The following is a 72,089-nucleotide window of genomic DNA, read 5'->3' as shown; positions in this document are numbered from 1 at the left end:
GACGAGAATGAACCAGCAAAGGAAATTAAGGAATGGCCACTATATGGGATGAAAACTAGAAGAATGTGATGTCTGGGAAGATAAGTGAAGACATGTTTCTAAAAGGAAGGAATTGACTATGGCAAATGTTGCTGATAGGTCAGTTAATTTGAGGATTGAGTGTTTCAGTGGATAAAAATAGTAGGAGGAAAGAAATGGGAATTTTTCTGTAAAGGATGGAAAAAAATGGGGCAGTAGCTAGAGAGAGAGAAGTGGGCTCAAGAGAATTTTGTTTATTAGATGAGAGAAATAAAAGCATATTTGTAATTTGATGGGAAAGATCCAGTAAAGAGGAAATTTTGTTAAAGCGGGGAAAGGGTAGAATTGCTGGAGTGATGTCCTTAAGTAGGTGAGAAGAGATGCGTTCTAGTAGAGGAATTGTCCTTTACTAGAAGCACAGTTAATTCATCCATAGTAACAGAAGAGAAGACAGGGTAGGGTATAGATGTAGGCAGGTGGTAAATGTTATGGTGGAAGTGCATAGACATGTTCTTCAGATGGCTTCTATTTTATCAGTAAGGAAACTGGGAGCGAGGATGGGGGTAGAAGTATTGGAAGGTTCATGCTCTCATTACCTCTCTGCTAGTTGTCTTGGGGAGTGAGAGAATGAACTAAGGAAATAAAGTATAATTATCTGTCAGCATTGAGATTATGGATCATAACTTTCAGTAAGACTAGTCAACATGGTTGTATGCTTTTCTCTAACTACCTTTAGTTGTGCAAATTCAGACATGATTGAGCCAAACAGTTGGATTTAAGTAGTAGTAATTATTATTATTATTATTATTTGGCCTGGCAGTTACAACATAAAGTTGAGGGACAACGGAGTCAACTGCTTTGTATGAAAGAAAGTGGTGAGAATGACTTTTATTTAAGCTGAATAAGGAGGAAAGTGATGGCACAAGGGGTGTGAGGGATAGTGAATAGTGGTTGGATCAATGGATTGTAGGCCAGAGGATGGAAGTTAAAGGATTGTTGGAGTTGGGGCACAAGAGGAAATGAAAAAAAAGATATAATGTAGTGAGTAGAGACAGTGGGGTGCTTGAAATTAAGATTATAGAAGGGCTATAGCTTTTGGTACTAGGGTATGACTATGGAAGTGAAAGGCTGAAAGGCTTAAAGACTAAAAAAGGTAGAGGACAGCATCATTGGAGGAGAGGAGGTCAAGGATCAGAAAAGCTGGGCTAATGGAAAGATCATCTACATGGAAAGAATTATGGAGTGGTGTTGAAGAATGTAAGAGTCAACCAGAAGCTAAACTCTTCAAGGAATAGGAGGTGGCGCCCTGAGGATAACAGATGACTGCAACAGGAAGAGTAGTGGTGGTACAATCTTGTAACATGAAATTCAAGGTTAAAATTGCTCATCTTATGGTCATGCATGACCTTCTAGTTACCAAAAATGGATCTGAAGTTTTATACAGAATTTGTCATCACTTCCACTTTCATGAAATTTTTTTTTTTTTTGAGATGTTATGACCCTGGGATCTGTTGGTTTTCCTACCTCTCTATCAGTTCCTGCCCCCAACTCACCCCCTCTTTTTTGTTGTCTCTTGGATTCTGCTTCTCACTGGAAATTGCCTGGAGCTCCCTACATATCCTCTCTTTTCACAGTTCACACACTTCCTGGGTGATCTCACCAATCTCACGGCTTCAGCTTCCACCCAAATGCATGTGGCTTCCAAATCTGTCTCCAACCCCAACTATGCTCCATTGCTTCAGTCTTGTGTTTCTGACTGCCTACAAAGTTGTCCTTGGATGACTTTCAGGCAGCTTAAATTCATTCAAGACTGAGTTAGTTATCTTCCTCTCCAAACTTCCTTCTTCATTTTTGAATTTCAGTCTACCACTAAGACACTTTTAACTCATCATAGTCCCTCTTCCTCATCTCCTATATGCAGTCAAGTCACCAATGCTTGTGGATTATATTTCTGAAAGATGAATTCTATTTCTGAAATACTAACACTGATTAAATCCAACTCTGCCTCCTTCAAAGCTATGTCTGCACAACAAAAAGCTGAGGAAGAAAAACAGAGGCATTGTCCTAGCCTTATAAGTCTAGGAAATATAGTTTAATAGATGTTCTGTTTCTATAACACAAGAAGGTCATCTAAGGAAGATAGAATGGATGTTGAGTATCAATCCACTTTATTGATGTCTCCTGACTCTCAGTTACATGAGTCCCTAAAAGAGCATGTTATAGGTTGAGAATCACTCTATTCTTGTGTACGCACACCCGGTAAGAAGTTATTGTTGCAGTTTATTATTATTTGTAAATTTAAAAAGATGAAAGCAAAACAAAAAGTCACTACCTAAGAGTAGCCTTCCTGGTCACCCTATTTAGAAAGGCTTCTCCTTGCCATTCTCTAATTGTTTCTTCATTCATTTGTCAAATATTTAGAGTATTTTGTATTAGGCATTATTCTGAGTGATAGGAATACAGTAGTGATGAAAAGGGACACAATCTGTGCTTTCATTGAACTTAGACTCTAGTGGGGGAGCTGTACAAAAAAAAAAAAACCTGTATAGAAATAATGTCTTTTCCAATTGTGATCAGTGCTTTGAGAAAATAAAGGGCAACAGAACAGAATGAATGCTGGTGGGGAGACAGGGAACAATTTTAAGCAGGAAAATTAGGGAAAGCCTCTTTGAAGAGATAAGATTATAGTGTAGATATGAATGGTGAGAGGAAGCTAGCTAGACTAAGACTTGGAAGAAGAGAACTCCAAGGAGAGAACAGCAAGCATTAAGACCCTGAGGTGGTACAAGCTTGGCATCTTCAAAGACATGACCAAGATCTCCAAAGCCCTCCTTCATAGCACTTATCACAAGATGTAATCATATATTTATTTGTGTGTACCTACTTGGATCTATTATATATTTGCTTACTGTCTGTTATCCCCATGATCTGTTATCCCTTTCAGGATGGAGGCCATTTTTTTTATTATACTTTAAGTTCTGGGGTGCATGTGCAGAATGTGAAGGTTTGTTACATAGGTATACACATGCCATGGTGGTTTGCTGCACCCATCAACCAGTAATCTACATTAGGTATTTCTCCTAATGCTATCCCTCCCCTAAACCCCCACCCCCTCACAGGCCCCGGTGTGTGATGTTCCCCTCTAGGTGTCCATGTGCTCTCATTGTTCTACTCCCCCTTATGAGTGAGAACATGTGGTGTTTGGTTTTCTTTTCTTGTGTTAGTTTGTTGAGAATGATGGTTTCCAGCTTCCTCCATGTCCCTGCAAAGGACATGAACTCATCCTTTTTTATGGCTGCATAGTGTTCCATGGTATATATATGACACATTTTCTTTATCCAATGTATCATTGATGGGCATTTGGGTTGGTTCCAAGTCTTTGCTACTGTGAATAGTGCCACAATAAACATACATGTGCATGTGTCTTTATAGAAGAATGACTTTAATCCTTTGGGTATATACCCAGTAATGGGATTGCTGGGTCAAATGGTATTTCTAGTTGTAGATCCTTGAGGAATTGCCACACTGTCTTCCACAATGGTTGAACTAGTTTACACTCCCACCAACAGTCTAAAAGTGTTCCTATTTTGCCACATTTTCTCCAGCATCTGTTGTTTCCTGACTTTTTAATGATAGCCTTTCTAACTGGTGTGAGATGGTATCTCATTGCAGTTTTGATTTGCATTTCTCATTTATTGATTTGCGTATGTTGAACTAGCCTTGCATACCAGGGATGAAGGCAACTTGATTGTGATGGATAAGCTTTTTGATGTGCTGCTGGATTTGGTTTGCCAGTATTTTATTGAGGATTTTTGCTTTGATGTTCATCCGGGATATTGGCCTAAAATTTTCTTTTCTTGTGTGTGTCTCTGCCAGATTTTTGTAACAGGATGATGCTGGTCTCATAAAATGAGTTAGGGAGGATTCCCTCTTTTTCTATTGTTTGGAATAGTTTCAGAAGGAATGGCACCAGCTCCTGTTTGTACCTCTGGTGGAATTCGGGTGTGAATCCATCTGGTCTTGGACTTTTTTTTTGTTGGAAGGCTATTAATTACTGCCTCAATTTCAGAACTTGTTATTGGCCTATTCAGAGATTCAACTTCTTCCTGGTTTAGTCTTGGGAGGGTGTGTGTGTCCAGAAATTTGTCCATTTCTTCTAGATTTTCAGTTTATTTGCACAGAGGTATTTATAGTATTCTTTGATGGTAGTTTGTATTTCTGTGGGATCAGTGGTGGTATCCCCTTTATCATTTTTTATTGCATCTATTTGATTCTTCTCTCTTTTCTTCTTTATTAGTCTGGCTAGCGGTCTATATTTTGTTGACCTTTTCAGAAAAACAGCTCCTGGATTCATTGACTTTTTGAAGGGTTTTGTTGTGTCTCTATCTCCTTCAGTTCTGCTCTGATCTTAGTTATTTCTTGTCTTCTGCTGGCTTTTGAATTTGTTTGCTCTCTTGCTTCTCTAGTTCTTTTAATTGTGATGTTAGGGTGTCGATTTTAGATCTTTCCTGCTTTCTCTTGTGGGCATTTAGTGCTATAAACTTCCCTCTACACATTGCTTTACATGTGTCCCAGAGATTCTGGTACGTTGTGTCTTTGTTCTCATTGGTTTCAAAGAACATCTTTATTTCTGTCTTCATTTTGGTATTTACCCAGTAGTTTTTCAGGAGCAGGTTGTTCAATTTCCATGTTGTTGTGTAGTTTTGAGTGAGTTTCTTAATCCTGAGTTCTAATTTGATTGCACTATGGTCTGAGAGACAGGTTGTTGTGATTTCTGTTCTTTTACATTTGCTGAGGAGTGTTTTACTTCCAATTATGTGGTCAATTTTAGAATAAGTGTGATGTGGTGCTGAGAATATTCTTTTGATTTGGGGTGGAGAGTTCTTTTTTTTTTAATTTACATTTGGGGTGGAGAGTTCTGTAGCTGTCTATTAGGTCCACCCTGTCCAGAGTTGAGTTCAAGTCCTGGACATCCTTGTTAATTTTCTGTCTCATTGATCTGTCTAACATTAACAGCGGGATGTTAAAGTCTGCCACTATTATTGTGTGGGAGTCTAAGTCTCTTTGTAGGTCTCTAAGAACTTGCTTTATGAATCTGGGTGCTCCTGTATTGGGTGCATATATATTTAGGATAGTTAGCTCTTCTTGTTGAATTGATCCCTTTACCATTATGTGATGCCCTTCTTTGTCTCTTTTGACCTTTGTTGGTTTAAAGTCTGTTTTATCAGAGACTAGGATTGCAACCCCTGCTTTTTTTTTTTTTTTTTTTTTTTTTTTTTGCTTTCCATTTGCTTGATGGAAATTATTTTGAGCCTATGTGTGTCTTTGCCTGTGAGATGGGTCTCCTGAATACAGCACGCCAACTGGTCTTTACTCTTTATCCAGTTTGCCAGTCTGTGTCTTTTAATTGGGGCATTTAGCCCATTTACATTTAAAGTTAACATTGTTATGTGTGAATTTGATCCTGTCATTATAATGTTAGCTGGTTATTTTGCCCATTAGTTGATGCAGTTCCTTCATAGCATCGATGGTCTTTACAATTTGGCATGTTTTTGCAGTGGGTGGTACCGGTTGTTCCTTTCCATGTTTAGTACTTCCTTCAGGAGCTCTTGTAAGGCAGGTCTGGTGGTGACAAAATCTCTCAGCATTTGCTTGTCTGTAAAGGATTTTATTTCTCCTTCATTTATGAAGCTTGGTTTGGCTGGATATGAAATTCTGGGTTGAAAATTCTTTTCTTTAAGAATGTTGAATATTGGCCCCCACTCTCTTCTGGCTTGTAGAGTTTCTGCTGAGAGATCAGCTGTTATTCTAATGGGCTTCCCTTTGTGGGTAACCTGACCTTTCTCTCTGGCTGCCCTTACCATTTTTTCCTTCATTTCGACCTTGGTGAATCTGACTATTATGTGTCTTGGGGTTGCTCTTTTTTGAGGAATATCTTTGTGGTGTTCTCTGTATTTCCTGAATTTGAATGTTGGCCTGCCTTGTTAGGTTGGGGAAGTTCTCCTGGATAATATCCTGAAGAGTGTTTTCCAACTTGGTTCCATTCTCCCCATCACTTTCAGGTATACCAATCAAACAGATTTGGTCTTTTCATGTAGTCCCATATTTCTTGGAGGATTTGTTCATTTATTTTCACTATTTTTCCTCTAATCTTGTCTTCTCACTTTATTTCATTAAGTTGATGTTCAGTCACTGATATCCTTTCTTCCACTTGATCGATTTGGCTATTGAAACTTATGTATGCTTCATGAAGTTCTCATGCCATGGTTTTCAGCTCCATCAAGTCTTTTATGTTCTTCTCTGCACTGGTTATTCTTCTTTTTTTTTTTTTTGAGACGGAATCTCACTCTGTCACCCAGGCTGGAGTGCAGTGGCATGAACTCGGCTCACTGCAAGCTCCACCTCCTGGGTTCACACCATTCTCCTGCCTCAGTCTCTCAAGTAACTGGGACTACAGGCACCTGCCACCACGCCTGGCTAATTTTTTCTATTTTTAGTAGAGACGGGGTTTCACTGTGTTAGCCAGGACGTTCTCAATCTCCTGACCTTGTCTGCATGGGTTATTCTAGTTAGCCATTCGCCTAACCTTTTTTCAAGGTTCTTAGCTTCCTTGCTTTGGGTTAGAACATGCTCCTTTAGGTCGGAGGAGTTTGTTATTACCCACCTACTGAAGCCTACTTTTGTCAACTCGTCAAACTCTCTCTGTCTAGTTTTGTTCCCTTGCTGGCAAAGAGTTGTGATCCTTTGGAGGAGAAGAGGTGTTCTGGTTTTTGGAATTTTCAGCCTTTTTGTGCTGGTTTGTCCCCATGTTTGTGGTATTATCTACCTTTGGTCTTTGATGTTGGTGACTTATGGATGGGGTTTTGGTGTGGATGTCCTTTTCGTTGATGTTGATGCTATTCCTTTCTGTTTGTTACTTTTCCTTCTAACACTCAGGCCCCTCAGCTGCAGGTCTGTTGGAGTTTGCTGGAGGTGCACTCCAGAGCCTATTTGCCTGGGTATCACCAGCAGAGGCTGCAGAACAGCAACTATTGTTGCCTGACCCTTCCTCTTGAAGCTTCGTCCCAGAGGGGCACCCACAAGATGCCAGCCAGAGCTCTCCTGTATGAGGTGTCTGTTGGCCCCTACTTGGAGGTGTCTCCCAGTCAGGCTACACGGGGGTCAGGGACCCACTTGAGGAGGCAGTCTGTCCATTATCAGGGCTTGAACGCTGTGTGGGAGAACCACTGCTCTCTTCAGGCTGTCAGGCAAGGACATTTAAGTCTGCTGAAGCTGTGCCCACAGCTGCCCCTTCCCCCAGGTGCTCTGTCCCAGGGAGATGGGGGTTTTATCTATAAGTCCCTGACTGGGGCTGCTGCCTTTTGTCCAAAGATGCCCTGCCCACAGAGGTGGAATCTAGAGGGGCAGTCGGCTTTGCTGAGCTGTGGTGGGCTCTGCCCAGTTTGAACTTCCCCATGGCTTTGTTTACACTGTGAGCATAAAACTGCCTACTCAAGCCTCAGCAATGGCAGATGCCCCTCCCCCACCAAGCTCCAGTGTCCCAGGTCAATCCCAGACTGCTTCACTAGCAGAAAGAATTTCAAGCCAATGGATCTTAGTTTGCTGGGCTCTGTGGGCATGGGACCACCAAGCCAGGCACTGGTGGAATCTCCTAGTCTGCTGGTTGTTAAGACCATGGGAAAAGAGCAGTATCTGGGCAGGAGTGTACCATTCCTCCTGGTACAGCCTCTCATAGCTTTCCTTAGCTAGGAAAGGGAAATCCCCCAACCCCTTGTGCTTCTTGGGTGAGGTGATGCCCTGCCCTGCTTCGGCTTGCCCTCCATGGGTTGCACCCACTGTCCAGCCAGTCCCAATGAGTCAAACGAGGTACCTCAGTTGGAAATGCAGAAATCACCTGCTTTCTGCATGGATCTCACTGGGAGCTGCAGACTGGAGCTGTTCCTATTCGGCCATCTTGCTGGACCCTTACTGATTTGTATTTCTCTAATGACCAGTGATGATGAGCTTTTTTTCATATGTTTGTTGGCTGCATAAATGTCTTCTTTTGAGAAGTGTCTGTTCATATCCTTCACCCAGTTTTTGATGGGGTTGTTTGTTTTTTTCTTGTAAATTTGTTTAAGTTCTTTGTAGATTCTGGATATTAACCCTTTGTCAGATGGATAGATTGCAAAAATTTTCTCCCATTCTGTAGGTTGCCTGTTCGCTCTGATGATAGTTTCATTTGCTGTACACAAGCTCTTTAGTTTAATTAGATCCCATTTGTCAATTTTGGCTTTTGTTGCCATTGCTTTTTGTGTTTTAGTCATGAAGTCTTTGCCTATGCCTATGTCCTGAATGGCATTGCCTAGGTTTTCTTCTAGGGTTTTTATGGTTTTAGCTCTTACATTTAAGTCTTTAATACATCTTGAGTTAATTTTTGTATAAGGTGTAAGGAAGGGGTCCAGTTTCAGTTTTCTACATATAGCTAGCCAGTTTTCCCAGCACCATTTATTAAATAGGGAATCCTTTCTCCATTGCTTGTTTTTGTCAGATTTTTCAAAGATCAGATTGTTGTAGATGTGTGGTGTTATTTCTGAGGCCTCTGTTCTGTTCCATTGGTCTATATATCTGTTTTGGTACCAGTGCCATGCTGTTTTGGTTACTGTAGCCTTGTAGTATAGTTAGAAGTCAGGTAATGTGATGCCAGATGGAGGCCGTTTTTATCTTGTTCAAGGTCACATACCCAGTGTTTAGTTTAGTACTTGGAACACAGTTGGCAGTTGAGTGGTTACTAAGTGAATAACTAAATAATAACTATTTATTAAACAAAATGATGTGTAGGATTCATTGTTTAATAGGTACTTTTTGTTTTCTAAATATAAGATTATAATATTGACTGTGCCCTTTTTAATGGCACATTCTGTCCTCTATCACAGGCAGGCTCCTTTCCTGCATCCTTTTTCCTTTGAAAATCTCTGTGCTAAGAAGTTAGATATTGGAATTACTTCCCCCTGTTTCTTTTTTTTTTTTTTTTTTACACATGCACACGTATTTTCATTGCAGCACTATTCGCAATAGTAAAGACCTAGAACCAACCCAAATGTCCATCAGTGATAGACTGGATTAAGAAAATGTGGCACATATACAATGATAGACTGGATTAAGAAAATGTGGCACATATACACCATAGTATGCAGCCACAAAAAAGGATGAGTTCATGTCCTTTGCAGGGGCATGGATTAAGCTGGAAACCATCATTCTAAGCAAACAATCACAAGGAGAGAAAACCAAACACCGCATGTTCTCACTCATAGGTGGGAGCTGAACAACGAGAACACATGGACACAGGGCGGTGGGGGGCTGGGGGAGGGATAGCATCAGGAGAAATACCCAGTGTAAATGACGAGTTGATGGGTGCAGCAAACCAACATGGCACATGTATACCTATGCAACAAACCTGCACGTTCTGCACATGTACCCCAGAATTTAAAGTATAATTAAAAAAAAAAAAGAAGAAGGGCTAGGTGAATGTTATGGTAGTTCCAAGGAGAGAAAGTTGGATGTGCCGAGGGATGGAGGAAATGAAAATTGGCCTGGACCTTGAAAGCTGAGTTCATCTTAGGAATGCAGAGAATAGAAAGATAAAATTTTAGGTGGCAGGAACAGTGCTGCTCAAGTACCCCCATGGTGCTGTGCAGTGCCACCCTCACTCATGGAACATTTCCCTGCTAGATCTCACTTGTAACTAGAGCCAGAGTGCTGAACAAGCTGGGTTCGTGGGGTGTGAGCAGAAAGCAACATCACTGTGCTCGCATTATCCCTTTAAAATGTATTCAATGGGGAAAGGTCATCCTCTGGCCTCAAATGAAAACTTGTACAATCCAATGAATTTTCTAATCACTGTTAATTAATAAAAGTCAGCGTTCCTTTATATCATGAAGTATACTGCATTTAGATATTGGAATGCCTCTTCATACAATAATCTGCAATCCAAACTTGATTCCAAGGTCAATCTTCTCCCGTTCCCTGGGTAAGGCCCATGCTAGCTGAGAAGCCTGGAGCTCGGACTTCTCCTTCATCGAGTTACTAAGTGGTTTCTGCCTCTCTGGAGTTGGAGAAGGGTAGAAATTAAGGCAAGGGGCACATGAAAATTTTTGCTTGTCTGGTGTTCTTGTAAGCTGGCTCTATATTCTTTGAGCACAGCAGATATTCAAAGATGCCTCTTTTTCTTAAGAGACATTTTTGTGGGTTCTTTGGGGGTCCCTCCAAAATTGCTCTGACCTACAGCTCGCTTGATGCAGAGGGTGCACAATTCTGTTCCAGCTGATGGTTTATTCCTTCCACATCTCCCAGAAATGTGGCCATAGCTCCAGCTGAGATCTGGGCTCCACTCTAGGCAACACTACTGAACGGACAGACTACAATCCCACACTGACTCTCTTGCATATAGAACATGGAAAGAGTGTTGTATTTGTATCCCTGAAAAGCTGTCAGAGGACAAGCTGCACGGTGTAGCCATCTCTCCTTTGGATCTTCCATCAGCATCTGGCCAGGACATCTCTTATCCCTCAAACGTCTTGGGTGGGAGTCAGGCTTAAGTCCACTGCAACCTGCAACTTCGAGAGATACACACTCTGCTCTCTGAGTGGTCTTGCTGAAACCCTTCTAGATAGACTCCAATGAGGGACATTTTCCCTGCCCCTACCCACTGAGCTCAGTGGAGAAGCAGCCTCTACCAGGAAGTCCTCTTTCTTCTAAATCATCTTGCCTCCTGACATTTTCCTATCCTGGTGTAGGTGAGGCACTTAAGAGGGAGCTAACTACTCTTGACCACTGACTTTTCACAAGTTCTTCTGGGTGGTCAATCTCACAACACATTTTGGTGTGTGATAATCTGTTGTCATAGGATCTCAGCCAAAACATCCATGTTAACTTCCTTTCATATAATTCTTTACTATTCCGCAACTTTCCCAAGAGCGAAATCCCCCCCTTTTTTTTTTCACTTTTATAGCCCAGCCTCAGACACAGTATTCAAGAGTCATTGCTTGAATGAATGAATAAATTAATAGATACTGTAGGATTATATAAAGCAGGGTCCTCAAAAATTAAAGATATCAGCTTGACTGAAGAAGAGAGTTTGTTTAGGGAAGGATCAGGATCTAAAATGGAAGGAAGGGCTTAGATAATTGAGGCAGAAAAAACTTTATGGACCATGAAGCAGAGTGGGAAAAAATATAGGTTTCAGGGACAGATGGATCCAGGTGAACACTCAGCTCTGCCATTAAAGTTGACTCTGGACCAGGAGCAAGTTTCTTAACCTCTCTGGCACTCAGCATTCTCACTGTAAAATAAATATCATCAATTCTATCTCATAAGATTGATATAAAGTTTAATTGAGACAGTGTATGTAAAGCACCTGGAATAGGGTTTATCACACAGTGGGTGGCTGACAGAGGGTAATAATAACTTTAAATCATATTTGAGCATGTCTTGTGGGTCAGGGACTGTGTTAAATGCTTTATTTAATTATTTTTTTTTACTGGTTTTTTAGGTATTTTATTATTCAGTACTAAATTCATATTTCTTTTTTTAAAATTTTATTATTATTATACGTTAAGTTTCAGGGTATATGTGCACAATGTGCAGGTTTGTTAAATATACATACATGTGCCATGTTGGTGTGCTGCACCCATCAACTCGTCATTTAGCATTAGATATTTCTCCTAATGCTATCCTTTCCCCCTCCCCACACCCCACAACAGTCCCCAGTGTGTGATGTTCCCCTTCCTGTGTCCATGTGTTCGCATTGTTCAATTCCCACCTATGAGTGAGAACATGTGGTGTTTGGTTTTTTGTCCTTGTGATAGTTTGCTGAGAATGATGGTCTCCAGCTTCATCCATGTCCCTACAAAGGACATGAACTCATCATTTTTTTATGGCTGCATAGTGTTCCATGGTGTATATGTGCCACATTTTCTTAATCCAGTCTATCATTGTTGGACATTTGGGTTGGTTCCAAGTCTTTGCTATTGTGAACAGTGCCACAATAAACATACGTATGCATGTGTCTTTATAGCAGCATGATTTATAATCCTTTGGGTATATATACAGTAATGGGATGGCTGGGTCAAATGGTATTTCTAGTTCCAGATCCCTGAGGAATCGCCACACTGACTTCTACAATGGTTGAACTAGTTTACAGTCCCACCAATAGTGTAAAAGTATTCTTATTTCTCCACATCCTCTCCAGCACCTGTTGTTTTCTGACTTTTCAATGATCGCCATTCTAACTTGGTGTGAGATGGTATCTCATTGTGGTTTTGATTTGCATTTCTCTGATGGCCAGTGATGATGAGCATTTTTTCATGTTTTTGTCTGCATAAATGTCTTCTTTTGAGAAGTGTCTGTTCATATCCTTCACCTACTTTTTGATGGGGTTATTTGTTTTTTCCTTGTAAATTTGTTTGAGTTCATTGTAGATTCTGGATATTAGCCCTTTGTCAGATGAGTAGGTTGCAAAAAATTTTCTCCCACTCTAGGTTGCCTGTTCACTCTGATGGTAGTTTCTTTTGCTGTGCAGAAGCTCTTTAGCTTAATTAGATCCCATTAGTCAATTTTGTCTTTTGTTGCCATTGCTTTCAGTGTTTTAGACATGAAGTCCTTGCCCATGCCTATGTCCTGAATGGTATTGCCTAGGTTTTCTTCTAGGGTTTTTATGGTTTTAGGTCTAACATGTAAGTCTTTAATCCATCTCGAATTAATTTTTGTATAAGGTGTAAGGAAGGGATCCAGTTTCAGCTTTCTACATATGGCCAGCCAGTTTTCCCAGCACTATTTATTAAATAGGGAATCCTTTCCCCATTGCTTGTTTTTGTCAGGTTTGTCAAGGATCAGATAGTTGTAGACACGCGGCATTATTTCTGAGGGCTCTGTTCTGTTCCATTGGTCTATATCTCTGTTTTGGTACCAGTATCATGCTGTTTGGTTACAGTAGCCTTGTAGTATAGTTTGAACTCATAAAATGAGTTAGGGAGGATTCCCTCTTTTTCTATTGATTGGAATAGTTTCAGAAGGAATGGTATCAGCTCCTCCTTGTACCTCTGGTAGAATTCGGCTGTGAATCCATCTGGTCCTGGACTTTTTTTGGTTGGTAAGCTATTAATTATTGTCTCAATTTCAGAGCCTGTTATTGGCCTATTCAGAGATTCACCTCCTTCCTGGTTTAGTCTTAGGAGGGTGTATGTGTCGAGAAATTTATCCATTTCTTCTAGATTTTCTAGTTTATTTGCATAGAGGTGTTTATAATATTCTCTGATGGTAGTTTGTATTTCTGTGGGATCGGTGGTGATATCCCCTTTATCATTTTTTATTGCATCTATTTGATTCTTCTCTCTTTTCTTCTTTATTAGTCTTGCCAGCAGTCTATCAATTTTGTTGATCTTTTCAAAAAACCAGCTCCTGGATTCATTGATTTTTTTGAAGGGTTTTTTGTGTCTCTATTTCCTTCAGTTCTGCTCTGATCTTAGTTATTTCTTGCCTTCTGCTAGCTTTTAAATGTGTTTGCTCTTGCTTCTCTAGTTCTTTTAATTGTGATGTTAGGGTGTCAATTTTGGATCTTTCCTGATTTCTCTTGTGGGCATTTAGTGCTATAAATTTCCCTCTACCCACTGCTTTGAATGTGTCCCAGAGATTATGTTATGTTGTGTCTTTGTTCTCGTTGGTTTCAAAGAGCATCTTTATTTCTGCCTTCATTTTGTTATGTACCCAGTAGTCATTCAGGAGCAGGTTGCTCAGTTTCCATGTAGTTGTGTGGTTTTGAGTGAGTTTCTTAATCCTGAGTTCTAGTTTGATTGCACTGTGGTCTGAGAGACAGTTTGTTATAATTTCTGTTCTTTTACATTTGCTGAGGAGTGCTTTACTTCCAACTATGTGGTCAATTTTGGAATAGGTGTGATGTGGTGCTGAAAAGAATGTATATTCTGTTGATTTGGGGTGGAGAGTTCTGTAGATGTCTATTAGGTACGCTTGGTGCAGAGCTGAGTTCACTTCCTGGATATCCTTGTTAACTTTCTGTCTCATTGATCTGTCTAATGTTGACAGTGGGGTGTTAAAATCTCCCATTATTATTGTGTGGGAGTCTAAGTCTCTTTGTAAGTCACTAAGGACTTGCTTTATGAATCTGGGTGCTCCTGTGTTGGGTACATATATATTTAGGATAGTTAGCTCTTCTTGTTGAATTGATCCCTTTACCATGATATAATGGCCTTCTTTGTCTCTTTTGATCTTTGTTGGTTTAATGTCTGTTTTATCAGAGACTAGGATTGCAACCCCTGCCTTTTTTTATTTTCCATTTGCTTGGTAGATCTTCCTTCATCCCTTTAGTTTGAGCCTATTTGTGTCTCTGCACGTGAGATGGGTTTCCTGAATACAGCACACTGATGGGTCTTGACTCTTTATACAATTTGCCAGTCTGTGTCTTTTAATTGGAGCATTTAGCCCATTTATATTTAAGGTTAGTATTGTTATGTGTGAATTTGATCCTGTCATTATGATGTTAGCTGGTTATTTTGCTCATTAGTTGATGCAGTTTCTTCATAGCCTTGATGGTTTTTACAATTTGGCAAGTTTTTGCACTGTCTGGTACCGGTTTTTCTTTTCCATGTTTAGTGCTTCCTTCAGGAGCTCTTTTAGGGCAGGCCTGGTGGTGACAAAATCTCTCAGCATTTGCTTGTCTGTAAAGTATTTTATTTCTCCTTCACTTATGAATCTTAGTTTGGCTGGATATGAAATTCTGGGTTGAAAATTCTTTTCTTTAAGAATGTTGAATATTGGCCCCCCCTCTCTTTTGGCTTGTAGAGTTTCTGCCAAGAGATCAGCTGTTATTCTGATGGGCTTCCCTTTGTGGGTAACCTGACCTTTCTCTCTGGCTGCCCTTAACATTTTTTCCTTCATTTCAACTTTGGTGAATCTGAGAATTATGTGTCTTGGAGTTGCTTTTCTCGAGGAGTATCTCTGTGGAATTGTCTGTATTTCCTGAATTTGAATGTTGGCCTGCCTTGCTAGATTGGGGAAGTTCTCCCAGATCATATCCTGTAGTGTTTTCCAACTTGTTTCCATTGTCCCCGTCACTTTCAGGTACACCAATCAGACATAGATTTGGTCTTTTCACATGGTCCCATATTTCTTGGAGGCTTTGTTCATTTCTTTTTATTCTTTTTTCTGTAAACTTCTCTTCTTGCTTCATTTCATTCATTTCATCTTCCATGGCTGATACCCGTTCTTCCAGTTGATCGCATCAGCTACTGAAGCTTGTGCATTCATCATGTAGTTCTCATGCTGTGGTCTTCAGCTCCATCAGGTCCTTTAAGGACTTCTCTGCATTGGTTATTCTAGTTAACCATTTGTCTAATTTTTTTTCAAGGTTTTTAGCTTCTTTGCCATTGGTTTGAACTTCCTCCTTTAGCTCGGAGTAGTTTGATCTTCTGAAGCCTTCTTCTCTTAACTCGTCAAAGTCATTCTCCGTCCAGCTTTGTTCCATTGCTGGTGAGGAGCTGCATTCCTTTGGAGGAGGAGAGGTGCTCTGATTTTTAGAGTTTCCAGTTTTTCTGCTCTGTTTTTTCCCCATCTTTGTGGTTTTATCTACCTTTGGTCTTTGATGATGGTGACGTACATATGGGTTTTTGGTGTGGATGTCCTTTCTGTTTGCTAGTTTTCCTTCTAACAGTCAGGACCCTCAGCTGCAGGTCTATTGGAGTTTGCTGGAGGTCCACTCCAGACCCTGTTTGCCTGGGTATCAGCAGTGGTGGCTGCAGAACAGCGGATATTGGTGAACTGCAATTGCTGCTGCCTGATCTTTCCTCTGGAAGTTTTGTCTCAGAGGTGTACCCAGCCATGTGAGGTGTCAGTCTGCCCCTACTGGGGGGGGGTGCCTCCCAGTTAGGCTACTTGGGGGTCAGGGACCCACTTGAGGCAGTCTGCCCGTTTTCAGATCTCACGCTGTGTGCTGGGAGAACCACTACTCTCTTCAAAGCTGTCAGACAGGGACATTTAAGTCTGCAGAGGTTACTGCTGCCTTTTGTTTGTCTGTGCCCTGCCCCCAGAGGTGGAGCCTACAGAGGCAGGCAGGCCTCCTTGAGCTGTGGTGGGCTCCACCCAGTTCGAGCTTCCCGGCCACTTTGTTTACCTACTCAAGCCTCGGCAATGGTGGGCACCCCTCCCACAGCCTTACTGCTGCCTTACAGTTTGATCCCAGAGTGCTGTGTTAGCAATGAGCGAGGATCCGTGGGTGTAGGACCCTCTGAGCCAGGTGTGGGATATAATCTCCTGGTGTGCCGTTTGTTAAGCCCATTGGAAAAGTGCAGTATTAGGGTGGGAGTGACCCCATTTTCCAGGTGCCGTCTGTCATCCCTTTCTTTGACTAGGAAAGGGAATTCCCTGACCCCTTGTGCTTCCTGGGTGAGGCCATGCCTCACCCTGCTTTGGCTCATGCATGGTGCACTGCACCCACTGTCCTGTACCCACTGTCTGGCACTCCCCAGTGATATGAACCCAGTACCTCAGTTGGAAATGCAGAAATCACCTGTCCCCTGCATTGCTCACGCTGTGAGCTGTAGACTGAAGCTGTTCCTATTTGGCCCTCTTGGCTCCCCCTCTATTTCCCCCTGTGTCTTAAATTGCCATGAATTCACCTTGTGTTTTAAATTGCCATGAATTCACCTTGTGTTTTGGATTGTGTTGGATCCTGAGATGGATGTTCTACTTTCCTTGGGTCATTAGAAGTCAAAGGGAGAATGAAAAACAGAATTTAAGGTGATTATGAGACATCCAGGAAAATATCCAGTCAGCAGCTAGGGAAATAAATCTAATTATGGGACATAAATATTCAGAGAAACCAAGCTAGGTAGAGGTAAGGAGAAGCCAGAAAGACAAAACTGGGATGATGTGACTTAATGGGCATTAAAAAGAGGGAAACCTCAAGGATGATGGGGGGATTGTGTAATGTCAAATGTCAAATGCTGCAGAGAGCACCAGAATGCAGAGAAAAGATCCCTGCCTCTAGAGGTTGGTATCCTCCAAGAATGCAGCTTCAGAAGAGTGGGCTAGGGGTGAGGAAGCAAAAGCTTTGGATATGGCCATTCATTCTAGAGGTCTGGTAGTAAAAGGTCAGTGATGATGTCCCCTTCCTTTCTTCCCACAGGGAGTGCTTTTAGATAGCCTCTGGGAAGGGGAAAGTCAGGGGGTCAGACTTGCTCCCTCCCCATTTGAGAAGTCACTTCTTAGCCCATTCTTTTCATCACCTTGAAACTCAGGGTGAAATGTCTATCCAGTGACCTTGGGCAGGGTAGCCTTCTCTCTGTTCTGCATCTAGCTGTGGCCCTGCTTCCTCATATCAACGTGTACACTGAACCCTGAGGGAGGCTAAACGATAAAAGCTTCAGACAAGTGTCCTAAAGCTACACGGGGTTCAGGTGTTGGCTTGAGGGGATGGGGTGTGGACAAGTGAGATCAGACATTGTTATTTTGGGGCTAATGTGCTCTTTTGACCAACGTGATGTGGGGCAAAGCTTCATGGTGTAGGTAAGAGGTTGGAAACTTAACTATTTTCAGTACTAGGTAGGTATCTTAGGTGAGTGAAGTAGGCAGGGCAGGCCAGGAGTGAAATGTGAAGTGCAAGCCCCATTTAGAATAGAACAGAGGCTACTCAGCACCAGCTAATTGTTGCCTCATGGGGATGTGGTCCCAGTATGCATAAGGCACAGAAGTAGGAAGGAGAGTCTGGATTATTCTAGGAGCTGAATAAAGAACAGTGTGGCTGGAATGCTGTGAAAGAAGGAGTAGAGATGTGAGTAGGGGGTCTTGTAGGCTTTGTCAATGCTTTGTGACCACCTAGCGGGAATGACTGGGGGCTGGCAGAGTGGGAAGAGTATTTTTATTCCCTTTTATTACCTTTCCAGGACAGCCAATCACAGCCATCTTACCTTATTCAAAGTAGTTTAATGGGGCTACCATTTCCTCAATTCTACAATAAAAATATTAAAGAACAAGCTTACCTCCTGGGCAAAGAAAGTTTGTTTTTTGGTAGGAATTTTATAAGCATTGCATGTTTTCTTCCCTGCTTGCAAAATGCATGATTTATCTTTTGGGAATGGGGCATCTGGGTCTTAATGTATTTAACTTTAGAACAATAGATTAGGTTATTATTGATTAAATCCATTTGTTTCCCACAAGAAAACAAAAATGATTAGTTATATGGTGAGTATTGGGTAGTTTTCAGTTTTGTAAAGGAGATCTGTTCAAGAGTGTCCCATAACAATGATACCATTTACTGATATGAAAAAGCATAGTAGAAGAAAAGGCTTGATAAGAGAAATCAAGAGTTTTGATTTTTTTTTTTTTTTTTACAGAGTCTCACTCTGTTGCCCAGGCTGGAGTGCAGTGGCATGATCTTGGCTCACTGCAAACTCTGCCTCCTTGTTTCAAGCGATTCTTCTGCCTCAGCCTGCTGAGTACCTGGGATTACAGGCACCCACCGTCACACCTGGCTAATTTTTGTATTTTTAGTAGAGACAGGGTTTCACCATGTTGGCCAGGCTGGTCTCGAACTCCTGACCTCAAGTGATCCACCCGCCTCGGCCTCCCAAAGTGCTGAGATTACAGGCGTGAGCCACCGCATCTGCCCAAGAGTTTTGATTTTTTAAAAAACTTTGATATATCTACCAGATATGCAAATGGTGATGCCAAGTAGGCAGTTAATGAGGTAAGCCAGGAGGTCAGGACTAAAGATGTGTTTGGGAACCATTCGCTTATAAAGGCTATTAAGGCAATAGGAATGGCTGACATCAGATAAGAAGAGTACTTAGATGGAGAAGTGAAAGGGACCCACATGTGAGCCTTAGCTTCAGTCTTTACTGGTCCTGTGGAGGAGGCAGTGGATCTGCAAAGAGCCTGAGAAGCAGCTAGGAAGGAAGGAGTAAAACTTGGGGAATGTGGTGTCACAGAAGCCAAGAGAAGAGAATGTGGTATTTATGATAAAATGGGAGAAGATTGAAGAGATTGAAAGAAATATAACAATCAGGAATTCTATGTTTTAGTAGCTGGTCTATAATGACATGTGAGCTTAGCTTTCTTATGAGTTCTTTTCTTACTCACCTCTTAGCTATCCATAGATACGCCCTTAGTTTTTGTTTTGTTTGTGATCCTCCCCAGTGCAGTCCAGATTCAGGGTAGATTCTGGTAGATTTCCTGCTGTAGATGGATTAGTAGTGCCTACCATGACATATCCTCTAATTTTCATGCTGGTTTTGGGCACCCTAGATGTTGCAAATATTTTTCTATCTGCGCTGACTTTACAGATTATTCCTTTTCCCTCTGTCAAGAACCTTGGAATTCTTCAAAGTTTCCACACACAAAAAAAAGCTTTATATATATATATATTTTTTTTTTGGGGGGGGTCCCCTTGAAAGGAAAGCACTCTCTTACCTGCCCAGTGAGATTTCCTGAGCTTCAGGTCATGTTGCACGGACATGGCAGTAACCCTCTTTTTACTCTTTTCTTTGAAGTCTCCATGAACCTAGAACCTATTCCTTGGAAACTCTTCCTTCTTCTTGATTAAGCTTCCCTATCTTGTCCTACTCCACTGACTAATACTGTAATTGATGGCTGGTATTTGAGATTAATTAACTTTGATGAGCTTTGTTTTTTTCTATTCTTTTCAGCCATTATTTCAGTTTTTCCCCATTCCAACTCTCCAACCCCTTCCGTTTGAATCTTGTGGTCTTGAGAGCTGATCTGTGTCACATGTCTTGTGGTGCTGAAGGTTTGTGAGATGATTCTGTGTAATTCAGTAATAATAATTAATTTTTACTATTATTAATTTATACGAATTATATCAGTAATTATACCAGCAATGCTGACTGACATTTATTGAGCTCCTTTATGTGGCTGAGAGCTATGCTAAGGACTCCACGTGTATTGTCTTATTTTATTTTCACAAAACCCCATTACATATTCATTTATTTATTAAAAAATGTTTTTGAACACTTGCTATATGCTAGATACTGTGTTAGGTGCTAGGGTTACACTGATAAACAAAACAGTTATTGTCTCTGTTCCTGAAGAGCTTAGGGTATAGTGGGAGAAATAGATGTTAAACAAGTAAAAATAAATATTTAATGATGTGATAAATGACATAGAAGGTGTAACAGAATAATAAGATCTATTTTATTTTATTTATTTATTTTTTGAGACAGAGTCTCACTCTCTCACCCAGACTGGAATACGCTGGCACGATTTTGGCTCACTGGAACCTCTGCCTCCCGGGTTCAAGCAATTCTCCTGCCTCAGTCTCTCAAATAGCTGGGATTTTAGCAGTGCACCACCACACCTGGCTAATTTTTTTGTATTTTTAGTAAAGACGGGGTTTCACCAAGTTGGCCAGGCTAGTCTTGAACTCCTGACCTCAAGTGATCTCCCCCCTTGGCCTCCCAAAGTACTGGGATTACAGGCATGAGCCACCATGCACAGCCTGGAAGATTCATTTTAGATAGAATGGTCTGGGAAGGTTTCTCTTAGGAGGTGACATATTTAAATTAAGACCTAAAGAACAGGAGGACCCCAGCAGGCAGGGGAAGGGCCTGCAGGAAGATGTAAATAATTAACGTAAAGAACTTTTCCTTTAATAGAGGAGCTGAAAGAAGATCAGGGAAGCTACATAGAGAGTTTCGGAAGAGTAATGCTAGCTGAGGCTGGAGGTGGGCCAGACCATCCAGGGCCATGGAAACTGGATTTCTTTCTGAGTGCATTGGGAAGCCTGCAGGGTTTTAAGCAGGCAACTGAAGGATCCAATTTATATTAAAAACATTACTCTGGTCGTCTTGTGGAGAGTGGGTTGGAGAGGGACAAGAACAAAAGTGAGGAGAACTGTTCTGAGCTTAAGGTAGGATTCAGGTTAGAGGTGGTGATGGTTGGATACAGGATGGTGGTCAAGGAGTTGGAGGAGAAGTGGAAGGTCCAAGAAATATTTCCGAGGTAGAGTCCAAAGGGCCTGGTGACAAAGACACTGGAGTCAGGGATGACTTAGATTCTTGGCTCAAACAATGGAGCTGATGTGATACCATCCTCTTCCTTTTTCAGTCTGGGAGACTAAGGCTCCAAAAGATTAGGCAATATGTCCCAGGAGATGTGTCTAATAAACATTGTACAAGTTGAGCATTCCAAATCCAAAAATCCAATATCCAAAATGCTCCAAAATCTGAGAGTTTGAGCACTGCATCAACGTGAATGAAACTCAAGGGAAATGCTCACTGGAGCATTTTGAATTTCGGATTTTTGGATTTGGATACTCAACCACTAAATATAATGCAAATATTCCAAAATCCGAAAAAAAAAAATTGTAATCTGAAACATTTCTTTTTTTTTTTTTTTTTTTTTGAGACAGAGTCTCGCTATCGCCCAGGCTGGAGTGCAGTGGCACGATCTCGGCTCACTGCAGGCTCTGCCCCCGGGGATTCACGCCATTCTCCTGCCTCAGCCTCCCGAGTAGCTGGGACTACAGGTGCCCGCCACCTCGCCCAGCTAATTTTTTGTATTTTTAGTAGAGACGGGGTTTCACCGTGGTCTCGATCTCCTGACCTCGTGATCCACCCGCCTCAGCCTCCCAAAGTGCTGGGATTACAGGCGTGAGCCACCGCGCCCGGCCAATCTGAAACATTTCTAGTCCCAAGCATTTCAAGTCCCAAGCATTTCAAAGGGATGCTCAACTTGTATCAGGATATGAGCATGGGCCCATCCAACCCCAGAGACTACACATGTAACCAACACACTGTATTATTTCTCAATAAGTCAATCCTGCTGCTTTCTAAAAGGAGAGAAGTGGTTGTCTTTTGGATTACAAACTCTCTGTCAACCATAATTCCATTTGCTTAGTTATCAAAGAGAGAGTCAATGTGCTGGTGTGTTATCTTTAGCATGTTTTGGCCTGAAGTGGATTGGAAAATATTATTTGAATCACATGCTGGAAATAATGTTATCCTTAGGTGTTTGACTCAGGTAAGCAGGTTTAAATCCAAAGGGCTGGAGGTGATCATCCTATCCTAGATATTCAAATTCTGTTGCTGGGAACAAGAGGAACCAAGCTTCCTGTTCTTTATTCTCTCTCATGGGATCAGAAGATGTGTCATTTCTGAATTCCTTTGGGCCTTTCAGCAACTTACACGACATTGTCAAGGGCAGTTGCCCTGGAAAAAGTGGGTTTACTCTGTGGGAAAAAGAGGAAGATGAAGTAGGTTAATTGGAACTGGAACCTCAGCCCACCTCTCATAACTACAGAGAGAGGATTGGAGACTACAGACAGGCAGATAGTAGATATATTGATAGCATAGGGCAGGGTTAAATTAAAAACCATGTAATTTGAAAACTCAGTTATGCATGGTGATCCTAATACAAAATAACTTCTTGCATATGTTTTGGTGATGTCCTGAGAGTTTCCGTATGCTGCTGCTGTTTGTGCATCTGTAAAATGACCCTTTTATTTTTACTTTATTTGCAAAATCATAGGTCTGTGGAGAGAGGTAAGACTATAAAAACGTGGAGCAATTGTGGGCTTACCTCTTTGGAATGATTAATTGTGGAGTAAATTGTGATAGTATCATTTTTTATAGGTGTCCAGATTTCCGTTTCCTGTAAAAAGAATCATACCAATTTGGCTTACACAGAGACAAAGAAGTTAATGCACAGATATATTCTTAGGAAAGACTGTGTAACAAAAAAGAGAATATGTCAAAGTTCTTCCAGAGGAAGGGCGGGGAATGTTCAGTGGAAGACCAAGCACGACTAGCTATTAAACTTGGGAGGGTTTAGTGGCATTTCCTGAGCCCTAAACAGAACAGCAACACTGCAGCAAACCAGTGGGCTCAAAAGCCAGAGAAAGGCAGCCTTGCTGTACGAAGGGAAGGAAGTATTCTTGTCCTTTGTCCAGCTCTACTTTCCTTCCTCCATTTTTAAGAAAAAACTTATATACCAGATAGTTATATTATGTTTTGTCTCAAATTTTTACTAGCTATGACTGAAACTGCCCATTTTGCCTGCTCCATCTTTTGCTATAATTCTAACTGCCTTGTCATCATGTCACTGGGGTCTCCTCAAGCATGGGGAATTGGTAGAATAGGAACACTCGGCCTTAAGAACGGCTCTGCCTGGAATGCACATTACAGAAATAATAGCAGAAGTCCCTACGGCCCTCAAAGAACCTACTCAAAGATTTTTAACACTTTAAATTAATGAAGAAGTATTTAGAGAATTATCAAGATCTCGACTGGGCACAGTGGCTCATGCCTGTAATCCCAACACTTTGGGAGGACGAGGCAGGTGGATCACTTGAGTGCAGAAGTTTGAGACCAGCCTGGGCAACATGGTGAAACTCCGTCTCTACAAAAAGTAGAAAAATCATCCTGATGTGATTGTGCTCGCCTGTAGTCACAGCTACTTGGGAGGCTGAGGTAAAAGGATCACCTGAGCCTCAGGAGGTTGAGGCTGCAGTGAGCTGTGATCGTGCTACTGCACCCCACCCTTGGTGACAGAGTGACACTCTGTCTCAAAAAAAAAAAAACAAAAAACAAACAAACAAAAAAAACCAAAAAAACCTCAAACTCTCCAAAGCACATTTTTTTTTCTTTTTGCTAAGGAGAAAGCTAACAAATTTGTGGGAAATTAGTTTTTTGATTTGTCAGAGTGTGAGTTGACTTGTCTTCAGGAGGAATTTGCAAAGGCAATAGAAAGGTCTGAGCAAGTGAGAGTACCCCTTCTTGCTTCCTGTCATCAAGGAGCATACTTTGCAAATATAGGTGAAGGGAATCCAAGATTTCTAGCTAGATCATTGCTTACATCATTTGGAAAATCCTAAGCTTTCCTGGCTTATTTTTCAGAAAACTGGCCTCACAAAATGTATAGTATTATTTAGAGACGTGCCACCTGCAGGTCCTTTATTTAGGGGTGGTGGGGAGTTGCAGATGCATGACAGATGAGTTGCTGATGCTTGACCAAGGCCATCCTGTTATGTTGCTAGATGAGAGGGGAGGAGTGAACCATTGCTCGTGGTTTAGTGGCCTCTACTGTGCCCCCTTCCCCTCTTGAGAGACTACTTCTGAGCTCCTCTAAGACCCCTACATGTAGAGTGAGAAGTCAGCCGCCTGCTATAGAACTATGTCCATAGGAAACTCAAACTTAGTGGAACTCTGACCCATTCAGCAAGTATTTACTGATCATTATGCTAGGATATAGGGCAAGAGAGAGGAAGACATAATTTGTACTTTCAGTCAGCTTGTAATTAAGCTGAAGGGACAAGACTTACTGATGCATCAAGCAGTTGGAGAGTTGGAGAACCGTGTAAGGCAGGGTATGAATAAACATTCCCTTAAGGGCGAGAAAGGCAGACACCAGAGTGGTCTAGCACATAACTTTGCAGCCCCTGTCGCTGTGGCTGTCTTCTCCTCCCCTCAGTGGTCATTTGATCAGTCAGATGGTTATGGTGACAAGTTTGTGAACAATGGCTGTAAAACTGACAACAATGGCGTATAAAGCTGAAAGGACTCACCCTGTTTGAATGAGTGACTGAAGCATACACAGTGTTGTTCGTTGGAGAGACTGAAACATACTCTATGTTCCCTGCAGACTCTGCTGTTAACATAGGAAGGCACAGTCAATGGCACAAGGACTCTGGGACTTCTCTCCCAGGACTTCGCCCTCCCCAGAGCACACTGTGTCCCCAGATAGGCAGGTGTTTGAAGCATCGCCTTTCCTGAGGGATCATTCATTCTTGACAGTCTTTGGAGCTCTGGGTGAACCTTCTCAGTCATGTGGTCTATTTCTGACCACATCTCTTGGGGTAGGAGGTGGTGTTGAGGTCCCCTAAAGCCTCAGAGTCTCCCTCAGGCTTCACATGTGGGTCAGGAAGCTCCTGGGACCAAATAGCACTGCCTATGGAAGAGCTAAAGACACCTCGTTGGCAAACATAATGGAGCCAGTTGTTTCACATACGGGATATTATTAAGCTTTTCAGAGGTCCCTATAGTGGATTTGATTATTTTGGAGATGAGGAACTGGAGGCTCAGAAAGCTTAACTGACTTGTGCAAAGCCATACAGGCAGTGATGAAACAGGAACTCAAATGCATGTCTTCTGACTTCAAACCTTAGGCCTTTTCCTCTGCAAGTGATGTCATGCATCACTCATGCATGAAATGAGACCCAAAGCCAATCTGAGTCCAGAGCCTGTGTTTGTGTTTCTGTATCATGTTTTCTCTTTCCACTGTGTCTATCCATTGCCCAGACCCTGGCTGAACAGTAATGATGCAGTCAGACAGTTTGGTTTTGTGCCTTGGATGCTCTAATCCTGCCTGTGCCCTGGACGTGCTGGGTGACAAGGGATGATCCCTTTCACTGGGACTTAGTTTCTCCATCAGCAGGGTGGTGAATGAACCTGATATCACCAAGATAAACTGTGTGAGTGACTGGTTCACATGCCTATGCCTGTGAACCATTTAGGACCCATGATTACAGATCATCTCCCTTCACACCATGTGGTCTGAGTAATGACATTCTGACTCCTTCCTCTGTCATTATCCAGCCCTCTGCCATCCCCCTCTCTCTTCCATTTGGCTCTTCCCATCTGCTTTATGTTGGAGAGTTAAGAGTCTGAATGCTCACCGGAGCCCTGTGTTCGCTGAGTAGACAAAGGTAGGGAATCTGAAAAATAAAACCAGAAAATCGAAATGTGTGACAGCAGTGGGAGAGGCATTTCACCCCCAACCCCGTGAGTGTTGGGATGTGGTGGGAGGGGACCCAAAAGGAAGGGCAAGCAGCCCTGAGACAGGGTCCCACTTTTCCCAGTAGGACATTTCTCTCAGGATATTAGCAGGTGCAAGATCACACCCAGGGATTATCTCAGTGGACTAGCTGAGCCAGGGTTTGCAGCCTCCCTCCCTCCTCCTGTCTTCCACAACAGGTCCTTGGGAATCAGAGGCCCCAAACTCTCAATCTCTGGAACCTTCGAGAAGAGACAAGTAGGAAGAAAGGAAACCTGCCTCTTCTTTTCCTCAAAACAAGTAACAGCAGTATGATGAAAATGGTGACTATGCATATCCCAGAAACCATAAACGGAATCATTTTGATATCTGTATATTGAATTTTAACACCTGAAAAGAGAAAAAAGAAATGACATTTTGAGACACATCAATTGAGGCCCACTGTTCTTGGAGCCTCCGTGGAGCCTCTTCTAGGCCATCTTTGGGGACTAGGTAGGTTTGTCTATACCCGGAGGCTCTGGGGTGGGAGTCCTATGTGGCAGGCAGAGGAGGGTGAGGCCCAGTGGAGTTAGGGGGAGAAAGCAATCCTACATTCCCAGGCCTTTGATTTTGGGTTCTGAGTGGGTTGGAGGAGGGGTTGGGGAATGGAGAGGAAGGAAGGAGAGTCCTCTGGGAGTACTGAGAGATGCAGAGCTCCAGAGGGCATCTGTCCCCTCCCAGCAGCATTTTCTGCCTCCCACTGGGCCACTGTTTTGGAAATTATGTAGGATGCGAGGACGCGGTAAACCCCATAGCTGCTCAAGGCTCTCAGACATGAGGCAGGCTGTTACCTCCGCAAAGCTTCTGGGCAGAGACAGAGAAGGATAAATTACTGACAGCATTCTCTGCTATGCAGTTGTAGTCCTGTTCACTGGAAATCCTGGGGTCCCAGGAGATAGTGAAGTTTGGCTGACTTGAAAGTGTGTTTCCCAAGGCCTCCCATCTCAATGAGGCATTGTCATCTGCATCCTCCACAGAGCAAGTCAGATGGAGCTCGCAGGTCTTATTCTGAAATAGCTGACTGTGACTGGTAACTTGTATGTTCCTCAGTTGTCCTGTTTGCAGAAAAAAAAAAAGATCCAGATTAAGGACAAATGTCTTGGCTCAGCCCCCTGTGAAAAGTATCCTTCACCTCAATGTTTTGTATTTCACCTTTGCTGTGTGTTATGGTCTGTAGACTCTGTAAATGACTCTGCTTATATTGCCTAATTCATGGTAGCAAGGTCTGGGATTACCAAATGATGCGGGCCATCAGTATGGGGCAGGATAGTCAGCAGAAGAAGTGGGAAGGGAAAGACTGAGGTTCCCATCAACTAGTTGGGTAGTTTTGGGGTGGTCATTTTATATTTTTGGTCTCCAGTTTATCCCTGGGGTCCCTTCTAGTCCTTGCACTCTGCCCCTGTGTAAAGACAATTTGGAGACCAGGCCAAGAACTCTGAGGGCACCTCAGTGAGGTCAGAAGCCAAGAGACCAGGTGGAAGAGTCCTGTTTCCTCTGCTATCAGAATTACTTAACTGGGGTGGAAGATGGAAGCATCACTTCCTTGGGGAATTTGAATCTATGGGGATCCTGGTTCCTACTGTATCTAAAGCTGGTTCCAATAGTGAGAAAGAGACTCAGATGTAGAAGGTCAGCAAGACAGAAAGAAAAATGCTGAGAACCAAAGAAGTGGGGAAGGAAGAAATGAAGAAGCTGAGAGAGCAAGCAAGCAATTCTGGGGAGGAAAGAAGTGCAGCGTATCTAGGCATGTGAGATGACATGTGATGCAGATATTTCTGAGAGCAAAGGCCAGGAAATATTGCCTAATAAGATGTAACTGTGAACCAATTGGAACATGGGAGCAAGACAGAAAAGGCCACTGACTTAGCCTTGGCCTGAGGCTTGAAGTAAAGATGACCCAACCAGGAAGAGAATGACTCCAATTCTCGGATTAGAAGAGACCGAGTAGCGCTTTAAGCTTAGTTGAGTAGGGGTTGTGGAGTATCTGTATTGAAATCTTGCCAGAACAAAGTATTCATGTATGGGAAAAGTGTTGGATTTGGAGTCAAGACCTGAATTTTGTAATTTACTGGCTACATGACCATGGACAAATTGTTGCTATATCCAAGCCTCAGTTTCCTTATCTGTAAGACCAGGTAATAATACCCACTTCTCAGGTAATTTTGAGGAATAAATGAGACAGTGCCTAGTACAGGGATGGCAAATATTTGGCATGAAAGTCACATCTCCCTCATCCAGTGTTGATGGCTGAACTGAAAAAAAAAATCCATCTTGTTACCTTTTTCCACTTAATGAATACGTAAGGACATTTCCACATGTATATAAGTGTGTAAGTATATCTCAAACTTGGTATAGTCTAAAGGACTCCTGTTTTTCTCTCCCAAACCTTCTCAACCTGCAGTTTTCCCCATCTGACTTGTTGACAACTGCATCCTTCCTATCACTGAGGCCAAAACCCCTGGAGTTATCGCTGACTCATATCTTCATCTCATACTCCCACATCAGGAAATCCTGGTGGCTTTACCTTCAAAATATGTCCAAAATGCAACCACTTCTCACCATCTCCACCTCTACCACCCTGATCCAAGCTAGCATCAACTCTTGTTTGGACTATTGCAGTGGTCTCCTAATTGGCCCATTGGCTTCTACCCTTCCCCCTTGAACTCTATTCTCAACAGAGCAGCCAAAGGAATCCTTTAGACAAGTAAGTCAAATCATATTACTTGTTTGCAAAACCTTCTGATGGCTTTCAGTGTCACTGAGAGTAGAAGCCAAAGTCTTTGTGATGGCTCTCAGTCCTTTTGCAGTGTGGCCCCTGTTTCCTTTCTGGCCTCATTTTCTATTACCTCCTCCTTACTCTGCTCCTGGACTTTCGGCCTCCTTGGTGTTTCTTGAGTAGGCTAGGCACAGGGGATCTTGCTATCTATGCTGGATGGCGTGTCTTCCAGTTATCTGCATGGCACACTTCCTCACTTCCAACAGGTCTTGGCTCAAATGTCATCTTTTCAATGAAGCCTGATCTGATCACTCCTTTTAAAATTGTCCCCTGCTCCCTGGCACTCTTGATGCTTCTTATGCTGTTCTAATCTCTCCTTTGTTCATACCATTGAGGGCTTTCTTACATGCTATATCACTTGTTTATATGTTATGTGAATTGTTTGTTACCTGCCTCTACTTCCCTTCCAGAATGTCCGCTCCATGAGGACAGTGATCTTTGTCTGTTTTGCTCACTGATGTATTCCAGGTGCCTATAACAGTGCCTTGGACGTTATCCATGTCTAACAAATATTGTTGACTCAATTAATAAACTTATCATGGCTTCAACATTTTCTTAACACTGAACTCTAGGCAGTTGTATTAGTTTGTTTTCACACTACTATAAAGATACTACTTGAGACTGGGTACTTTATAAACAAAAGAGGTTTAATTGACTCACAGTTCTACATGGCTGGGGAGGCCTCAGGAAACTTATGATCATGACGGAAGGGCAAGGGGAAGCAAGTCACGTCTTGCATGGCAGCAGGAGAGAGAGAGAAAGGGCAAGGAAGTGCCACGCTTAATACCATCAGGTTTCGTGAGCACTCACTATCATGAGAACAGCATGGAGGAAACCTCCCACATGATCAAATCACCACCCACCAGGTCCCTCCCTTGACATGTAGGGATTACAATTCGAGATGAGATTTGGGTGGGGACACAGAGCCAAACCATGTTAGCAGTCACTCCCAATTAATTGGTATTGGCCCATAAAATCAAATCTTTGCCATTCATATCCTGGCACATACCAAGAGATTGATCAATGTTAAAAATCAAACCTAACTTATACCTTGAAATGCTTTGCACTATTGTAAAACTACCTGGTGTAGCTTACACAGTTCTCTGTGTATGTGACTTTGAAGGAGATGGCACTCTAAAAAGCTCTGAAAGAGATCAGCATTGAGCCTCAAGAGGGTGGCTGTCGCGAGATAAGTCATATCTGGTCTTCTCAACAATGTTAGAGGAACATTATCTCCGCAAATATGATGAAGCCTGGTACCCATTTCAGGCTTTCCATTGGATGAGTCTCTCTTCTCTCCAGTGTCCTACACTGCCTTGATAATTACTGGTCACCCAGGGTGATTCTGCCTGTAGTGGGTTGAATAATGACCTTAGAAAAGATCTGTCTGTGTCCTAATTCCCAGAATCTGAATATTACCTTATTGGAAAAAAGGGTCTTTGCAGATGGAATTAAGTTATATGAGATTATCCAGTATAATCTGGATAGTCCCCAAACCCAATGACAAATGTTCCCATAAGAGAAAAGCAAAGGGATGTTTGAGACAGACAGAAGAGAAGGAGGCAACCTGACTATGGAGGTAGAGATTGGTGTGATGCAGCCACAAGCCAAAGAAAACCAAGGAATGTTGACAGCAACCAGAAGCTGGGAGAGGCAAAGAGCAGATTGCCCGCTATGGCCTCCAGAGGAGGCACAGCCCTGCCCACACTGTGATTTTGGACTTCTGGCCTCCAGAACTGTGAGAGAATATGAATTTCCGTTACACCACCTACTTTATGGTATTTCTATTTCAGCAGCCTCAGGAAAGTAATACATTGCCCCAGGGTGATTTTTCCTTTTTAGTTAGAATCGCTTGTATAGAAGTTTTCCAGACATCACCTCTTTCCCATTACATTTACCTGTTTGGTGTTCTATTCTTCAAGGACATGACTTTGACTAATCTAACACGATAAACCTGCCAGATATTCAGGGGATACTAAAAGTTAACATGTAAGCTGTCTGTGGAGACATTTTATTTTAACAGTGCTTTTTTGAGTACCATGTCTTAACCCAAAGGACTCTGAGTGAATTTTAGACACTACAGGCCCTCAAGTGGATAAAAATTACAGAATTTCAGTGGCCTTTAATGTTTTCTGGTCTGATTGCCAATTTAATGCTTGAATCTCCTGCTAAGTGATTATTCTAAAGCCATTAATGGCATCTCTGAATATCACTGATTGCTAGAGAGGTATTTTCTGATATTGACTCATAAGAAATCTCATTATAGTTTCCATAATTTTATGTTGATAACATTTTCGTTCTTTTTAATCTTGGGAAGGCAGATTGTTGACTGGTGATTAATATATGCCGTCGGGGGAAAATATTGTTAAAAATCAAATAACCTTGACAGAAAGGATGTTTCTCATTATCAGCCTATCTTTGCAGATAATTTTCTAGGTGGACCACTGTTCTGTACACAGACCACTCTACTGGGTCAGACTAGCCTTTGTGAAAAGGGAGGTGTCATGGCAGGTAGTTATGTGGGAAGTGCTACCATTACTATCTCTGTGACTTGTAGGCAAATCACTGTGACTGAGGCTGTGCCTCAAGGGTATAAGGTCTGTACCTACCTCATGGAGCCTTTGTGAGAATTACATGGCAAATACATGTAGTGCACAAGGCAACACTATCATAAATATCTGATTTCCATTACTTCTGCTACAAATGGTTGAAGAAGACCATTTTATCGGAGTGAAGTAATTCTGGGCTGGGACACAAGACTTAGGCTGTGTCCTCAGCTGTCATTAACTGGCTTTGCAATGTCATTGTGTTGACACTGACTCAACGACTCCAAATGCCATATTCTTTACCACTAGGCGACAGTGCACATTTGAAGTCACATGGGATTGAAATACACGTATATTTTTCAGTCCATATGGAATTAAACCCCATATTTTGACTTACTTAATATCCTCAGAGTGTAACTGGACAGCTTTGAAGAGGTCTCTGTGGATATCTGGGCACTGTAAGAGCATGTGTCTTCCATCTCCAGGTTGCTGAGTTGCAGGGAGTAGGACTGGGTGAAGTTCAGTCGCTTTCCCTGTTTCGGATTAGTTATGTGGATTTCTGGACTTTTGGTTTCACAGAGTACTATGAAGGCAAGAGACGTTCCATTGCAAAGCCAAGTGATAGAGTTGACCTTCTCTCCTGCAGGAAGCTCCAGGGGAAGAGTTACTGACTCCCCCAGAATCCCGTTCACCATCAATGGGGTTGAGCTGCTTTGTGAAACTACGTTCCCTGTAAACACAGAAGGAAAGGTTTTAAAAATGTTCCTGACCATCTCCCTGCCAAGTCCTGCACCCTTTCACCTAACTCTGCCAGTCTGTTAGAGCTCTCTGATACCAAAACTCAGAGATATGACAGAGTAGGAAAGGGTAAGGAGATGTTTCTAAATGAATAATCACAGTCCCAGAGCTTCACCTCCAGCAAAATGTCAGCCATTCTTGGTTAGTAGGCAGCTAGTCTAGATGAAACTGGCCCAGTCCACGCTGGGTCCTACACTGGCTGGTCACTCCTAGGTCATAACTATACTTTGTGATCCTAGCCTCTGAATTCCTTGGACATTAGGTTGAGGGGGACAGGAAACTATAGCCTCCAAAAACTGCAAGTCTTTGCTAATAAAGCATAATTAAAGCCTGATATTTACTGATTACCTACTGTGTGTCCAACATAGCAGGCTTGTGCAAATTAGAAGGCTGGTAACAGGGACTAATATCAGGGATTTACAGGATAGTCAGTTCTTCTTATACATTATTTCATTGACGCTGACTACAGTCTGTGAGGCAGGCAGGATGGATATTATTACTTCCATTTATAGATAAAGGAACTGAGCCACAGAAAAGTTAATTAATTTTCCCAGGGTTGCACAGCTAAAGAATAGCAGAGTCAGGATTCAAACCCAGGTCTTCTGACTCCAGTGACTTTGTGCTCTCTTCATGATACCAGAATATTTTTTTTTATTCTCTCAGAAAGATTATAGTGTAGTTATTGAGGAGACAAAATGGATACATATAGAAATAATAAATATAATTTCAAAGTAACACATGATGGCCACATTCTTGTGAACTTATTCAGAACTATCAATGTTTAAGCAAAAACGGTGAAATGGTCACAATGATTCTTAAAGACGATGCTTCCTTAGCATCCTTTCCCAAATTCTTAGCAATTATCACACTATTTTGTAGTCTTGTTCACCGGTTTGTCTAACTGACCACGCCTTAATTAGCCTTGCATGGCAGTACTCAGCACCATGTGTGACACATAATAGAGTCTGTGGAAATGTTCTAGCGGGTCAATGAATAAATAACCATAACCATTACCTCAACCTTCTCAGGATCTCTTGCTTCTTTTTCTTAAAAATTTCAACTTTTATTTTAGATATGGGGGTACATGTGCAGGTTACATGGGTATATTGCAACCAGATAGTGGGCATAATAACTAATCGGTAGTTATTCAACCCATTACCTGTTCCCTTCCTTCCCCCTCTAGTAGTCCACAGCGTCTATTAATCCCATATTTATGTCCATGCGTGCTCAGTGTTTAGCTCCCACTTATAAGTGAGAGCATGTAGTATTTGGTTTTCTGTTCCTGTGTTAGTTTGCTAGGATTATGGCCTCCAGCTCCTCCAGTGTTGCTGCAAAAGACATGATTTTATTCTTTTTTATGGCTGGTTAGTATTCCATGGTGTATATGTACCACATTTTCTTTATCCAATCCATCATTGATGGGAACCTAGGTTGATTCTGTGTCTTTGCTATTATGAATAGCATAGTATGAACATACAAGCGCATGTGTCTTTTTGGTATAATGATCTGTTTTCCTTTGGCTATATACCCAGTAATGGGATTGCTGGGTTGAATGGTAGCTCTGTTTTAAGTTCTTTGAGAAATCTCCAAACTGCTTTCCACAGTGAAAATTTACATTTTCCAATAACAGTGTATAACTGTTTCTTTTTCTCTGCAACCTCACCAACTGGGACCTAGCACCTATTTTTTTTTTTTAATTTTTTGACTTTTAATAATAGCCATTCTGACAGAATGAAGGGTCCAGTTTCAATCTTCTGCATATCGCTATACAAAAATACAAAAAAGTGTATTAGTGTATTCTGAGTTTTCTGTTCTCTTCCAGCTGTCATTCTGACAGAATGACTATTATTAAAAAGTCAAAAAAGTGTATTTGTCCATTTTCACACTGCTAATAAAGACATACCCAAGAATAGTAATTTATAAAGGAAAAATGTTTAATTGACTCACAGTTCCACATGGCTGGGGAGGCCAAGGTGCTCATAATCATGGCGGAAGATGAAGGAGGAGCAAAGTCACGTCTTACATGGTGGCAGGCAAACAGAATGTGTGCAGGGGAGCTCCCCTTTATAAAACCATCAGATCTCATGAGACTTATTCACTATCATGAGAATAGCACAGGAAAGACCTACCCCCATGATTCAATTACCTCCTATTGGGTCCCTCCCAGGACATGTGGGAATTATGGGAGCTCTACAGTTCAAGATGAGATTTGGGTGGGGACACAATCAAACCATATCAAAAACCAAACCAGCATCTATTGTTTGTTTTTTTTTTTACTTTTTAATAATAGCCATTCTGACTGGTGTGAGATGGTATTTCACTGTGGTTTTGATTTGGATTTCTCTGATGATTACTGATGCTGAGCATTTTTTTCATGTTTGTTGACTGCTTGTATATCTTTGTTTAAGAAGTGCCTGTTCATGTCCTTTGCCCATTTTTTAATGGGGTTATTTGTCTTTTTGCTTATTGGTTTAAGCTCCTTATAGATTCTGGATATTAGAACTTTTGTTGGATACATAGTTTGCAAATATTTTCTCTCATTCTGTAAGATGTCTGTTTAATGATAGTTTCTTTTGCTGTGCAGAAGCTCTATAGTTTACTTAGTTTCCACTTGTCAATTTTGTTTTTGTTGCAATTGCTTTTGGGGACCTAGCCAAAAATTATTTGCCAAGGCCAATGTCAAGAAGGGTATTTCCTATTTTTTTCTAGGATTTTTATAGCTTGAGGTTTTACATTTAAATATTTGATCCATCTTGAGTTAATTTTTGTATATGGTAAAAGGTAAGGGTCCAGTTTCAATCTTCTGCATATGGCTAGCCAGTTATCCAGCACCATTTATTGAATAGGGAGTCCTTTCCCCATTGCTTGTTTTTGTTGGCCTTGTCAAAAATCAGATGGTTGTAAGGGTGTGGCTTTATTTCTGAGTTTTTTGTTCTCTTCCTGTTGTCTGTGTGTCTGTTTGTGTACTGGTACCATGCTGTTTTGTTTACTATAGTCTTATGGTATAGTTTGAAGTCAGATAGTGTGATGTCTCTGGCTTTTTTGTTTTTGCTTAGAATTGCCTTGACTATTTGGTCTCTTTTTTTTGATTCCATATGAATTTTAGAATGTTTTTTCTAATTCTGTGAAGAATGACATTGGTAGTTTGATAGGAATAGCATTGAATCTAGAAATTGCTTTGGGTGGTATGGCCATTTTAATGACGTTGATTCTTCCAATCCATGAGCATGGAATGTTGTCATTTCTGAGAGTTTCTTCTTTCTTATGAGAGGAGCTGAATAGGGGAGGAAATGTCTCTTGGCGTCCTAGTGCTCAGCTCCTGGGTGAGCTTGCACTTCCTCTCTCTTTCATGAATTGTCATATGGGTTCCAGGCACATGAGCATTGCTGTCATCAACATCTTTCCCATCAGCATTTTAACACACTGTTATTTGTCATCTTGACTCCTCTTTCCTCTGAATCACATGGGTGAATACCACAAGCAACATTTTGAACAGAATATCCAGATACCAGAGAATACGATATGATTCTATTTATTTAAAGTTGATAAACAGACAAATCTATGCTGTCAGAAGTCAAGAGAGTGGTTACCTTTGAGGAGGAGGGAGAGGTGGTGAATAGGAGGGAGTATAAAGGAAGGATCCTGGAATGCTAATAATGTCCTATCTCTAGATCTGTATTTGGCTACACAGATTTGTTCATTTTATAATTCATTGAGCTGACATTTAAGATTCGTATAGTTTTTCTCTTTGTATTTCAGCTTAAAAAGTTAAAACAGTAACAAAAGCACAACAAAACAAAATCATGTCTATGGTCTATAAGGACCAAAATGATCTGGCCATTTCTCTTTCTTTGACCTAATTCCTATATTCTCCCCCTTGTTCACTTTGCTCCAGCCTGCTTGGCTATTCCTTGAACAGGCCAGGGCTTTTGCATTTGCAGTCCTTTCTGTCTGGAATGTACTTTCTCCAAATATCCATGCAGCTCACTCTTTTGCCTCTGTAAAGTCATTAATGCAAACATTCCTGCTTAGAGAGTTTAAAGAAGTGTGACCACTCTTTTCACACCATCAGCCCCCATCCACCCTTGCACATCCAGCTGTCTTTGGATTTACCATCTAGTACTTACCATCTAGTATACTTTATAATTTACATATTTGTTTTTGTTTATTTTCTCACCTCTCCACTAGACTGTAATCTCTATGGAGACAAAGATTTTTGTCTGTTTTGTCTACTATTGTGAACATTCTTGAACAGTGCCTGGCATATAGTAAGCATCCCACGAATACTTACTGAGTGAATGGACATATCTCCATTCCATCTCTTGGAGGTTTTCTGTCTGGAATGTTAAAGCTCAGTTCCTTTGGGTAGGGGGTCTGGGCTTACTCAGTGGTCCAAGGACTCACCAGGAGCTGTTCTTCCCTTGCCTAGAACACTCCTTTAAGTTTCATTGATTTTATAGATTGAAATAATTAGTTTATGTAACAAGCCATTCATTCTAATATTTGCTAACTTCTGTGCTAATTCAATTAGTAAAACCTTAGGAACCATGGCATTCAGACCATATTTATTAGGTCTGTTTTATGTACCAGTTTCTGGACTGGAAACTGGGAATATAAGATACTGTCAGTCCTCTGGGTCCATCATCTGATAGAGGAGCCTGACAGGTAAATGAGTAGTTAGTTCTGATGTGGTGGGTTGGGCATTGAGCTAGTGTAAGGCTTGCCTCTGCATTGCCCCCGTATCACTATTGCACTTACACATGCAATTGCAAGCAGTCCTTTCTCTTTGTTATAATTACAAGATTATTTTCCTTTCTTTTCCATAATCTTGAGGTCTGGGATTCTGATTATTATTTCTATATTCCCAGAACTTAGCACACAATTTCTAGCTCAATAAATGTTGAATTGTTAGAGATATGTGCTCCATGGGAGCAAAAATTTAGAGAATCATGAACTGGGGACAGTTGGGAGTTGTCAGGGAACAGTTCACAGGAGATGACACTGTAGTAAAGTGCTGAATAAAAACTATGAGTTCTCCATTACTTAATTATTTGTTATTTTTCCAAGAATGCCTTGCCTTTTTTTTTTTTTTGCACTGCTTTTCCCTCTGCTTAAAATGCCCTTCTTCACCTTTCCTACATGGTAAGCTCCTATTTATCCTTCAAGGATGAGCTAAAATATCTGTTTGCCTCTGCTTATATTTATGGGGATTTTGCATTGGCACATGGGGAAGGGGAGAAAGGAGTTTGTGGTGAAGGAAAGGGAGAAGGAGCACAGGATAGATGATATGGTAGGAATAACTCCTCACAGACCCAAAACCAAACCAAAGCAAAACTAGATTTGAGACAATATGCTTAGGGACAGTGAAGGTCAGATGCTACTGAAAATGTTTACAAGATCCTATGTGAGACTTTGGACAGGAGCAGAGCTGCTTCAGGGCCAAAGTGTTGTGGTGTGGCCCAGAGGGCACACGGAGGTCCTTTTCTCTGCTCTGCCAGGAATCAACACTGATGCTTTGGGAGCATCCGGGACCAGCACCCTTGGCATGGATATTGATGTTCTTGGAATAGGCAGGGCATCTAAATCGCTCTGCTGGCATCCTGTGTGGAGGACCAGAACCAGAAAAGGAGATTAAGAATGGGAAAGATGCCTCATGTTGGCCACAACTCGTAGGTTGCTTTGGGGACTCATGGGAAGCTTTCCTTTGAGACTCTCATAAGTCACTGGGGAACCCCCTGCAACATGAAGGTGGTGCTGAGGTCTTGCCCATCCACTGGTGAGGATGTCAAGACAGCAGACATTTGGGGTACATTTGTTTACAAGTTTCATCTACTATATGATGTGTTTTGGGGAACTCAAATAATATCTTAGTCAGCATTGTATTTCCCCATAACCTGATTCAGGGAACTCAGTGAATGTTAAGTAGATTGGGATTAGAATAGAGAAGTTTTTCAGGGTTACCTGATTAGTGGAGGGTTAGTTTGGAAGGTGTTAAAAAACATGAAGTATTTTTGAAAATTGGCAAAGTATAAAGAGAGCAGTGTCTTAGGAAAGAGAGGAGAGAGGTAGAACTAAGCAGATTCTGAAAAAGAGAGAAAAGTCAAGAAACTTTGGGGTTTCTAACCTGCGGGACTAGCTTAGGCCCATCTATGGCTAACAGGGATATAGCAAGCTGTGTTAGCTCCGCAGGAGGCAAGTACAGTATGAAAGAGAGTAGGGGCTGATTTCTCAAGAGAATTAAAAGAGAAGGGAAGAAAAACATAGTCAGGATATTGAGAAGAAGGTAGGACAAATGGAAGTTACTCTTTAGGGTAACAGAGTCCTGAGCAAATTTGGAGCAAAGGGAAGCAGCTGCGAGAAAAAGAAAAAACTTAAGATATGGTGAAAGGGAGTGTTCAAAACAGTGTCATTTCTGAGGAGGAAGCCAGGTTGGGCTTAGGAGCATAAGTGAAAAGGTTAGTCTTGGGTAGAGGTGGTTCTCCTTTTCTTTTGAGACTGAAAAGAATAAGGTTAGAGATCTCAAAAGATTTAGAGGGTAAAGGGGAAGAAGTTGGAATATTTCACTTACGTTGTTCTCAAAGTTGTTCTAAGAGAAGTAGATCTCATAGAATCTAGAGGAAGACGGATGAGACATGTAAAAGCTGCTATGAGGAATTTGTTAGGAAACTGACAAGTCATCAATAAATGAGTGTGGAAGCAGTGAGGAGGAATTGGCCAAGGTTGGTTGACAGGCACCATTCATGGAGTCCATCCAGTTTTGCATTGGATGGTGTGAAAGTGATTGTGGATTTTGCCATTACCTTCAATGGGAAAACCCACAATCACTTTTGCACCACACTAATAACTTTCTCCAGTGATTATAGCACATGTAGCCCAGGAACAGGGAAAGAAGTTGCTGGGGATCACCTAATACTAGCAATAGGCATAGTATAGGCAGATGTGGCATCAAAGGGGAGAGGGATTTCAGGGGAATGGTGACTACTTTGTTGAAATTGCTGGCCTAAAGTCTGAGGGTCAGTGACATTAGTGAAAATGGCACAATAAATAACTGCAAGGGTCCATCCCTCCACAAAAAACATGCACACTCATGCGAACACACACAGAGTGAGCAAATATTGTCAGAATCAACTTTGTCAGAACTATAGAAACTAGTCAAAGGATTATAGCAACCAAGCAAATGATGAGTCAAAAAAAGAGGCAACTTAAAAATGCTAGGAGTTCTAGTCTGGCCAACATGGTGAAACCCTGTCTCTACTGAAAATACAAAAAAATCAGCCAGGCAGAGTGGAACATGCCTGTAGTCCCAGCTTGGGAGGTTGAGATGGAAGAATTGTTTAAACCTGGGAGGCGGAGGTTGCAGTGAGCCGAGATCACGCCATTGCACTCCAGCCTGGGTGACAAGAGTGAGACTCTACCTCAAAAAAAAAAAAAAAGGAAAAAAAAGGAGTTAAAAAAAGTCAAATACATAGAAACGAAGTATAAAGCAGTGGTTATCAGAGGTGGAGAGAGGGAACAGGGAGGAAATGGGGAGACGTAGGTCACAGGGTACAAAGTTGCAGATATGTAGGGTAAATAAGTCTAGGAATCTAATATACAACATGAAGGCTGTAATTATATGATTGTATTGTATACCGAACACTTGCTAAGAGTAGATTTTAGATACTCTTACCATACTTGCACGAAAAGGGTAACAGTGCAAGATAATGAATATGTTAATTTGCATGACTAGAGTAACCATTTCACTGCATATATCAAAATGTCATGTTGTACAGCTTAGATATATACAATTTAAAAAATGATTGGGGAGCTTTGCAGAATGTTTGATTGCCCCTTCCCTGATCTCTTTTCTCCAACTTGGTAGCAGTCTTGAAGACGGCCGTCTACATTTTCAGTAGCAGACCATGGTCACTGGTTCTAGCAGGCATAGAGCAGACCTGGTTCTGAAAGAATTGTATTTGTCTGTTTTCAACTATCTGGATGCTCCCTAAAGAACTGAGGAAAAGCACTTGTCTTTGTTTCAACTACCTCTCTTTCAGGTAGAAAATTAGCCATGCAGAGGACATTCTCATTTCTGCCAAGGGACAGACAAAATGCTTCATTAAGTGGGTCCCTTATCCTGTGACTCCTGACTGGGTGAGACTCCCCAACAGGGGTTACCAGACACTTTATACAGGAGCACTCCCACTGTCATCAGTTTGGTGCCCCTCTTGGATGGAGCTCCCAGAGGAAGAAGCAGGCAGCCATCTTTGCTGTTCTGCAGCCTCCACTGGTGACACCACCAGGGTGGAGAGGGACCCAGGTGAATAGGGTCTGGAGTGGGCCCCCAGCAAACTGCAGCAGCCTTGCAAAAGAGGGTCCTGTCTGCTAAAAGAAAAACAAACAGAAAGCAACAACAACAGCATCAACAAAAAAGTCCCCACAAAACCCCATCCAAAGGTCAGCAGACTCAAAGATCAAAGCTAGATAAACTCAGGAAGATGAGAAAGGATCAATAAAAAATGCTGAAAACTCAAAAAGCCAGAGTGCCTCTTCACCTCCAAATGACTGTAACACCTCTCCAGCAGGGCACAGAACTGGCTCAGGCTGAGATGGATGAACTGACAGAAGTAGGCTTCAGAAGGTGGGTAATAATGAACTCTGCTGAGCTAAAGGAGTATGTTCTAACTCAATGCAAAGAACCTAAGAATCACGATAAAAGATTACAGGAGCTATTAATCAGAATAACCAGTTTAGAGAGGAACATAACTGACTTGATGGAACTGAAAAACACAACATGAAAACATCACAATGCAATCATAAGTATCAATAGTTGAATAGACCAAGTGGAGGAAAGAATTTAAGAGATTGAAGACTATCTTGCTGAAATAAAATAGGCAGACAAGATTAGAGAAAAAGGAATGAAAAGGAACAAACAAAACCTCTGACAATTATGGGATTATGTAAAAAGACCGAACCTACAACTGATTATGGTACCTGAAAGAGACAGGGTGAATGAAACAAAGTTGGAAAACATACTTCACGATATCATCCAGGAGACTTCCCCAAGCTAGCAAGACAGGCCAACATTCAAACTCAAGAAATACAAAGAACCCCAGTAAGATACTCCATGAGAGGATCAACCAAAAGACACATAATTATTAGATTCTTCAAGGTCAAAATGAAGGAAAAAATGTTAAGGGCAGCCAGAGAGAAAGGCCAAGTCATCTACAAAGGGAAGCCCATCAGAATAACATCAGGCCTCTCAGCAGAAACTCTACAAGCCAGAAGAGATTGGGGGTCAATATTCAACATTCTTAAAGAAAGAATTTTCAACCCAGAATCTCATATCTGGCCAAATGAAGCTTCATACGCAAAGGAGAAATAAAATATTTTTCAGACAATCAAATGCTGAGGGAATTCATCCACCACCAGTCTTGACTTGCAAGCTCCTGAAGGAAGCACTAAATATGGAAAGGAAAAGCCATTATCAGCCACTACAAAACATACTGAAGTACACACTGAAGACCAATGAAACTGTGAAGCAACTACATCAATAAGTCTGCAAAATAACTAGCTAGTATCATGATGACAGGATCAAATTCACACATAACGATACTAACTTTAAATGTAAATGTGCCAAGTGCCCCAATTAAAAGACACAGAATGGCAAGCTGGGTAAATTGTGAAGACCCATTGGTGTGCTGTATTCAAGAGACTCATCTCATATGCAAAGACACACATAGGTTCAAAATAAAGGGATAGAGGAAAATCTACTAGGCAAATGGAAACCAGAAAAAAGCAGGGATTGCAATCCTAGTTTCTGACAAAATAGACTTTAAAGCAATAAAGACCAAAAAAGACAAAGAAAGGCATGGTAAAGGGTTCAATTCAACAAGAAGAACTAACTATCCTAAATATGTATGCACCCAATACAAGAGCAGATTCCTAAAATAAGCTCTTAGAGACATACAAAGAGACGTAGACTCCCACACAATAATAGCAGGAGAATTTAACATCCCACTGTCAATATTAGACAGATCATTCAGACAGAAAATTAACAAAGATATTCAGGACTTGAACTCAGCTCTAGATCAAGTGGACCTGATAGACCTCTACAAAACTCTCCACCCTACAACAACAGAATATTCATTCTATGCATTGCCACATGGAACTTACTCTAAAATTGATCACATAATTGGAAGTAAAACACTCCTCACCAAATGCAAAAGAACTGAAATCACAACAAACAGTCTCTCGGACCACAGCATAATTAAATTAGAACTCAAGACAAAGAAACTCACTCAAAACCACACAGCTACATAGAAATTGAACAACCTGCTCCTGCATGACTCCTGGTTAAATAGTGAAATTAAGGCAGAAAGCAAGAAGTTCTTTGAAACCAATGAGAACAAAGAGACAATGTATCAGAATCTCTGGATGTAGCTAAAGCAGGTGTTAAGAGGGAAATTTAGAGCACTAAATGCCCACATCAAAAACCTAGAAAGATCTCAAATTGAAATGCTAACATTAAAACTAAAAGAACTGGAGAACCAAGAGCAAACAAACTCCAAAGCTGGCAGAAGACAAAGCTGGCAGAAGACAGTTCAGAGAAGAACTGAATGAGACAGATAAAAGAAGAATGCTTCAAAAAATCAAGGAGTCCAGAATCTGGTTTTTTGAAAAACTAATAATATAGATAGACTGCTAGTTAGCTAGACTAATAAAGAAGAAAAGAGAGAAGAATCAAATAGACACAATAAAAAATGTTAAAAGAGGATATCACTACAGACCCCACAGAAATAAAAACAATCATCAGAGAATACTATAAATACCTCTATGCACATAACCTAGAAAATCTAGAAGAAATTGATTAATTCCTGGACACATACACCCTCCCAAGACTGAACCAGGAGGAAGCTGAATCCCTGAATAGACCAATAACACATTCTGAAATTGAGGCAGTAATAAATAGTCTAAAAAGAAAAAGCCCAGGACCAGAAGGATTTACAGCTGAATTCTACCAGAGGTACAAAGAGGACCTGGCACCATTTCTTATGAAACTATTCCAAACAATTGAAAAGGAGAGACTCCTCCCTAATTCATTTTATGAGGCCAATATCACCCTGATACCAAAACCTGGCAGAGATACAACAAAAAAGAAAGCTTCAGGCCAATATCCCCAATGAACATTGTTGCAAAAATTCTCAATAAAATACTGGCAAACCAAATACAGCAGCACATCAAAAAGCTTATCCACCCTGATCCAGTTGGCTTTATTCCTGGGATGCAAGGCTGGTTCAACATATGCAAATCAATAAATGTAATTCATCACATAAACAGATCTAAAGACAAAAACCACAGATTATCTTAAGAGACACAGAAAAGGCCTTCCATAAAATTCAACATCCCTTCATGTCAAACACTCTCAATAAACCAGGTATTGATGGAACATATCTTAAAACAATAAGATACATTTATGACAAACCAACAACCAATATTATGCTGAATGGGCAAAAGCTGGAAGGATTTCTTGTGAAAACCGGCACAAGACAAGGATGCCCTCTCTCACCACTCCTATTCAGCATAGTATTAGAAGTTCTGACCAGGGCAATCAGGCAAGAGAAAGAAATAAAGAGTGTTCAAATAGGAAGAGAGGAAGTCAAATTATCTTTGTTTGCAGATGACGTGATCCTATATCTAGAAACCCCATCATCTCAGCCCAAAAGCTTCTTTAGCTCACATGCAACTTCAGCAAGATATCAGGAAACAAAATCAATGCAGAAGTTACAAGCATTCTTATACACCACACACAGGCAAGCAGAGAACCAAATCATGAATGAACTCCCATTCACAATTGTTACAAAGAGAATAAAATACTTAGGAATACAGCTAACAAAGGAAGTGAAGGACCTCTTCAAAAAGAACTACAAACCACTGCTCAAGGAAACCAGAGAGGACACAAACAAATGGAAAAATATTCTGTGCTCATGGATAGGAAGAATCAACATCATGAAAATGACCATACTGCCCAAACTAATTAATAGATTCGCTACTATTCCCATTAAACTATCATTGACATTTTTCACAAAATTAGAAAAAACTATTTTAAAATTTATATGGAACCAAAAAAGGGCTCATATAGCCAAGACAATCCTAAGCAAAAGGAACAAAGCTGGAGGCATCATGCTACTGGACTTCAAACTGTACTATAAGGCTGCAATAACCAAAACAGCATGGTACTGGTACAAAAACAGACACATAGACCAACGGAACAGAATAGAGAACCCATAAACAAGACTGCACATCTACCACTATCTGATCTTCAAAAAACATGACAAAAACAAGCAATGGGGAAAGGATTCCATATTTAATAACTGTTGCTGGGAGAACTGGCTATCCATATGCAGAAAATTGAAACTGGGGCCGGGCGCGGTGGCTCAAGCCTGTAATCCTAGCACTTTGGGAGGCCAAGGTGGGCGGATCACAAGGTCAGGAGTTCGAGACCATCCTGGCCAACATAGTGAAACCCTGTCTCTACTAAAAATACAAAAAAATTAGCAGGGCATGGTGGCGGGTGCCTGTAGTCCCAGCTACTCGGGAGGCTGAGGCAAGAGAATGGCATGAACCCGGGAGGCGGAGCTTGCAGTGAGCCGAGATGGTGCCACTGCACTCCAGCCTGGGGGACAGAGCTAGACTCTGTCTCAAAAAAAAAAAAGAAAAAAAGAAAATTGAAACTGGACCCTTTCCTCACACCTTATACAAAAATTAACTCAAGATAGATTAAAGACTTAAATGTAAAACTCAAAACTATAAAAACCCTATAATACAATCTAGGCAATACCATTCAGGACAAAGGCATGGGCAAAGATTTCATTATGAAATCACTGAAAGCAATTGCAACAAAAGCAGAAATTGACAAATGGGATCTAGTTAAACTGAAGAGCTTCTGCATAGCAGAAGAAACTATTATCAGAGCCAACAGGCAACCTACAGAATGGGAGAAAACTTTTGCAATCTATACATCTGATAAAGGTCTGATATCCAGAATCTACAAGGAATTCAAACAAATTTACAAGAAAAAAATCAAACAACCCCATTAAAAGGTGAGCAAAGGACATTAACAGACACTTCTCTAAAGAAGACATTCATGCAGCCAACAAACGTGAAAAAAAGCTCAACATCACTGATCATTAGAGAAATGTGATTGAAAACCACAATGAGACACCATCTCATGACAGAATAGTGATTATGAAAAAATCAAGAAACAACAGATGCTGGTGAGGTTCAGGAGAAATAGGAACACTTTTACACTGTTGGTGGGAATGTAAATTAGTTCAACCATTGTGGAATACAGTGTGGCAAATCCTCAAAGATCTAGAACCAGGAATACCATTTGACCCAGCAATCCCATTTCTGGGTATATACCCAAAGGAATATAAATCACTCTGTTACAAAGATATATGCATGCACATGTTCATTGCAGCACTATTCACAATAGCAAAGACCTGGAATCAACCCAAATGCCCATCAATGACTGACCAGATAAAGAAAATGTGGAACATATACACCATGGAATACTATGCAGCCATCAAAAGGAATGAGATCATGTCCTTTGCAGGGATGTGGATGAAGCTGGAAGCCACTATCCTCAGCAAACTCATACAAGAACAGAAAACCAAACACTGCATGTTCTCACTTGTAAGTGGGAGCTGAACAATGAGAACACATGGACACAGGGAGGGAAACAACAAGCACTGGGGCCTTTTGGGGAGTGGGGTTGGGGGAGGGAGAGCATTAAGAAAAATAGATAAAGCATGCTGGGCTTAATACCTAGGTGATGGGTTGGTAGGTGCAGCAAACCACCAGGTCACAGCTTTACCTATGTAACAAACCTGCACATCCTGCACATGTACCCCAGAACTAAAAATAAAAATTAAAAGAAAAAATGTATTAATTAGTTCCCCCAACAAATATTTTCTGAATATCTGTAACTATGAATTCCATTAAACTTACTCTTCAGGTGTTAAAAAAAAAAAAAAGACGTTTATGTGGCCAAGAAACATGAAAAAAAGCTCAACATCACTTGTCATTAGAGAAATACACATCAAAACCACAATGGGATACCATCTCGCACAGGTCAGAATGGCAATTACTTAGAAGTCAAGAAAAAACAGATGCTGGCAAGGCTGTGGAGAAATAGAAACTCTTTTACACTGTTGGTGGGAATGTAAATTAGTTCAACTATTCTGGAAGACAATGCGGGGACTCCTCAAAGACCTAGAGGCAGAAAGACAATTTGACCCAGCAATCCCATTACTGGGTATATACCCAAAAGAATATAAATCATTGTTATAAAGATACGTGTATGTGCATGTTCATCGCACGTGTATCTTCATTGCAGCACTATTCTTAATAGCAAAGATATGAAATCAACCCAAATGCCCATCAATGATAGACTGGATAAAGAAAATATGGTACGTGTACACCACGGAATACTATGCAGCCATAAAAAGGAATGAAATCATGTCCTTTGTAGGGACATGGATGAAGCCAGAAGCCATTATTCTCAGCAAACTAATGCAGGAACAGAAAGCCAAACACTGCATGTTCTTTAAGTGGGAGTTGAACAATGAGAACACAAGGACACAAGGAGGGGAATGACACACACTAGGGCCTGTCGAGGGTGGGGCAGGGGGGAGAGAGAGCATCAGGAAAAATAGCTAATGTATGCAGGGCTTAATACCTAGGTGAGGTTGATAGGTGCAGAAAACTACCAGGGCACATGTTTACCTATGTAACAAATTTGCACATCCTGCACGTGTATCCTGGAACTTAACATAAAATAAAATGATAAAAAAGAAAAAAAGATAAAAATAGGTAAATTGTGCTTCATCAAAATTAAAGACTTTTGTGCATCAAAGAACATTATTAAGAAAGTGAAAAGACAACCTACAGAATGGGAGAAAATATTTTCAGATCATATATAAAGGTCTGGTTTCAAGAATATATAAACAACTCTTATAACTCAATAGCAAAAAGACAAATAATTCAACTAAAATGGGCAAAGGACTTGAATAGACATTTCTCCAAAGAGCATATACAAATGGCCAATAAACACTTAAAAAGATACTCAAAATCATTTGTCATTGGGAAAATGCAAATCAAAACCACAATAATATACCACTTCACACCTATTAGGATGGTGATAATAATTTTTTAAAAAAGGAAAAAAACAAGTGTTGATGAGGATGTGGAGAAATTATAACTCTTATACACAGCTAGTGGAAATGTAAAATGGTACAGCTATTGTGGAAACAGTTGGCAATTTTCCAAAAAGTTAAGCATAGAATTATATGATCCAACAAATCCATTCCTAGGTATATACCCAGATAAAAACAGGTAGTCAAATACTTGTAAACATAGTAGCACTATTCGCAAGAGCCAAAAGGCAAAAACAACCCAGATGTCCACTGATAGCTGAATGGATAAATAAAATGTAGTATATACAGAATATAAAATTCTATTCAGCCAAAAAGGAATGAAGTACTGACACATGGTTCAACATGGGTGAACCTGGAAAACATGATGCTAAGTGAAAGAAGTCAGACACCAAAGGTCATATATTGTATGATTTCATTTATATGAAATTATCCAGAATAGGTAAACCCACAGAGACAGAAGGCAGATTGGTATTTGCCAGGGGCTGGGGGGAGGGGAGAATGGGAAATGACTGCTTACTGGGTACAGGGTTTGCTTTTGGGATGATGAAAATGTTTTAGAATAATAGAAGTGGTGGTTTCACAACATTGTGAATGTACAAAATGTCACTTTAAAATTATTACATTGTGTTACAAGAATTTCACCTTAATAAAAAATGTCTGAGTGTGAATAGAGAAACAATCAAAGCTGAATCTGGGTTAAGGGACCAAAAACAGAGGCATGGACACCTGGAGGTCACATTGGAGATTGCAGATTCTGAGAGGTGGAAAAACACGTGTCTTTGAGGATAATGAAAAAATATAAAACAGCTCTCTGCCTGTTGAGCACAATAAACATTTGAAAGATGTGGACGGTTGGTAAAAAGTAGATAACACTGCTCGGGGGCCATCGGGTCACAATCTCTTCACAGAAGAGCATTGCACATTTTGACTCAACCTCAGAATCAGCCCTCATGTGTTTGCTTTACTTACATTTCCAACCACTGCTCTCTCCTGAACCTCAGAATACCTATATCTGCTTCCTGCAAACACACTCAAAGTTAGTTCCTATTTCTTCCTCCCTACAATCCCAGTATGACTGAAGTCCATTGGAATTTAGAACCTTGCTTCTCAGTGTGGTCCATGGACAGGCAGCATTGTTGTCACCTGGGAGCCTGTTAGAAATGCAGAATCTCAGTCCCTATTCCACAATCAGCATTTTAATAAGATTCCCCCAAGTAATTTATATGCACATTTAAGTTTGACAAGTTTCCAAATTTCCATCTATAAAAGTCAAAATGAAGAAACAAACGAGATTTATTTTCTCTAGGAAGTCATGATGCTTGATTTTAGCTAAATTACTGTTTTGTTCTGTTAGTTTTGCCACCCAGGGCTTGAGTTAAAGGAAATGGGATTATTTTTCAATATGGTTTGTCTTTTCCACTAAATTTTCTAAAAGGAGTCAGGATAGTGCCCAACCCACTTGAAAGAACGTAGGCTGGCATGAATCATTGTTTTTCATGGTTGTTTCAAAGATCGATTTCATTTGCCCCACACTTTTGCAACAGTGGTCTTCTTTCCCTTCCTAAACCACTCCAGGCTCTTTCCTGCATCAGGGCTTTTGCACACATGATCCCCTCTGCCCTAAAATCTTCTTCATTTGACTTTTCCTGTTTAACTTTTCACACCCTTTAAATATCAGATGTTACTTTTCCAGAAAGTCCTTTCTTCATCATTCAGTCCAAAGCAGGTCCCCATGTTTTTCTCTTTCAAGGTGCCCTGCTTATTTTTTATGCTGGCCTCACATTTTCTAATTATGTACGCATTTGTGTGAATATATGACTGTGTGTAAGCTAAGTAGCATAGTGAAGTGGCTATGAGCACAGACTCCGGAGCCAAACTTCCTGATTTCCAGTTTTAGCAGCCGCTTCCCTCCTCCTGGGTCTCCGAACACCTGCATCTGCCTCCCGCAAACTCATTCAAATGTGTTTCTCTTTCTATACCCATTTCCCCCATAAGTGTGGGGCAGTGAGCAAGTTACTTTAGTGTTCTGTGCCTTTTTTCCCCATCTGTGAAGTGGAGATTGGAGCACTGTATATTTCATAGGGTCATTATAAGAAGTATTCATGGAAATAGGGAGAAGAAGAGGAGTTTTAACACAAGGACATTCAGAATATTTTATTCTAGAGGTGGAAATAATTTTGCAGGGTGGTAAAAATGAAGCAAAAACTCAAGATTCTGCTCCCAGGTCAGGAAGGGGCTCTTGAATGAAGGAAAGAATTCTCTCTCTTTCTGCATTTTATATATATTTCCCAAAGTTCTGTTCTCATTCCAGTTTTCTCCTCAGCTTAACATATCTCTATGCCATTGATTTTTAAGTCTCTAGCCTCAGCTCTACCCCTAGTCCTAAGTTCCCAGGAACTTTCACGTAACTTCCTCATCTATAGCACACTGACATCCTAAAATCAGTAGGTCCAAAACTGAACTCACCTTCCTCCTGTGGCTGCTCTCCACCTTCCAATTTTGTCACTTTCTTTGGCTATCCTGTCTGAAATTTCACTGCCCTCTTTACCATATTTCATCTCTCCCTTTCCTTCTTGATTTATTTCTTCCTTATCACTACCCAACACACTATTTTACTTGTTTATCTTTTTTTACGGTTTGTCTCCTGCTAAAATGTTAACTCCATGAGAGCAGCAATTTTTGCTTGCTTTGTTCATGATGTATTCATGCAAACTAGAACAGTGCCAAGCATTCAGTAGGTGCTCAATGAATATTCCTTTCTCATTCCAATTACCAATTAATCTACCTAACTCCATATTGATGGGATCTCTTGCTTCGGTCCCTTCTTTCTCTTATGCTGCTGCCACACTCGTTCAACTGTTATTGTTTCTCATAACTATTACAAGAGCTTGTCGCATGCTGGCTAATGAAATTTGGGCAAATTATTTAAATTAACTTCACCTCAGTTCTTCATTTTAAAATGGAGATAATAATAGTATAAATTCATAGAATTCTCATGAGACTCATAATGTGCGTACAGCACCTGGCACAATACTTGAAATACAATAAGCGCTCAGTGAATGCTTCCTACTTTTATCTGCTACCCTGGGCTAGCTCTGGACTAGATTTCCACTGGTCTCCTGGCCTATCTCTGCCTGAATGCTATACTTTGTCTCCCCTGGACCACTTGTAGTTCCCCAAATATGATATGAATCTTCATCTTCTCCATATAATGGACAGCAGGAAACAAGAAGCCAGCTGGATCAGTTCATTCTTTTCTCACTGCCATATATAATGCATTGCTGGACTAGCTAGCCCTAACTTGCACTAAAGGAGGGGAGAGATGGAAACCTTTTTTTTTTTTTTTGCAACGAGCAAAAGGTGAGAGGGTTATTTTTAGCATGTTTGGTTGGGCCCAGAAAATTTGGCTCAACTGAATAATAGGTTTTTAGTACTTTAGATGAGGATAGTGAGCTTCAGGAAGGATAAGTGACCTCCTTGAGGTTCACAGTACGATAGTAGATAAATTGGTATGAGGGCCCATTTTCTTGATCTTGGTACTCTTTATAACACAAGATGCTGGTCATAAACCACAAACAGTCTTGTCTTCAAAAGCTTATTTCCTCTGCCCCAGCAAATAACTTTCTTACATGCAGATACAATTGAAATTGTTCACCGACAACCATCTCAGGCTTATCGCATCCAAAGTTGAGAGGAGGTAGTAGTATATCAGGTAACACTGCCAGCGTCCCCTTTCCCGCCCCAATCCCTTGGCAGAGAGCCAGACAGACACCTGTATACAGACGATTTAAGTTCAGCAAGCTGCACAAAACCAGGGAGTCACTCAGTGACTACACCGGTCTGGATTGGCATTTACCTGGGCCAAAGCAGAAGACAAACAGGAGCGATTGGAACAGCCACAACATGCTTTCCGCGGTGAAGACTGGTGCTTGAGACCTTGAGGCAGTCAACGTTTTTGCCCTTCTGTCATAAACTGAAAATACTTTTTGCTGAGACTTCCCCTTCCTCTCAGGGGCGTGGTGACAACTTCTTCCCCTGCACTAAAAATCCTAATTTGTAACTGTGTTAATTCTTTGTTTACTTTTTTCTGAGCTAAGTGCACAAATCTTTTTTTTTTTTGAAAAGAAGATAAAGTCCTTTATTGCATCTTTCATAAACTTATATATAAAAGTCTGTAAGGAATTTCCTAAAATCTACTAGAACAAATAAATGAGTTCAGCAAGGTGAAAAGATACAAAACCAAAATATAAAATTCAATTGCAATTGTATATACTAGCTATGAGTAATCTGAAAATAAAATTAGAAAAACAATTCCACTCTAATTATATCAGAAAAAAATTTAAGAATAAAGCTAAGAAAAAGCCAAAAGAAAACTGATTTTTTTATTATACTTTAAGTTCTAGGGTACATGTGCACAACGTGCAGGTTTGTTACATATGTATACATATGCCATGTTGGTGTGCTGCACCCATTAACTTGTCATCTACATTAGATATTTCTCCTAATGCTATCCCTCCCCTTGCCCCCCACCCCATGACACACCCCAGTGTGTGATGTTCCCCTACCTGTGTCCATGTATTCTCATTGTTCAGTTCCCACCTGTGAGTGAGAACATGCGATGTTTGGCTTTCTGTTCTTGTGATAGTTTGCTGAGAATGATGGTTTCCAGCTTCATCCATGTCCCTGCAGAGGACATGAACTCATCCTTTTTTTATGGCTGCATGGTATTCCATGGTATATATGTGCCACATTTTCTTTATCCATTGTATCATTGATGGACATTTGGGTTGCTTCTAAGTCTTTGCTATTGTGAACAGTGCTGCAATAAACATACATGTGCATGTGTCTTTATAGTAGCATGATTTATAATCCTTTGGGTATATACCCAGTAATGGGATTGCTGTGTCAAATGGTATTTCTAATTCTAGATCCTTGAGGAATCGCCACACTGTTGAACTAGTTTACACTCCCACCAACAGTGTGAAGACGTTCCCATTTCTCTACATCCTCTCCAGCATCTGTTGTTTCCTGATTTTTTAATGATCGCCATTCTAACTGGCATGAGATGGTATCTCATTGTAGTTTTGATTTGCATTTCTCTAATGACCAGTGATGATGAGCTTTTTTCATGTTTCTTGGCCGCATAAATGTCTTCTTTTGAGAAGTGTCTTCATATCCTTTGCCCACTTTTTATTGTTTTTTTTTTTTCTTGTAAATTTGTTTGAGTTCATTGTAGATTCTGGATATTAGCCCTTTGTCAGATGAGTAGGTTGCAAAAATTTTCTCCCATTCTGTAGGTTCCCTGTTCACTCTGATAGTAGTTTCTTTTGCTGTGCAGAAGCTCTTTAGTTTAATTAGGTCCCATTTGTCAATTTTGGCTTTTGTTGCCATTGATTTTGGCATTTTAGTATTGAAGTCTTTGCCGATGCCTTTGTCCTGAATAGACATGCCTAGGTTTTCTTCTGGGGTTTTTGTGGTTTTAGGTCTAACATTTAAGTCTTTAATCCATCTTGAGTTAATTTTTGTATAAGATATAAGGAAGGGGTCCAGTTTCAGTTTTCTACATATTGCTAGCCAGTTTTCCCAACACCATTTATTAAATAGGGAATCCTTTCCCCATTGGTTGTTTTTGTTAGGTTTGTCAAAGATCAGATGGTTGTATATGTGTGGTGTTATTTCTGAGGCCTCTGTTCTGCTCCATTGGTCTATATATCTGTTTTGGTACCAGTACAATGCTGTTTTGGTTACTGTAGCCTTGTAGTATAGTTTGAAGTCAGGTAGCGTGCTGCCTCCAGCTTTGTTCTTTGGCTTACAATTGTCTTGGCTATATGGGCTCGTTTTTGGTTCTATACGAAATTTAAAGTAGTTTTTTCTAATTCTGTGAAGAAAGTCAATAGTAGTTTGATGGAAATAGCATTGAACCTATAAATTACTTTGGGCAATATGGCCATTTTCATGATACTGATTCTTCCTATCTATGAGCATGGAATGGTTTTCCATTTGTTTGTGTACTTTCTTATTTCCTTGAGCAGTGGTTTGTAGTTCTCCTTGAAGAGGTCCTTCACATCCCTTGTAAGTTGGATTCCTAGGTATTATATTATCTTTGTAGCAATTGTGAATGGGAGTTCACTCACGATTTGGCTCTCTGTTTGTCTATTTTTGGTGTATAGGAATGCTTGTGATTTTTGCACATTGATTTTGTATCCTGAGACTGCTGAAGTTGCTTATCAGCTTAAGGAGATTTTGGGCTAAGACAATGGGATTTTCTAAATATACAGTCATGTCATCTGCAAACACAGACAATTTGATTTCCTCTCTTCTTATCTGAATACCCTTTATTTCTTTCTCTTGCCTGATTGTGCTGGTCAGAACTTCCAATACTATGTTGAATAGGAGTGGTGAGAGAGGGCATCCTTGTGCTGGTTTTCAAAGAGAATGCTTCCAGCTTTTGCCCATTCAGTATGATAATGGCTGTGGGTTTGTCATAAATAGCTCTTATTATTTTGAGATATGTTCCATCAGTACCTAGTTTATTGAGAGTTTTTAACATGAAGGGATGTTGAATTTTATCAAAGGCCTTTTCTACATCTATTGAGATAATCATGTGGTTTTTGTCATTGGTTCTGTTTATGTGATGGATTATGTTTACTGATTTGCATATGTTGAACCAGCCTTGCATACCAGGGATGAAGCCAACTTGACTGTGATGGATAAGCTTTTTTTTTTTTTTTTTTTGAGATGGAGTCTTGCTCTGTCGCCCAGACCGGAGTGCAGTGGTGCAATCTCAGCTCACTGCAAGTTCCGCCTCCTGGGTTCATGCCATTCTCCTGCCTCAGTCTCCTGAGTAGCTGGGACTACAGGTGCCTGCCACCATGCCCAGCTAATTTTTCTGTATTTTTAGTAGAGACAGGGTTTCACTGTGTTAGCCAGGATGGTCTCGATCTCCTGACCTCATGATCCACCCACCTCAGCCTCCCAAAGTGCTGGGATTACAAGCATGAGCCACCGCGCCCGGCTGGTGGATAAGCTTTTTGATATGCTGCCGGATTCAGTTTGCCAGTATTTTATTGAGGATTTTCACATCGATGTTCATCAGGGATATTGGCCTAAAATTTTCTTTTTTTGTTGTGTTTCTGCCAGATTTTGGTATCAAGATGATGCTGGTCTCATAAAATGAGTTAGGGAGGAATCCGTCTTTTTTTATTTTTTGGAATAGTTTCAGAAGGAATGGCACCAGCTCCTCTTTGTACCTCTGGTAGAATTCGGCTGTGAATCCATCTAGTCCTGGGCTTTTTTTGGTTGGTAGGCTATTAATTACTGCCTCAAATTCAGAACTTTTTATTGGTCTATTCAGGGATTTGACTTCTTTCTGGTTTAATCTTGGGAGGGTGTAGGTGTCCAGGAATTTATCCATTTCTTCTAGATTTTCTAGTATTTGTGTAGAGGTGTTTGTACTATTCTCTGATGGTAGTTTGTATTTCTGTGGGATCAGTGGCGATGTCCCTTTTATCATTTTTTATTGTGTCTATTTGATTCTTCTCTTTGCTTCTTTAGTCTGGCTAGCTATCTATTTTGTTGATCTTTGCAAAAAAACAGCTCTTGGATTCATTGATTTTTGAAGGGTGTTTAGTGTCTCTATCTCCTTCAGTTCTGCTCTGATTTTAGTTATTTCTTGTCTTCTGCTAGCTTTTGAATTTGTTTGCTCTCGTTTCTCTAGTTCTTTTAAGTGTGATGTCAGGTGTCGATTTTAGATTTCTCTTGCTTTCTCTTGTGAGCATTTAGTGCTATAAGTTTCCTTCTACATACTGCTTTGGTTGTGTCCCAGAGATTCTGGTACACTGTGTCTTTGTTCTCATTGGCCTCAAAGAACTTATTTATATCTGCCATAATTTTTTTATTTACCCAGTAGTCATTCAGGAGCAGGTTGTTCAGTTTCCATGTAGTTGTGTAGTTTTAAGTGAGTTTCTTAATCCTGAGTTCTAATTTGATTGCACTGCAGTCTGAGAGACAGTTTGTTATGATTTCCATTCTTTTGCATTTGCTGAGGAGTGTTTTACTTCTAATTATGTGGTCAGTTTTAGAATAAATGCAATGTGGTGCTGAGAAGAATGTGTATTCTGTCAATTTGGGGTGGAGAGTTCTGTAGATGTCTATTAGGTCCACTTGTTCCAGAGCTGAGTTCAAGTCCTGGATATCCTTGTTAATTTTCTGTCTCATTGATCTGTCTAATATTGACAGTGGGCTGTTAAAGTCTCCCATTATTATTGTGTGGGAGTCTAAGTCTCTTTGTAGGTCTCTAAGAACTTGCTTTATAAATCTGGGTCCTTCTGTATTGGGCACGTATCTATTTAGGATAGTTAGCTCTTCTTGTTGCATTGATCCCTTTACCATTATGTAATGCTCTTTTTTGTCCTTTTTTATCTTCGTTGTTTTAAAGTCTGTTTTATCAGAGACTAGGATTGCAACCTGTGCTTTTTTTTTCTTTCCATTTGCTTGGTAAATATTCCTCCATCCCATTATTCTGAGCCTATGTGTGTCTTTGCCCATGAGATGGGTCTCCTGGATACAGCACACTGATGGGTCTTGACTCTTTATCCAATTTGCTAGCCTGCTAGCCTGTGTCTTCTGATTGGGGCATTTAGCCGATTTACATTTAAGGTTAATATTGTTATGTGTGAATTTGATCCTGTCATTATGATGCTAGCTGGTTATTTTGCCCATTAGTTGATGCAGTTTCTTCATAGTGTCAATGGTCTTTAAAATTTGGCATGTTTTTTGCAGTGGGTGGTACCGGTTGTTCCTTTCCATGTTTAGTGTTTCCTACAGGAACTGTTGTAAGACAGGCCTGGTAGTGACAAAATCTCTCAGCATTTGCTTATCTGTAAATGATTTTATTTCTCCTTTGCTTATGAAGCTTAGTTTGGCTGGATATGAAATTCTGGGTTGTAAATTCTTTTCTTTAAGAATGTTGAATATTGGCCCCCACCCTCTTCTGTCTTGTAGGGTTTCTGCCGAGAGATCTGCTGTTAGTCTGATGGGCTTCCCTTTGTGGGTAACTCGACCTTTCTCTCTGGCTACTCTTAACATTTTTTCCTTCATTTCAACCATGGTGAATCTGAAGATTATGTGTCTTGGAGCTGCTCTTCTCGAGGAGTATCTTTGTGGAGTTCTCTGTATTTCCTGAATTTGAATGTTGGCCTATATTGCTAGGTTGGGGAAGTTCTCTTAGTTAATATCCTAAAGTGTGTTTTCCAACTTGGTTTCATTCTCCCCATCACTTTCAGGTACACCAATAAATGTAGGTTTGGTCTTTTCACATAGTCCCATATTTCTTGGAGGCTCTGTTCATTTATTTTCATTCTTTTTTCTCTAATCTTGTCTTCATGCTTTATTTCATTAAGTTGCTCTTCAATCACTGATATCCTTTCTTCTGCTTGATGGATTCAGCTATTGATACTTGTGTATGCTTCACGAAGTTCTTGTGCTGTGTTTTTCAGCGCCATCAGGTCATTTATGCTCTTCTCTAAACTAGTTATTCTAGTTAGCAATTCCTCTAACCTTTTTTCAAGCTTCTTAGCTTCCTTGCATTGCGTTAGAATATGCTCCTTTAGCTTGGAGGAGTTTGTTATTACCCACCTTCTGAAGCCTATTTCTGTCAATTCATCACACTCATTCTCCTTCCAGTTTTGTGCCCTTGCTGATAAGGAGCTATGTTCCTTTGGAGGTGAAGAGGCATTCTGGTTTTTGGAATTTTCAGCCTTTTTGCACTGTTTCTTCCCCCATCTTCATGGATTTATCAACCTGGTCTTTGATGTTGGTGAGCTTCAGATGGAGTTTCTGTGTTGACATCCTTTTGGTTAATGTTGATGCTATTCCTTTCTGTTTGTTAGTTTTCCTTCAGTCAGGCCCCTCTGCTGCAGGCCTGCTGGAGTTTGCTGGAGGTCCATTCCAGACCCTGTTTGCCTGTATCATTATGGAGGCTGCAGAACAGCAAAGATTGCTGCCTGTTCCTTCCTCTGGAAGCTTCATCCCAGAGGAGCACCTGCCAAATGCCAGCCGGAGATCTCCTGTATGAGGTGTCTGTCAACCCCTGCGGGGAGATGTCTCCCAGTCAGGAGGCATGGGGGTCAAGAACCCACTTGAGGAGGCAGTCTGTCCCTTAGCAGTGCTAGAGCGCTGTGCTGGGAGAACCACTGCTCCCTTCAGAGCCAGCAAGCAGGAATGCTTAAGTCTGATGAAGCTAAGCCCACAGCCGCCCCTTCCCCCAGGTGCTCTGTCCCAGGGAGATGGGAGTTTGATCTCTAAACGTCTGACTGAGGCTGCTGCCTTTCCTTTAGAGATGCCCTGCCCAAAGAGGAGGAGTCTAGAGAGGCAGTCTGGCTACAGTGGCTTTGCTGAGCTTCCCTGGGGTCTGCCCAGTTCAAACTTTCTGGCAGCTTTTTTTACACTGTGAGGGGAAAACCGCCTACTCAAGACTCAGTAATGGTGGATGCCCCTGTCCCCATCAAGCTCGAGCTTTCCAGGTCAGCTTCAGACTGCTGTGTTGGTAGCAAGAATTTCAAGGCAGTGGATCTTAGCTTGCTGGGCTCTGTGGGGGTGAGATCCGCTGAGCTACACCACTTGGCTTCCTGGTTTCAGGTCCCTTTTCAGGGGAATAAATGGTTCTGTCTCATTGGTGTTCCAGGTGCCACTGGGGTATGGGAAACAAAACAAAACAAAAACCTCCTGCAGCTAGCTTGGTGTCTGCCCAAATGGCCGCCCAGTTTTGTGCTTGGAACCCAGGGCCCTGGTGGTGTAGACATCTGAGGGAATCTCCTGGTCTGCGGATTGTGAAGACCATGGGAAAAGTGTAGTATCTGGGCTGAAGTGCACCATTCTTCATGGGACAGTCCCTCCTGGCTTCCCTTGGCTAGGGGAGAGCCTTGCACTTCTGAGGTGAGCTAGGTACCTCAGCTGGAAATGCAGAAATCACCCAACTTCTGAGTTGATCTCACTGGGAGCTGCAGACTGGAGCTGTTCCTATTTGGTCATCTTGCCCAGAAGTCAAGTGCACAAATCTTAATTGTGCAATATGAATTGGAAATTTCACTTTCCATCTATATACTTTTTCCATTTGGAGGTAATTATTTTATTGTGGTAAAATAACCTAAATTATATATTGTGGTTATGTAACCTAAAATTTATCATTTTAAACATTTTAAGTGTACAATTTAGTGGCATTAATGCACAATGTTATGCAGTCATCAACACTATTTCCAAAGCCTTTTCATTACCCCAAACAGAAACAGTGACCATTAAGCAATGGCCCCCCATTCCCTTTTCCTTCAGTCCCTATAACCTATAATCTACATATTGTTCCTGTTAATTTGCAGGCACCTTATATAAGTGGAATCATACAACATTTGTCCTTTTGTGTCTGGCTTATTTCACTTAGCATACTGTATTCAAGGTTTATCCATGTTGTAGCATGTATCAGAATTGTATCCTTTTTTATGACTAAATAATATTCCATTATATGTATGTACCACATTTGCCTATCTATTCATCTATTGATGGATGCTTGGGTTGTTTCTATCTTTTGTCTATTGTGAATAATGCTGCTGTGAACATTGCTATACAGGTATCTATTTGAATTCCTGCTCTCTGTTTCTTTGGATTCACCTAGGAGTGAAATTGTTGGATCATATGGTAATTCTATGTTTACCTTTTCAGGAACTGCCAAACTGTTTTTCATGATGGCTTCATCATTTTACATTCTCACCTACAATTGGAAAAAGGGTTCTAATTTTTCCATATCTTTGCCAATATTTTTTATTTTTCATTTTTTGATAATGATTATCCTATTGAATGTGAAGTGGTATCTCATTATGGTTTTGACTTGTATTTCCTTAATTGCTAATAATGTTGAGTATCTTTTCATGTGCTTATTGGCCTTATTGGCCATTTGTATATCTTCTTTGGAATAATGTCTATTTAAGTCCTTTGCCCAATTTTAAATTGGATTATGTTTTTTTTTGGCATTGTAGAGTTCTTTATGTATTCTAGATATTAATTCCTCATCAGATATTTGATTTGTTAATATTCTCTCCAATTCTGTGTGTTGTCTTTTCACTCTCTTCACAGTGTCTTTTGATACAGTATAATTTTCTATTTTGGTGAAGTCTAATTTTTTTTTTTTTTTTTGAGATGGAGTTTTGCTCTTGTTGCCCAGGCTGGAGTGCAACGGTGTGATCTTGGCTTATGGCAGCCTCTGCCTCCTGGGTTCAAGCGATTCTCCTGCCTCAGCCTCCCAAGTAGCTGAGATTACAGGCATGCGCCACCATGCCCAGCTAATTTTGTATTTTTAGTAGAGACGAGGTTTCTCCATGTTGGTCAGGTTGGTCTTGAACTCTTGACCTCAGGTGATCTGCCTGCCTTGGCCTCCCAAAGTGCTGGCATTACAGGCATGAGCTATATATATTACAGATATAGAAAGAAATATCTAGATTTCTTTTGGTGCCTGTGCCTTTAGTTTCATATTTAAGAAGTCATTGCCAAATGAAATGTCATTAAGATTTTCTATATGTTTTCTTCTAAGATTTTTATAGTTTTAACTCTTACAGATAAGTCTTTGATATGTTTTTGGTTAATTTTTATATATAGTATGTGGTAGGGGTCCAACTTCATTCTTTTGCATGTAGATGTCCAGTTGTCCCAGAACCAATTGTTGAAATGACTGGCCTTTCCCTCATTGAGTGCTTTTAGAGCCCTTACCAAAGATCATTTGACTACATATTAAAGGGTTTACTTCTGGACTCTCGACTCTATTTCATTGGTCTGTATTTGATTACTGTACCTTGGTAGTAAGTTTTGAAATCAGGAAGTATGAGGCCTCTAACTTCCTTCTTTTTTGAGACTATTTTGGCTATTTGGTGTCCCTTCAGATTCAATATGAATTTTAGTATGAGTTTTTCTATTTGTGCAAAAAAATCTTTGGGATGTGATAAGGATTGCATTGAATCTGTAGATTGTATTGCCATCTTAATAATATTAAATCCATGAACACAGGATGTCTTTCCATTTATGTATGTCTTCTATAATTTCTTTCAGCAATGCCTTAGAGCTTTCAGCGTACAAGTATTCCCCTCCTTGGTTAAGTTTATTCCTAAGTATTTTATTTTTTTTGCTGTTATTGTAAATTAAATTGTTTTTCTTATTTTTTAGATTGATTATTATGAGTTTATAGAAATGGAACTGATTTTTACAGTTGATTTTGTATCCTGCAACTTTGCTGAATTTTTAATTAGCCATAACAGTTTGTGTGTGTGTGCTTGTGTGGATTTTATACATATGAGATTATATTATCTTTAGGATTTTATACATATGAGATTATATTATCCATGAACAGAGATCATTTTGCTTCTTCCTTTCTAATTAAGATGTCTTTTATTTCTTGTTCTTGTCTAATTTTTCTAGCTAGAGCTTCTAATGCTACATTGAACACAAGTGGTAAAAGTGAGCATCTTGTCTTGTTCCTAATCATAGGAGAAAAAGTTATAGTCTTTCACCATTGTATATGATGCTAACTGTGGATTTTTTTATTTTTTTATTTTTATTTTTTATTATTATACTTTAGGTTTTAGGGTACATGTACACAATCTGCAGGTTTGTTACATATGTATCCATGTGCCATGTTGGTTTGCTGCACCCATTAACTCATCATTTAGCATTAGGTATATCTCCTAATGCTGTCCGTCCCCCTTCCCCCCACCCCACAACAGTCCCCAGAGTGTGATGTTCCCCTTCCTGTGTCCATGTGTTCTCATTGTTCAATTCCCACCTATGAGTGAGAACATGCAGTGCTTGGTTTTTTGTCCTTGCGATAGTTTACTGAGAATGATGTTTTCCAGTTTCATTCATGTCCCTACAAAGGACATGAACTCATCATTTTTTATGGCTGCATAGTATTCCATGGTGTATATGTGCCACATTTTCTTAATCCAGTCTATCATTGTTGGACATTTGGGTTGGTTCCAACTCTTTGCTATTGTGAATAGTGCCGCAATAAACATACGTGTGCATGTGTCTTTATAGCAGCATGATTTATAGTCCTTTGGGTATATATCCAGTAATAGGATGACTGGGTCAAATGGTATTTCTAGTTCTAGATCCCTGAGGAATCGTCACACTGACTTCCACAATGGTTGAACTAGTTTACAGTCCCACCAACAGTGTAAAAGTGTTCCTATTTCTCCACATCCTCTCCAGCACCTGTTGTTTCCTGACTTTTTAATGATGGCCATTCTAACTGGTGTGAGATGGTATCTCATTGTGGTTTTGACTTGCATTTCTCTGATGGCCAGTGATGATGAGCATTTTTTCATGTGTTTTTTGGCTGCATAAATGTCTTCTTTTGAGAAGTGTCTGTTCATGTCCTTCGCCCACTTTTTGATGGGGTTGTTTGTTTTTTTCTTGTAAATTTGTTTGAGTTCATTGTAGATTCTGGATATTAGCCCTTTGTCAGATGATTAGGTTGCAAAAATTTTCTCCCATTCTGTAGGTTGCCTGTTCACTCTGATGGTAGTTTCTTTTGCTGTGCAGAAGGTCCTTAGTTTAATTAGATCCCATTTGTCAATTTTGGCTTTTGTTGCCATTGCTTTTGGTGTTTTAGACATGAAGTCCTTGCCCATGCCTATGTCCTGAATGGTATTGCCTAGGTTTTCTTCTGGGGTTTTTATGGTTTTAGGTCTAACATGTAAGTCTTTAATCCATCTTGAATTAATTTTTGTATAAGGTGTAAGGAAAGGATCCAGTTTCAGCTTCCTACATATGGCTAGCCAGTTTCCCCAGCACCATTTATTAAGTAGGGAATCCTTTCCCCATTGCTTGTTTTTGTCAGGTTTGTCAAAGATCAGATAGTTGTAGATATGCGGCATTATTTCTGAGGGCTCTGTTCTGTTCCATTGATCTATGTCTCTGTTGTGGTACCAGTACCATGCTGTTTTGGTTACAGTAGCCTTGTAGTATAGTTTGAAGTCAGGTAGCGTGATGCCTCCAGCTTTGTTCTTTTGGCTTAGGATTGACTTGGCGATGTGGGCTCTTTTTTGGTTCCATATGAACTTTAAAGTAGTTTTTCCAATTCTGTGAAGAAAGTCATTGGTAGCTTGATGGGGATGGCATTGAATCTATAAATTACTTTGGGCAGTATGGCCATTTTCACGATATTGATTCTTCCAACCCATGAGCATGGAATATTCTTCCATTTGTTTGTATCCTCTTTTATTTCATTGAGCAGTGGTTTGTAGTTCTCCTTGAAGAGGTCCTTCACATCCCTTGTAAGTTGGATTCCTAGGTATTTTATTCTCTTTGAAGCAATTGTGAATGGGAGTTCACTCATGATTTGGCTCTCTGTTTGTCTGTGATTGGTGTACAAGAATGTTTGTGATTTTTGTACATTGATTTTGTATCCTGAGACTTTGCTGAAGTTGCTAATCAGCTTAAGGAGATTTTGGGCTGAGACAATGGAGTTTTCTAGATATACAATCATATCATCTGCAAACAGGGACAATTTGACTTCGTCTTTTCCTAACTGAATACCCTTTATTTCCTTCTCCTGCCTGATTGCCCTGGCCAGAACTTCCAGCACTATGTTGAATAGGAGTGGTGAGAGAGGGCATCCCTGTCTTGTGCCAGTTTTCAAAGGGAATGCTTCCAGTTTTTGTCCATTCAGTATGATATTGGCTGTGGGTTTGTCATAGATAGCTCTTATTATTTTGAGATTCGTCCCATCAACACTTAATTTCTTGAGAGTTTTTAGCATGAAGGGTTGTTGAATTTTGTCAAAGGCCTTTTCTTCATCTATTGAGATAAACATGTGGTTTTTGTCTTTGGTTCTGTTTATATGCTGGATTACATTTATTGATTTGTGTATGTTGAACCAGCCTTGCATCCCAGGGATGAAGCCCACTTGATCATGGTGGATAAGCTTTTTGATGTGCTGCTGGATTCGGTTTGCCAGTATTTTATTGAGGATTTTTGCATCAATGTTCATCAAGGATATTGGTATGAAATTCTCTTTTTTGGTTGTTTCTCTGCCAGGCTTTGGTATCAGGATGATGCTGGCCTCATAAAATGAGTTAGGGAGGATTCCCTCTTTTTCTATTGATTGGAATAGTTTCAGAAGGAATGGTACCAGTTCCTCCTTGTATCTCTGGTAGAATTCGGCTGTGAATCCATCAGGTCCTGGACTCTATTTGGTTGGTAAGCTATTGATTATTGCCACAATTTCAGAGCCTGTTATTGGTCTATTCAGAGATTCAACTTCTTCCTGATTTAGTCTTGGGAGGGTGTATTTGTTGAGGAATTTATCCATTTCTTCTAGATTTTCTAGTTTATTTGCATAGAGGTGTTTGTAGTATTCTCTGATGGTAGATTGTCTTTCTGTGGGATCGGTGGTGATATCCCCTTTTTCATTTTTTATTGCATCTATTTGATTCTTCTTTCTTTTCTTCTTTATTTGTCTTGTTATCTGTGTATCAATTTTGTTGATCTTTTCAAAAAACCAGCTCCTCGATTCATTAATTTTTTGAAGGGTTTTTTGAGTCTCTATTTCCTTCAGTTCTGCTCTGATTTTAGTTATTTCTAGCCTTCTGCTAGCTTTTGAATGTGTTTGCTCTTGCTTTTCTAGTTCTTTTAATTGTGATGTTAGGGTGTCAGTTTTGGATCTTTCCTGCTTTCTCTTGTGGGCATTTAGTGCTATAAATTTCCCTCTACACACTGCTTTGAATGTGTCCCAGAGATTCTGGTATGTTGTGTCTTTGTTCTCGTTGGTTTCAAAGAACATCTTTATTTCTGCCTTCATTTCATTATGTACCCAGTAGTCATTCAGGAGCAGGTTGTTCAGTTTCCATGTAGTTGAGCGGTTTTGAGTGAGTTTCTTAATCCTGAGTTCTAGTTTGATTGCACTGTGGTCTGAGAGACAGTTTGTTATAATTTCTGTTCTTTTACATTTGCTGAGGAGAGCTTTACTTCCAACTATGTGGTCAATTTTGGAATAGGTGTGGTGTGGTGCTGAAAAAAATATATATTCTGTTGATTTGGGGTGGAGAGTTCTGTAGATATCTATTAGGTCTACTTTGTGCAGAGCTGAGTTCAATTCCTGGATATCCTTGTTAACTTTCTGTCTCATTGATCTGTCTAATGTTGACAGTGGAGTGTTAAAATCTCCCATTATTATTGTGTGGGAGTTTAAGTCCCTTTGTAGGTCACTCAGGACTTGCTTTATGAATCTGGGTGCTCCTGTGTTGGGTGCATATATATTTAGGATAGTTCGCTCTTCTTGTTGAATTGATCCCTTTACCATTATGTAATGGCCTTCTTTGTCTCTTTTGATCTTTGTTGGTTTAAAGTCTATTTTATCAGAGACTAAGATTGCAACCCCTGCCTTTTTTTGTTTTCCATTTGCTTGGTAGATCTTCCTCCATCCCTTTATTTTGAGCCTATTTGTGTCTCTGCACGTGAGATGGGTCTCCTGGATACAGCACACTGATGGGTCTTGACTCCTTATCCAGTTTGCCAGTCTGTGTCTTTTAATTGGAGCATTTAGCCCATTTACATTTAAAGTTAATATTGTTATGTGTGAATTTGATCCTGTCATTATGATGTTAGTTGGTTATTTTGCTCGTTAGCTGATGCAGTTTCTTCCTAGCCTCATGGTCTTTACAATTTGGCATGTTTTTGCAGTGGCTGGTACCGGTTGTTCCTTTCCATGTTTAGTGCTTCCTTCAGGAGCTCTTTTAGGGCAGGCCTGGTGGTGACAAAATCACTCAGCATTTGCTTGTCTGTAAAGTATTTTGTTTCTCCTTCACTTATGAAGCTTAGTTTGGCTGGATATGAAATTTTGGGTTGAAAATTCTTTTCTTTAAGAATGTTGAATATCGGCCCCCACTCTCTTCTGGCTTGTAGAGTTTCTGCCAAGAGATCAGTGGTTAGTCTGATGGGCTTCCCTTTGTGGGTAACCTGACCTTTCTCACTGGCTGCCCTTAACATTTTTTCTTTCATTTCAACTTTGGTGAATCTGACAATTATGTGTCTTGGAGTTGCTCTTCTCGAGGAGTATCTTTGTGGCGTTCTCTGTATTTCCTGAATCTGAATGTTGGCCTGCCTTGCTAGATTGGGGAAGTTCTCCTGGATAATAACTTGCAAAGTGTTTTCCAACTTGGTTCCATTCTCCCCATCATCTTCAGGTACACCAATCAGACGTAGGTTTGGTCTTTTCACATAGTCCCAAATTTCTTGGAAGCTTTGTTCGTTTCTTTTTATTCTTTTTTCTCTAAACTTCCCTTCTCACTTCATTTCATTCATCTTCCATGACTGTTACCCTTTCTTCCAGTTGATCGCATCGGCTACTGAGGCTTCTGCAATCTTTGCGTAGTTCTCGATACTTGGCTTTCGGCTCCATCAGCTCCTTTAAGCCCTTCTCTCCATTGGTTATTCTAGTTATCCATTCGCCTAATTTTTTTTCAAAGTTTTTAACTTCTTTGCTATTGTTTTGAATTTCCTCCTGTAGCTCAGAGTAGTTTGATCATCTGAAGCCTTCTTCTCTCAACTCGTCAAAATCATTCTCTGTCCAGCTTTGTTCCGTTGCTGGTGAGGAGCTGCGTTCCTTTGGAGGAGGAGAGGTGCTCTGCTTTTTAGAGTTTCCAGTTTTTCTGCTCTGTTTTTTCCCCATCTTCATGGTTTTATCTACTTTTGGTCTTTGATGATGGTGATGTACAGATGTGTTTTTGGTGTGGATGTCCTTTCTGTTTGTTAGTTTTCCTTCTACCAGACATGACCCTCAGCTGCAGGTCTGTTGGAATTTGCTAGAGGTCCACTCCAGACCCTGTTTGGCTGGGTGTCAGCAGCGGTGGCTGCAAAACAGCAGATTTTCGTGAGACCACAAATTCAGCTGTCTGATAGCTCCTCTGGAAGTTTTGTCTCAGAGGAGTACCTGGCCGAGTGAGGTGTCAGTCTGTCCCTACTGGGGGGTGCCTCCCAGTTAGGCTGCTCGGGGGTCAGGGACCCACTTTAGGAGGCAGTTTTTGTGTTCTCAGATCTCCAGCTGAGTGCTGGGAGAACCACTACTCTCTTCAAAGCTGTCAGTCAGATAGGGACATTTAAGTCTGCAGAGGTTCCTGCTGAATTTTTGTTTGTCTGTGCCCTGCCCCCAGAGGTGGAACCTACAGAGGCAGGCAGGCCTCCTTGAGCTGTGGTGGGCTTCACCCAGTTCGAGCTTCCTAGCTGCTTTGTTTACCTAAGCAAGCCTGGGCAATGGCAGGTGCCCCTCCCCCAGCCTCGCTGCCACCTTGCAGTTTGATCTCAGACTGCTGTGCTAGCAGTCAGCAAGATTCAGTGGGCATAGGACCCTCCAAGCCAGGTGCGGGACACAATCTCCTGGTGTGCTGTTTTCCAGGCCCGTTGGAAAAGCGCAGTATTAGGGTGGGACTGACCCGATTTTCCAGGTGCCGTTTGTTACCCCTTTCTTTTACTAAGAAAGGGAACTCCCTGACCCCTTGCACTTCCCAAGTGGGGCAATGCCTCACCCTGCTTCGGCTCGCGCACAGTGCACTGCATCGACTGTCCTGCACCCACTGTTTGGCACTCCCTTGTGAGATGAACCTGGTACCTGAAATGGAAATGCAGAAATCACCCATCTTCTGTGTCACTCAGGCTGGGAGCTGTAGACCGGAGCTGTTCCTATCCGGCCATCTTGGCTCCACCCCAACTGTGGATTTTTAATATATGGCCTTTATTATGTTAAAAAGTTCCCTTGTATTTCTATTTTGTTGGATAGCTTTTATCATGAAAGGATATTGAACTTTGTCAAATGCCTTTTCTGTGTCAATTAAAATGACGAGTTTTTTTCTTTCATTTTGTTAATGCAGTATATTACATTGATTGATTTTTGTATGTTGAACTATCCTTGCATTCCAGGAATACATTTCACTGTCATGTTGTATAATCCTTTTAATATGCTGCTGAATTTTGTTTGCTACTTATTTTGTAAGAATTTTTATATAAATATTTATAAGGAATATTGGTTTGTAGTTTTGTTTTCTTTCAGTGTCTTTGTCTGGCTTTCATATCAGGATAGTGCTGGCTTCACAGAGTGAATTAAGAAGTGGTCTCTTCTTGTTAAGGACTGAGTATTTATGCCTCTACAAAATGTATATATTGAAGCTCTAACCCCCAATGTGATGATATTTGGAGATGGGGACTTTGAGAGATAATTAGGTTTGGATGAGGTCATGTGAGTGGGACCCTCATGATGAGATAAGCGTACTTATAAGAAAGGAGAGACTAAAGTTCTTGCTTTCTCTCTACCACATGAGGGCATATTGAGAAGTTGGCCACCTACAAGCCAGGGAGAGTTTCACCAGCAATTGAATCAGCTGGCACCTTGATCTTGGACATCGAAGCCTTCAGAACTATGAGAAATAAATTTCAATTGTTTAAGCTACCAAGTCTGTGGTATTTTGTCATGGAAGACAGAGTGAATTAATATATTTATCTTCAATGTTTGGAAGAGTTTAAGAGGGATTAGTGTAAAATCTTTTAAAACTCTTTGGTGACCAGTGAAGCCTTCTGATCTAGGACTTCTCCTTGTTGGGAAGTTGTTTTAAAATTATTTACTTAATATTCTTAGTAGTTACAGGTCTAATCAGATTTTCTATTTCTTCATGATTCAGTCTTTGTAAAAATTGTGTCTACTTCATCTATGTTATCCAATTTGTTTGTGAAAAATTGTTTGTAGTAGTCTCTTCTATTCTTTTCATTTCTGTAAAATTGGTTGTAGTGTCCTCATTTTCATTTCCAATTTTAGTGATTTGAGCACTCTGTCTTTTTTCCATAACCACTCTAGCTAAATTTGTCAATTTTGTTGATCCTTTTAAGTAACCAACTTTTGGGTTCATCAATTTTCTCTATTTTACCTCTGATCTAACCTTTATTATTTTCTTTATTTTGATAGCTTTGGGTTCATAGTAGTGGCACTTTCCCACTTGAGATCTGAATTAGGTGAAATAGAGACCAGTTCTTCATGGACTCCCAAGATAGATTAGAATATTGCAAATAAGTTCTGTTATGTTTCCTCTCATTCAAGAGAGGGAACTGAGGTGTGAACTCCTGCCTCTGCTAAACAAGCTTTCTGCTGGGATGAGGAGGGGGTGGGGCAAGGGCAGGAAAAATGCCATGGAACTTTTCCTACCATTTCAAAAGTGGCTTTTTCTTCATTGAGCATTTGATTGGTTGTTATAAAACTCTGACTGTTTTCCAGAGTCCCTCCCTATAAGGTTAATTCAACCATTTGGGATTTCTTTGTTTGGCTGTTTTTTTAATTACTCTAAGTTGAGGGAAAGAGAGAGTTTGGAATTTCCTAGTCCACCACTTTGCTGACATCATTCTATCTCTATACTTTTATATTGATTTTTTAAAACATGATAGAAATGTGTTCTCATATTTCTTAAGTAACTAAAAATTAGTGACATTACCCAAGATCTTGGTGGATAAATGATATTCTCTCTAAGGAACCAATGCCCCTAAGAAAAATGACTAATTCTAGATGTGAGATAGTCTCTTATATCCATGTTTTTCTTGACTCACTTTACTAACAAGGATCTTCAATACAATACAGTTGAAGATTAGCAGTGATCTTGTATTCATTGAATACAAGAATGGTTACTTGTATTCATTACTTTATTAAGAATGCCTCTACTGTTTCCAATAAATGTTTGCTACATATGCTGTATCAAGTTGTAAAAGTTTAACCCGAGCCAGTCATTTGCTTATTTGCTCTCAGCTCTATTCCCACTCTTCTGTGCTCTTTGTTTTTCAGAAGGTTAGAAGTCTGCAAACTACATTTATCATTTCTATTCTCAGATGGCTTCTGATTAGATTTTGTCACTGGGTGGTATTGGTTAAAGTTGGATGGAAGGAATAAATTATATTTTTTCCATAATCTTGGTTTCTGGTAATGTCTTCAGTAATGGCAGTGATGGCAGAAGATGAGTACTGCTTCAGGGTTCCTGGTGTAGCAGTGCAGTTCCAGCAAGCATGTCAGAAGTCTTGATAGTGTGGTACTTGTGGGATCAGGCTTTGATGGTGGCATCTGCAGTGGTGAGTGATTTTTGTCTCCCAGAGTCTCATAGTTTTGACGAGACTGTGAACTCTTAGAATCTTGAAAGCTGGCAGCACTGATTCCCAAGACAAATTTCCATAAGGACAAAGTTCCATAGCAACTTCCTGGAATTATTAATTGCTTGGTAACCTCGGCTTCCCTGTTTTACTCCTCCATCACTTTTGGAATCAATTTCCTATATTCGGCTTGCTGAGTTTTCAGTATTTAACATGGTCTCAGTTTTTTAAAATTGGATATTGACTAAAACACATTCTATTTTTAGCTTTCTTGAAAACTTTTTAAATCAGTCATGGGTATTCAGTTTTATCAAATATATATTGTAGACTATGTCAACATGATTATTTTTTTCCTCTCCTTTAATCTGTTTGAACAGCAAATTACAATAGATGGTTTCTTAAAGATAAATCATCCTGGCACTCTAAGGATAAAATCCTACTTGGTTGCATTTTTTTTTTCTTTTAATGCATTGCTTTAAAATTGACTGAAGTTTAAGATTTTTAATATTTATATTTATAAGTGAGATTGGACTATATCAGGATGTGGCAGACTTTTTCTGTAAAGGTCCCAATAGTGAATATTGGACTTTGTGGACCATACAGTCTCCTTTGCAACTACTCAACTCTGCTGCTGTAGTGTGGAAGCAGCCATAATAAACACATAAAAGAATGCGTGTTGGCTGTGTTTCAATACAACTTTATTTATGGATGCTGAAATTTGAATTTCACATAATTTTAACATGTCCCAAAATATTATTATTCTTTGAATTCTTTTCAACCATTTTAAAAATGTAAACTATTCTTAGTTCGTGGGTCAAATAAAAACAGATGGCAGACTGAATATGGCCACACACCATAGTTTGCTAACTCCTGGCCTATGTGTCTGTTTGTGGGGGATCATCCTTATCTGGCTTTGGAATCAGTGTTATACTATAGTATTTAATGAATTTGGAAGCTTCCCACTGTTTTCTATGCCTTGGGACAGTTAAGATGACTGGGAATTATCCTTTCATTGTAGGTGATAGAACTAGTCCATAAGACCGTCTAGGCTAGTACACTTTTGGCAATTAGACCACTGAATATCTTTCCATTTTTCCTCAGGTTAAAGAATTTCTTCTAGTTATAAACTAACTTTCTTTCTTTCTCTTCTTTCTTTCTTTCTTTCTTCCTTCCTTCCTTCCTTCCTTCCTTCCTTCCTTCCTTTTCCTTTCCTTTTCTTTTTTTTTCTTTCTTTTCTTTCTTTTGAGAAAGAGTCTTTCTCTGTTGCCCAGGCTGGAGTGCAGTGGCACCATCTCAGCTCACTGCAACCTCCGCCTCCCGGGTTCAAGCAATTCTCATGCCTCAGCCTTCCGAGTAGCTGGGACTACAGATGTGTGCCACCACGCCCGGCTAATTTTTTTTTTTTTTGTATTTTTAGTAGAGACGGGGTTTCACCATGTTGACCAGGCTGGTCTTGAACTCCTGGCCTCAAGTAATCCGCCCGCCTCAGCCTCCCAATACAGGTGTGAGCCACTGCGCCAGGGCTTAATTATAAATTTTCAACTTACAAGTTATTACATATACAAAGCCTTATACCACAGCAATCCATTGGTCCTTTCTGCCACCAGATGACATTAGCATGGACAATATAACCACTATTTGTGTTTTGGAAAGATCACTCTGGTTGTGGTGTAGAGAATGGATGGGACTGGGAGCAGGCACAACTGCAAGAGGTCAAGTGCTATTGTCTGGGTAAGAGATGATGGCAACCTGGACTACTGTAGTTAATGGTGAAAGAGAGGTAGATAGATTGTAGTGACATTCAGGAGTTGTGTTGGGGTTTTCAAGACCACCCCCAGATTCAGTCATTCACTAGGAGGACTCACAAGACTCAGCATATAGCCATAGTCATGGCCGATTTATTACAGTGAATAAACACAAAGAAAATCCGCAAAGGCAAAAGGGCAAAGTCCAGAGGAAACCAGGTGCAAGTTTCTAGAGTCCTCTCATAGTGGAGTCAAACAGGATGTACGTAATTCCTTCAACAACATGTTGTGTCATGTTTGAAGTGTAATCTACCAAGGAAGCTCGATGGAGCCTAGGCATTTAGGGTTTTTCTCTGCAGTCAGTAACGTAGGCACCCTCTACCTAGCATGCACCAAAATTCCAGAATCCAAGAAGGAAAGCAGATATTTAGCAAAAAACAAATTGTTGTGCCAACAGTTTCGGTACAGTGTAAGTCATTCTTATCAGGGAATGGTAGGAGCCATCCCAAAGTCCAAGTTCCCAGACACCAGCCAAGGGCCAACCTTATAAGCATGCCCTTCAAAGGACAGCAGTTTTAGGCCTGCTGTGTTAACTCTTCTGTGTTTCCTGCATAGCAGGTAAAATCAATATTTTCTAGTGCATTTCCAACCAAGGGTTTTATAGAATCTCTGAAGGTAATATACTTTAGAAATAAACAGAATATCTGGCTTTGTCATTGATACATATGCCAAAGGATTGTAACATCCCAGCTAACGCAGTTAAAGGCTGATAAACTATTGCATCTTCGATAATTAAAGTATTACAAATTGAGGACTATTTGCACTGGGTCAGGCACTGTGGATACAAATGGTGACAAAACCACGCATGATCTGTGTCCTGATGGAACTCACAGTCCAGTGACAGAAGAGAGGAATTAATAAAATAATCACAGGGAGAAATACTTAAAGACAAAATTGAAAACTGCTGTAAAGGCAAGAGGTGTTGTACTATGAGCACAAAACATGGGCATCAGATATGGCCTGGAGGAACAGTGAAAAC

General features: G+C 40.5%; 1 protein-coding gene across 4 annotated transcripts; it reads right to left on the bottom strand.

Moving 5' to 3' along the window:
- Positions 1-21,777: 21,777 nt before the first annotated feature.
- Positions 21,778-51,115, bottom strand: SLAMF6 (SLAM family member 6). Of its 4 annotated transcripts, none has more exons than XM_012511046.2 (8): positions 51,010-51,079; positions 31,553-31,885; positions 26,625-26,888; positions 26,074-26,184; positions 25,697-25,735; positions 24,587-24,666; positions 22,603-22,674; positions 21,778-22,252 (listed from the first exon to the last, which is right to left on the bottom strand). In XM_012511046.2, the coding sequence occupies exons 1-8, from the start codon at positions 51,056-51,058 to the stop codon at positions 22,205-22,207; spliced, it is 996 nt and encodes a 331-aa protein (XP_012366500.1). In that variant the 5' UTR covers positions 51,059-51,079; the 3' UTR covers positions 21,778-22,204. The 4 variants fall into 4 exon arrangements, with proteins under 4 accessions (XP_012366500.1, XP_003258762.1, XP_003258761.1 ...); XM_003258713.3 differs by having other exon boundaries at positions 22,146-22,252; positions 31,553-31,738; positions 51,010-51,115; XM_003258712.3 differs by having other exon boundaries at positions 22,172-22,252; positions 24,587-24,669; positions 51,010-51,061.
- Between the last annotated feature and the right edge of the window lie 20,974 nt (positions 51,116-72,089).

Source organism: Nomascus leucogenys, chromosome 12, assembly GCF_006542625.1.
Source record: "Nomascus leucogenys isolate Asia chromosome 12, Asia_NLE_v1, whole genome shotgun sequence".
Taxonomy (NCBI): domain Eukaryota; kingdom Metazoa; phylum Chordata; class Mammalia; order Primates; family Hylobatidae; genus Nomascus; species Nomascus leucogenys.
This window is presented reverse-complemented; position numbering and strand designations above follow the sequence as displayed.

Bases quoted from the DNA above. Each gene is read 5' to 3' on its own strand.
- SLAMF6 (XM_003258712.3), bottom strand. From the start codon at position 51,058: ATGTTGTGGCTGTTCCAATCGCTCCTGTTTGTCTTCTGCTTTGGCCCA. The intron at 26,889-31,552 runs GTAAGTCAAAAT...TTCTGCAAACAG, and splicing joins TTACACTCTGAGGATATTAA to GACAACTGAGGAACATACAA. The intron at 24,670-25,696 runs GTGAGCATTCAG...CTATGTTAACAG, and splicing joins TCAGCGAACACAGGGCTCCG to CAGAGTCTGCAGGGAACATA.